At 39.9% G+C, this 69416-nt stretch overlaps 1 protein-coding gene across 3 annotated transcripts; it reads left to right on the top strand.

The window, feature by feature from the left end:
- The first annotated feature begins 9489 nt into the window (after nucleotides 1-9489).
- Nucleotides 9490-48186, top strand: CPO (carboxypeptidase O). Of its 3 annotated transcripts, XM_033230541.1 has the most exons (10): nucleotides 9490-10239; nucleotides 26088-26184; nucleotides 29234-29288; nucleotides 32142-32243; nucleotides 34995-35099; nucleotides 36327-36437; nucleotides 37546-37636; nucleotides 38787-38989; nucleotides 45275-45359; nucleotides 46191-48186. In XM_033230541.1, exons 4-10 carry the CDS (start codon nucleotides 32154-32156, stop codon nucleotides 46451-46453), a joined length of 948 nt encoding a protein of 315 aa, XP_033086432.1. In that variant the 5' UTR covers nucleotides 9490-10239; nucleotides 26088-26184; nucleotides 29234-29288; nucleotides 32142-32153; the 3' UTR covers nucleotides 46454-48186. The 3 variants fall into 3 exon arrangements, with proteins under 3 accessions (XP_033086432.1, XP_033086430.1, XP_033086431.1); XM_033230539.1 differs by lacking the exon at nucleotides 29234-29288; XM_033230540.1 differs by lacking the exons at nucleotides 9490-10239; nucleotides 29234-29288 and adding an exon at nucleotides 25760-25939.
- The last annotated feature ends 21230 nt before the right edge of the window (nucleotides 48187-69416 follow it).

Raw genomic sequence — 69416 nt, 5'->3', positions numbered from 1 at the left:
GGAAGTGGTCAGTGACTAACATTAGACCACTAATAGTACATCTTAAAATGAAATTACTGACTAAATGGGTTTTAGACAGCTAAGTTATTGCCAAAATTACCAATTTTAAAACCCGTGTACCTAGCCAAGTTGTCCTCACCCTAGAGTCACATTGCAGGGAGAAATATTAAGTGGGCTGTGATGTTTCCATATGAAGAGATCCTGCACAGCTACAAAGTATAGCAGGAAAATGTAGATGATGTGAAGATGTTAAATGTTAAACAAGCTGAATACAAATTATTAGCAGCACACTGATTATTAGGAAAAACTCATAAGTAAAGTTCAGAAGAGAAACTGAAATACTTCCTCAGGCTTGGTTACTTGGTTTAAAAAGACTTAATTGTAACACTTGAGTTTAACAGCAGTGTTGGGAGTGCAGTCTACTTATTCATCATTGAAGGGTCTCAGTCGCATTGCTTCCCAAAGAAAGTTGAGAGACTTTGCTGCCCACACCGTGTAATTGTAGCTTGATCCACTAGTCACAGATTCTTAGAAATAAGTAAACACACAGATCTTCAGTTGAGACTCTCAACTTCAGCGTCTTCATGATAATAACTGTACATTCCAAGTTTTTGGTACTTTATAGCACCTTTTTTCTATAATTGTAAAGTGCCTGTGGGAAGTGATTGTATTTTAAATATCTCAGCTTAATAAAAAATGCATAAGTTAAAGGTGGATCTGAGAAACATTCAGATATCTGCAAAGCAATTTTTAAAATATTAGTGAAATTGGTGACTAAAAATGAAATTTCAAGTTGCTGCTGAATCTCCAAGAATAAACCTAGACTGCACTGACATGTAGTTGTTTTTCTATTTCAGAGTGACAACTATAGCTTCCATAAGAAAGTTTTAGAGACTCCTAAAAATGACAGATAAATGAACTAACCTAATCTGCAAAATTAAACTGTAGGAAAGAGTATGGACCTTGAAAAGATGGGTATGGTTCAAATTCTTTCCCTCAGTTGGGAAAATCCCATTACCCTTTGAAATTGCAGCTTCCTTGTAGGAAAAACAGGGATAAAAGTAACTATCTTTCAGGGTTGATAGGAAATTTAAATGAGGTATTGTATATGCAAGAAGCTGAAGAACACTCAATTAGAATATTAGAGCCCCTTCCTTATCTTTCAGACTTGGATGAGTTTCTTGGTGCATTTTCTTCCTCTTTCCCAGCTTGACGATTAAAGCAACACCTTTCCAAGTAACAATGGAAATTTGACCTCCTCATCAGAAAAATGTGTATAGACACCTCTGGAATCGAGCTATCCCATTTAAACCTTGGATTTTGGCTTCACTGTGGATGCAGGTATTTGAGGATGCAATTAGCTGAACTAATCTCACTCAAACTCCTAAGTGGCACTTCTTACTTGGTTTTCATCTAGCCATTCTATCTATCCCAACAAGAATCTGTTGCTAGACCTCAAAAACACTGAGTGCTGTCAGGAAAAAATGTGCAAGGCACCACAAAGATTATGGGGCATCTACTATGGAAAACCTAGATATTGTCTAGAGCATTGTTTGTGGTTATCTCTGTCTTTCATTGTCTTTGACTTATTTTTCAACTCTCCACATTGTAGAAAATGACTGATAATTCAAATGATTCTTTTCCCTAAAAATGCAAGTGAACAATGTTTGGTGGAATGCAATGGACTAATTTTGTAGGTATTTGTAAATTTATTTTAACATTTTGTATTACCTATGTATATACGTGATTCTCTGAATTCTCTTTTGAACTGATTGTAACATCTTACCGGATCTCATTAATTAATGCATTAAATAAAGTTTTTGACCCATGTTCATTTTATGTGAGAGTCTTGATTTTATATTAAAAAATGATCCTTTGAGAGTGGCTAATCCTGACAAGGGGGATTCTCTCAGCACAGTGCACCAGCTCTTCAGCTGATCCTGACAAGAGGGATTCTCCCAGGATAGCACACCAGCTCTGCTAAGGGACAGACTGCCTCCTCAAGCAAGTCCCTGATGCTGTGCCTCCTGACTGGGTGAGATCTCGCAACAGGGGTCAACAGACACCTCATACAGGAGAGCTCCAGCTGGCATCAGGCCAGTGCCCCTCTGGGACAAAGCTCCCAGAGGAAGGAGCAGGCTGCAATCTCTGCTTTTCTGCAGCCTCCACTGGTCATACCCAGGTGAACAGGGTCTGGAGTGGACCTCCAGCAAACTGCAGCAGACCTTCAGAAGAGGGGCCTGACTCTTAGAAGAAAAACTGACAAACAGAAAGCAACAACATCAACAGAAAAGACCACCCCCCACAAAAATCCCATCCAAATGTCATCAGCCTCAATGATCAAAGGTAGATAAATCCATGAAGATGAGCAAAAACCAATGCAAAAACACTGAAAATTCCAAAAGCTAGAAAGCCTCTTCTCCTACAAAGGATCACAACACTTCTCCAGCAAGGACACAGAATAGGGCTGAAGCTGAGATGGCTGAGCTGATAGAAGCAGGCTTCAGAAAGTGGGTAATAAAAAATTTCACCGAGCTAAAGGATTATGTTCTAACCCAATGAAAAGAAGGTAAGAACCATGATAAAAGATTATAGGAGCTGTTAACTGGAGTAACTAGTTTAGAGAATGACATGATGGAGCTGAAAAACAGAACGAGAACTTTGTGATGCAAAGACAACTATCAATAGCTGAATTGACCAAGCAGAAGAGAGAATATCAGAGCTAGAAGACTATCTTCCTAAAATAAGGCAAGCAGACAATATTAGAGAAAAAATAATGAAATGGAATGAACAAAAGCTCTGGGAACTATGGGACTATATGAAAAGACCAAACCTACAACTAATTGGAGTAGCTGAAAGAGATGGGGAGAATGGAATCAAGTTGGAAAACACACTGCAGGGTATCATCCAGGAGAACCTCCCCAATCTAGCAAGACAGGCCAATACTCAAATTCAGGAAATCCAAAGAACCCCAATAAGATACTCCATGAAAAGATCTACACCAAGACACATAATCATCAGACTCTCCAAGGTCAAAATGAAGGAAAAAATGGTAAGGGCAGTTAGAGAAAAAGGCCAGGTTACCTACAAAGGGAAGCCCATCAGACTAACAGCTGACCTCTCAGCAGAAACCCTACAAGCCAGAAGACATTGGGGGCCAATATTCAATATTCTTTTTTTTTTTTTTTTTTTTTTTTTGAGACTGAGTCTTGCTCTGTTGCCCAGGCTGGAGTGCAGTGGCACGATCTCAGCTCACTGCAAGCTCCACCTCCCAGGTTCACACCATTCTCCTGCCTCAGCCTCCTGAGTAGCTGGGAATACAGGTGACTGCCACCATACCTGGCTAATTTTTTTTTGTATTTTTAGTAGAGACGGGGTTTCACCACGTTGGCCAGGCTGGTCTCGAACTCCTGACCTTGTGATCCACCCGCCTCAGCCTCCCAAAGTGCTGGGATGACAGGAGTGAGCCACCACGCCCGGCCTCAATATTCTTGAAAAAAAGAAATTCCAATCCACAATTTCATATCTGGCCAAACTAAGCTTCATAAGCAAAGCAGAAATAAAATCTTTTCCAGACAAGCAAATGCTGAGGGATTTTGTCATCACCAGGCCTGCCTTGCAAGAGCTCCTGAAAGAAGCACTAAACATGGATAAGAAAACCACTACAAAAACACATTGAACTACACAGACCAATGACACTATGAAGCAACTATATTAACAAGTCTGCAAAATTAACCAGTCAGCATCATGATGACAGGATCAAATTCACACACAACAATATTAACCTTAAATGTAAATGGCCTAAATGCCCCAATTAAAAGACACAGAATGGCAAGCTGGATATAAAAACAAGACTCACCATGGTGCTGTATTCAAGAGGCACATCTCATGTGCAAAGACGCACATAGACTCAAAATAAAGGGATGGAGGAAAATTTGCCAAGCAAATGGAAAGCAGAAAAAAGCTGGGGTTGCAATCCTAGTTTCTGACACAATAGACTTTAAACCAACAAAAGTCAGAAAAAGACAAAGAAGGGCATTACATAATGCTAAAGGGTTCAATTAATCAAGAAGAGCTAACTATCCTAAATATATATGTACCCAATACAGGAGTACCCAGATTCATAAAACAAGTTCTTAGAGACTGACAAAGAGACTTAGATCCCCACAAAATAATAGTAGAAGACTTTAATACCCCACTGGCAGTATTACACAGATCATCAAGACAGAAAATTAACAAAGATATTCAGGATTTGAACTCAGTTCTAGACCAAGTGGACCTGACAGATATCTACAGAACTCTTCACCCCAAAACAACATAATGTACATTTTTTTTCAGCACCACATGGCACTTACTCTAAAATTGATCACATAGTTGGAAGTAAAGCACTCCTCAGCAAATGCAAAAGAACTGAAATAATAAACAGTCTCTCAGACCGCAGTGCAATCAAATTAGAACTCAAGATTAAAAAGCCCACCCAAAACCACACAACTACATGGAAATTGAACAGCCTACTCTTGAATGACTCCTGGGTAAATAATAAAATTAAGGCAGAAATTAAGAAGTTCTTTGAAACCAACGAGAACAAAGAGACAATGTATCAGAATCTCTGGGATGCAGCTAAAGCAGTGTTAAAAGGGAAATTTATAGCACTAAATGCCCACATCAAAAATGTAGAAAGATCTTAAATCAATACACTAAGATCACAGCTAAAAGAACTAGAGAACGAAGAGGAAACAAACCCCAGAGCTAGCAGAAGACAAAAATAACTAAGCTCAGAGCAGAACTGAAGGAGATAGAGACACACACAAAAAAACCTTCAAAAAAAATCAACGAGTCCAGGAGTTGGTTTTTGAAAAAAATCAGTAAAATGGACAGACCACTAGTAAGACTAATAATGAAGAAAAGAGAGAAGATTCAAATAAACACAATCAAAAATGATAAGGGGGATACCACCACTGATCCCACATAAATACAAACAACCATCAGATAATACTATAAACACATCTATGTGAACAAACTAGAAAATCTAGAAGAAATGGATGAATTCTTGGACACATACACCCTCCCAGGACTGAATCCCTATATAGACCAATAACAAGTTCTGAAATTGAGGCAGTAATAAATAGCCTACCAACCAAAAAGAAAAAAAAAGAGTCCAGATCCAAATGGATTTACAGTTGAATTCTACCAGAGGTACAAAAAGGAACTGGTACCATTTCTTCTGAAACTATTCCAAACAATTGAAAAGGAAAGACTCCTCCCTAACTCTTTTTAAGAGGCCAGAATCATCCTGATACCAAAACCTGCCAGAGATACAACAACGACAAAAAAACTTCAGGCCAATATCTCTGATGAATATCGATGCAAAAATCCTCAATAAAATACTGGCAAAGTAAATCCAGCAGCACATCAAAACACTTACCAACCACGATCAAATTGGCTTCATCCCTGGGATGCAAGGCTGGTTCAACATACACAAATCAATAAACATAATTCATCACATAAACAGAACTAAAGACAAAAACCACATGATTATCTCAATACACAGAGAAAAGGTTTTTGATAAAATTTAACATCCCTTCATGTTAAAAACTCTCAGTAAACTAGATATTGAAGGAATGTCTCTCAAAATAATAAGAGCCATTTATGACAAACCCACAGACAATATCATACTGAATTGACAAAACCTGAAAGCATTCCCCTTAAAAACTGCCACAAGACAAGGATTCCCTCTCTCACCACTCTTATTCAACATTGTGTTGGAAGTTCAAACATTGTGTTGGAAGTTCTGACCAGAGCAACTAGGCAAGAGAAAGAAATAAAGGGTATTCAAATAGGAAGAAAGGAAGTCAAAGTGTCTTTTTTGCAGATGGTGTGATCCTATATCTAGAAAACCCCATCATTTCAGCCCAAAAGCTTCTTAAGCTGGTAATCAACTTTAGCAAAGTCTCAGGATACAAAATTTGTGTGCAGAAATCACAAGTATTCCTATACACCAACAACAGACAAGCAGAAACCCAAATCATGAATGAACTCCCATTCACAATTGCCACAAAAAGAATAAAATATCTAGGAATACAGCTAACAAGGGAAGTGAAGGACCTCTTCAAGGAGAACTGTAAAGCACTGCTCAAGGAAATCAAAGAGGGCACAAGCAGATCGGAAAACATTCCATGCTCATGGATAGGAAGAATTAATATCATGAAAATGGCCATAGTGCCCAAAGCAATGTATAGATTCAGTGCTATTGCCATTAAACTATCACTGACATTCTTCACAGGATCAGAAAAAAGCTGGCTGGGCGCGGTGGCTCACGTCTGTAATCTCAGCACTTTGGTAGGTCAAGATGGGTAGATCACAAGTTAAGGAGATCAAGACCATCCTGGCTAACACGGTGAAACCCTGTCTCTACTAAAAGTACAAAAAATTAGCCGCATGTGGTGGCGGGTGCCTGTAGTCCCAGCTACTCGGGAGGCTGAAGCAGGAGAATGGCATGAACCCAGGAAGGCAGAGCTTGCAGTGAGCTGAGATTGTGCCACTGCACTCCAGCCTGGGTGACAGAGCAAGACTCCATCTCAAAAAAGAAAAAAAAGAAAAACACTATTTTAAAATTTATATGGAACCAAAAAAGAGCTACATAGCCAAGGCAATCCTAAGCAAAAAAAGAAAAAAAAAAAAAAAAAAAAAAAAACAAAGCTGGAGGCATCACACTACCCAACTTTAAATTATACTACAAGGCCACAGTAACCAAAACAGCATGATACTTGTACAAAAACAGGCACATAGACAAATGGAACAGATAGAGAACTCAGAAACAAAACTGCACATCTACAACCATCTGTTTAACAAAAACAAGCAATGGGAATAGGATTCTCTACTTTAATAAATGGTGCTGGGAGAGCTGGCTAGCCATATGCAGAAAACGGAAACTGGATCCCTTCCTTACACCTTATACAAAAATTAACTCAAGATGGATTAAAGACTTAAATGTAAAACCCAAAACTATAAAAACCCTAGAAGAAAATCTAGGCAATACCATTCAGAACATAGGCATGGGCAAAGATTTTATGATGAAATTGCTGAAAGCAATTGCAATGAAAACGAAAATTGACAAATGGGATCTAATTAAACTAAGGAGCTTCTGCACAGCAAATGAAACTATCCTCAGAGTGAACAGGCAACCTACAGAATATAGGAGAATTTTTTTTGCAATCTATTCATCTGACAAAGAGCTAATATCTGGAATCTACAAGGATCTTAAGCAAATTTACAAGAAAAAAACAACCCCATTAAAATGTAGGCAAAGGATATGAACAGACACTTCTCAAAAAAAGACTTACATGCAGCCAACAAACATATGAAAAATAGTTCAACATCACTGATCATTAGAGAAATGAAAATTAAAACCACAATGAGATACCAAATCACGCCAGTCAGAATGGCAATTATTAAAAGGTCAAGAAACACAAATGCTGGCAAGGTTGCAGAGAAATAGGAGTGCTTTTACACTATTGATGGGAATGTAAATCAGTTCAACCATTGTGAAGGAGAGTGGGGCAATTCCTCAAAGATTTAGAATTAGAAATACCATTTGATCCAGCAATCTCATTACTGGATATGTACCCAAAGGAATATAAATTATTCTATTTTAAAGATACATGCATACATAGGTTCATTGCAACACTATTTGCAATAGTAAAGACATGGAATCAACCTAAAGGCCCATCAATGATAGACTGGATAAAGAAAATGTGGTACATATATACCATGGAATACTATGCAGCCATAAAAAGGAACATGTCCTTTGCAGGGCCATGGATAAAGCTGGAAACCGTCATTCTAGGAAACAGGACCTATAATAAACAAATGAGTACAAAGATTTTAAAATGTGAATCACCTGGGGATCTTGTTAAAATGGAGGCTGAGATTCTACCTTTCTAACAGTGCCTGGGGTCATACTGATGTGGCTGGTCTTGAGCCCACGTTTTAATTTCATTTTAGATTTTAGGTTTTAGATAGTGTCTTAGTCCGTTTGGGCTATGATACAAAAAAAAATACCTTAGTTTGTTCAGGCTACTATAACAAAGTTATAAACAACAGAAATGTATGGCTCACACTTCCAGAGGCTGGGAAGTCCAAGAAAGGTGCAAGCAGATTCAGTGTTTGGTGAGGGCTCTGCTTTACAGCTGGTGCCTTTTTGCAGCATCCTCACATGGACATTCTCACATGGAGGAAAGTGCAAACAAGTTCTCTTGGGCTTCTTTTAAAAAAGCATGAATCTTCATCCATGAGGGCTCCACCCTCATAACCTAATCACCTCCCAGATGCCCCACCTCTCCACACAACTGCACTGCGGAGTAAGTTTTCACAAATGAATTGGGGGAGGACACAGACATTTAGACCACAGCAAATAGCATGGTCAATGAAGATCTCTCTGTGGCTCAGTCTCCTTTTCTGTAATTGGGGTCAATAATTGATCCTACTACTAGGTGTTTGTACATTAAAGTACAGTATCTTGGACATAGTAATAATTCTATACCCTTTTTTTTATAACTCTATCACTTAATTTAATTTTTAAAAGACTTCCCTGCAGAATAGCCTGGCATCCTTCTAAGGAGTTAATAAAATGATAATAGAAGCAAGAAGGAGATAGGAAAGTTAAGGTGAAGGACATCCACCCTCCATTGACAATATTATTTCCAGGAATGGTAATAACAAGTAGAAATCTTGTGAAATCTGGGAGGTCTCAGTGTATAAATGTGGAATTGGACTTCTGAAAATACAGTATTTGGGTTTATTAAACCCCATAATAATTTTAGTAACAATTACTTCTCTGAGTGTAAAATTAATCTCAATTTATAAAATAAAGTAGAAATTTCATGTCTATCCTTTTATAGAAATTATTTTAGAGATATAGGGTAAACCCACAGGAACAGGAATATACAAAGTGCATTAAATTATGTATATTTTATTTAAAAAGCCAATTATGCTGGAAAATGTTATTATTTTATAAACAGAGAGCTAGGATTATGTAGATTATATACAGTTGGTTTTAGAAGCTAAGATATAGCTTATTTTAAACAGATGCTGTATTTCAGAAATGCATTTCAGAAATCTGTTTTTTCAATATATATAAAGCTGAGAAACTTCACCCACCCCCCTTTTTTAGGAAAATCCTCTGATGAACTTTACATTAAGATATTTCACAGTAAAAGAAAAAAAATAGCTTCATATTATGCTCTTTGGGGAGTTTGGTTTTTCTCTTTTGTATTGTGTGGTCTTATGTTACAGTAATCCTGCATAGCACTGTAATCTAGACACAGATCATTGTTATTAGTGTCAATGATAATTATATCATACATTTTGTGATTATGGCATCACAGTCTTCAGAGGGCTTTTCCATACATTACTTCAGTTAATGTGCTCCACAACCCGAGAGGAAGGCAGAACAGGTATAATTTTTTTTTCTTTTTTACAAAGGAAGACAAGTGAGATTTGCTGAAAATTGCATGGTTGAGAAATGGAGGAACACGAATCAGAACCCAAGGCTTCAGAATTCTGACTCATTACTCTGTACCCAGACCATCTAACGTTGCACTGAGACTCTGACAAGGCAGGCGATGATCTGTGATGACCTTGCTGAATATATTAAGCAGAAATGAGAAGATGTAGGACAAAATGTAGATAAGGAAAGGAAACCTGTCCTAATTGGGTTGTCTTTCCTTTAAGTACCTGAGCAATGGATGGAAGCAGAGACTCAGAATGGTAACCCTCTTGATCAAGATCCTTTTTCAGGATGATGATTCAGGATGATGGTTTGGAAGCATTCTTTTTGAAAACTTCTTGGTAGTTGATGCAGAATGAAATACTGTCCAACTGAGAAAGAGATGGAGAAGTATCCAGTGGCTAATGCCCAAGCTGATGGCCCTACCCCACCCCAGTTCTATTACCACCTCATGCCCTGCAGATTGCTGGGGTTTCTGGTGGAAATCCAGCTCCTCTTTAAAACTTCCTCTATTTCCTCACCCTCCACCTCTACTCTTAGCACTTGAGAGCATACATTTCATCTTTGCTCCTCTTCCTTCCCCAGATGATCCAAATAGAAAATACATCAGCACGAGGGAAAGAGCAACGTTGATCATCTTCATGGAAAGACTGAGGACCCTGTGCCTGCCACACATTAGCCCGGGTGAGCAAGCAGTGAGAGAGAAAACACTTTTTTCAAAAAGCCAACTGGTAAGGAATGTTACTAAGCTACCACGTAATTTTCTGTAGCTTTCTGGCTGTGTGTCGCAACGCTGTTAAGGCCTGGCCATGTAGGATTATCCCTGTTACTTCCAAATTTCAGTTTTATTTCTGAATTTAATTATCCACAAAGTTTCAGAAAGATCCACATAACTCAAGATCAATTACATTCATTTATTTTCATGTTTTCTGGGATCTGGCTGGTGTATTGGCTGGATCATCTGAAAAGCAGATACCAAGATGGAGTTGAAAATAGAAGAGATTTTAGGGGCGTAATTCTTGTGAAAGATAAAGGGGAGAAAAAGCAAGAGAAAGCAAGGAGAGCCTTATGCCCAGATCTGACACCTGTAAAAAGATAGAGGGAGGAAAGAAAGATTGGCCAGAAAGGGCCTCAGACTGTGGGACAGCCACAAGATTGCTCCTAGAGGCACTTTGCATTGGTTCAATGGTGAGCACTTATGCCAGTTCTGTGCTCAGTCATTGGTTAGGTGATGTCCAGGTAGCACATAGTCCCAGCTTGAATACAGAGTCAGATTCTGAAGCTACTCATAGCCAGAAATTGACAGCAGTTTCTCTCTTGAAGGTAGAGCTGACTTGCACACTTCCACAGCTGGGCAAAGGAAAGAAGATGGTCACAGCAAGCTAAGTCCCTACCTGTGTATGTGAAAGGTTTCATCTAGTCAGTGGATTTATGCCGTATGACCAGAGCATAGATACAGATTTATCCATGCATCCATGCATCTGTGGACTCATGTATGCATCCATCCATCCATCCATCCATCCATCCGTCCATCCATCCGCTCATTTCTTGCTTTAGATGATGGCAGCAATCTACGGAAGCTTCTATCAGAAGAACCTCTCCTTGGTGCTGCCTCAGAAATCAAATCTAGATTTTGCCTCTTCTGCTAGTAAGGCTGTAAGTTCTGAATGTCAACCAGCTTATATCTCCACCCAACTTGCCTCCAGCTCTCCTTGTGACCATAAGTCAATGTATTATCCATCTGAGACCAAGCCCTTAACCACACCTTAATTGCTGCCAATCTGATATACCAATTATTTGAATCCTGCTGGTACTTTGCTCCACTGGATGGATTGTAATTCATGTTATAGTCGCTTTGATTCAGTGTTCCAGGCACAAACAATGCACACCAAGCAAGTGATGAAGTTTACTGCAATGTCCTTGGGTTCATGGTCAACGAGAGCAACTGACAAGCAGCAGAAGTAGCGAGCTGACTTGGCTGTGTGCCTTCCAGTTCTTAAGTCATTGAAGCTGTTCACCTTCAACATGACCCTGGCTTTTGGTAATAATATTTCATAGCAGCCTCTATCCAACTAATGTGGCAACAAGCCATGCAATTTTGAGCCCAGAGAAATCATGGGCCTTTTGGAGAGCACATTATTTTGGAGGATGAAGTCGGTGGAAATGTGTAGGGCTTGGCAGGTAATAAAAAGAGGCTGATTTTTTAAACAAATAATTCTACCAATTAGAATATAATTCTCTTTGAAATCAGCTATCTCTAAGGTCCTTTCATTTCTTTCATCCCATTACTTACTCTATCAAAGAACACAAGTTTCACCATAATAGAAACCAATTCCCCCCCTTTTTCCCCCTAGAACAATGTTTATGTTTTGGCAGGCTTTCTCTCATGTGGCTTAAAGTACCACATGTGTTCGCAGGCATTCTATCAAGTAGTTTAAAGAGCATAAAACTTGCAGTAATATTTTTGGGAGTAAATTTTATTGTTATGGCTTTAAAACATGATCAAATAAAAATAAGAATTCCATTAGTAGTCGAATATTGTAATAATAGAGTTGAGAATAAATTTTACTGTTATAGGAACTATAAAACAGCAATAATAAAACACTATTATTGTGAATAAATTGTGTTGAGATGACTAACTAGAAAGCTATAAAACACAACGATAAGAAATAATCTAATCACCAGGAAAGATGTGATAATAATTCACCCTTGTTAGTGAGGAGCCCATGGTTCCACTTCATTGGCCCTGAGTTCCCTGGGTTACTGCTTGCATTCCATAAGGTCACAGAAAGATAATCTTTGGCCAATGGGGTTGGCAGAAGACCACATATTACAGTGAAATTGGACGTGGGGATTGAGGAAAATCCAATTATCAGCGACAGTTAAGAAAATCCTGTGTAGTAATACCAAATGTCCTCACAACACATTTTAAAAATTATTTGCAGGTTTTTACTAACAATTTGTATGTATTATTTGACTGCATTTTTATGTGTTTTTAAACTTTTATTTATATTCTTTTGTTTCAGAATAACTGTATGGAACTACATATTGGTTGGTGGGGGGAAGCCTTTTGTAGTCTTTCTTTTTATTTAGACTACCCATACGTCCCTCTGCCGTGAATCCATCTCAGTCCATTCCAATTAGCAAGAGTGTGGAAGGAAGACACCCTTAACTTCCAGGTCCCCCTCTCTTTCTGTGGAACTGACAGTGCCATTAGAATCCTTGCTCCAAAATTAGTACTACCAAGGTAACTGCCAGTCCCCTCACTTGGGTGAGGAAGAGAGTGACATGCGTGTTGCATTTTACCCCTCATTCTGAACAGCAAAATTCAAATTCAGGATTTTTGAATTAACTATATACCAAGGGAAGGATGCAAAATGCTAACAATGCAGTTTTCTTTAAGGTGCCATTATCGTAGGCAAGCTATGCTGAGTTTTCTGTACTCACCGCCTCCACTTTCTCACTTCCCTTTCCTTCTTTAACCAGCTCCAGGCAGGCGTTTGTCCCCACCACATATCTACTGAAATTGCTCTTTTCAAGGTCTCCGGGAGCCTCTATCCTGCTGGTTGATTGGTTAGTTCTTCGTCCTCATTTGACCAGTGGGTAACTCCCAGTTTTTTGTTTTTAATGCTCTCCTCACTTGGCTTCTGGGACAAAATAGTCACCCATTTTTTAACTACCTCACTGGTTGTTCTTCACAATTCCCTCGCTGGATTCTTCTCTTCTACCAAGTCCTCTAAATGTTAGGTCAGCCCAGGGCTCAGTTTTTGTCTTTCTCTGTCTATACCCATGCCCCAGATGAACTCCTCTACCCCACTGGCTTTAAATACCATCGTGATATTGTGATATAATAGGAAATACATATTTTGTCTTTGTCCCTGGTTCCTGACACAGAGCTCCTAAAACCCTTGGAATTTCCTTAGTGATAAGATCAATAAAGGTGAAACGGCCATTTTTGTTATTCATGACGTCCCTTTTGACTATGTCTAAGTTTAAGTGAACAGGTAACTTTTGGAAAGTTTCTAAGTTTCTGGTTGCCAGGAGAATCAGCCATGTGATTAGAAAGTTGGAACTTTCAGTAATCCCCTCCCATCTCTGGGGAGGAAAGAGGGACTGGAGTTTTATTTAATCACCAATGACCAATGATATGATCAACCATGCCCATGTAATGAAGTCTTCATAAAAACACAAGGGAACAGAGTTTGGAGAGCCTCTGGGTTGCTAAACACATGGAGGGACTGGGTGGATGGCATGCCTGGAGAGAGCATGGAAGCGCTTATCTCCTCTATTTTTTTAACTGCATTCTCTTTACTTGAAATTGTAACATTTGTTTGTGTACTTGTTTATTTTTCTCTCAACTCTACTGTGAGTTCCATAAAAGAAGGGACTCTGCCTTGTTCACCTTTGTATCCTAAGTATCTAGTGTAGTGTCTTGTATACAGTGGTGCTCATGAGATTTTTGTAGAATGAATGCATGAATACAGGGCAAATGATTTAAACTGGGTCCCTAAATGCCAAGGACTCCATTTAAATACTCTACCTGCTCTGCACTAAAGTTTGCCTTGCTCAATTAGACTGTTAGCAGTGGTCTTAACGTGAGTCTTTACTTTTACTGGTCAATGAGACTCAAGCATAAGTTGGCTATGTCTGAAAACATGGTGGAGCATCTGACAGAGTCCCTCATGTAAGAGGGACGTGGGGTAAAATCCACTTGGGAAAGGATTGACACTGTTTTCACTGCTCAGATTTGGAGAAATCTGGGTTTGTTTAAGAAGCTGGTGATGTGGTTCATCAGAAAAAGAGAAGGCATTTGACCCCAATCGAAGCCTTAGATTGAAAGAGGAAGAGGAGATTCTGAATAATGACCATGTCCATTATGACCAGAGCAGAGTATTCTTTCTGGTCTCATGAATAGGCTCGTGATTCAGAAAGACTAGCCTACTATTCCCATCCAACCTGTGTGAGGGGAAGAGCAGGAATGACTGCTCCTGAGTATGAGTGATGGGGATTCCTAGAAATACTCTGAGGTGACTTTACATAGGGAGGAAATTCATTTCAGGATCTGGTGAAGTTGAGAGCTCACATAAATTTGGTTTTAGAGAAGAAATGAAATATCAAATGGTACAGCATTTCCCCCATTAGAAAAGGTGGTTTGAGGACATGATAGAGTTAATAAAGCAATTGCCGGAGTCTCTTTCTGCTGAGACATCCACTAACTGACTTATCTCATCTTGATTGTGGGAGCCAGTCTTGATGCATTCATTCTCAAGGACACTTGATCCACTATCAGAGAGGCCCAGAATTTTCTAACTTACTCTGAGGCAGAATGAAGCCTCTGCTTGAAACCCTTTATCTTTTGGGGATGCTGGTTCCTGGAGGGCTGGGATATGATAGGTGAGTGTAAAGTGGGAAGAGGGACTGATTATTATGATTTAGATTGTCTAAATTGAATGCTTTTTTTTTAAGACCAAGGCAGCTGGCTTCTCCTTCCTTGCTACTCATAAATACCACCATGAGACGAGAATAATAAAGACCACTGAAATTTATCACTGAATAATAATAGTCCTCTAATAATCCTTGAATAAATGAATAAATATCTAACAAACATTTCCTAACACAATGCATGACATATACCAATAGACATGTCATGTTCTGTGATTGGAAAAAGAAAATTGTAATACAAATTCTATATCCCTCATTTTCATAGTATCTCAACTGGTAAATCACATTATCCTAATTATTAAGAAAAATGTTAAAATGACCAAATGATTTCATGTAGAGATAAGTACTATTAATGTTTTCAGATAGCTAGCTAATTATGTATGCAGCACTATTTCTGAAATATTTCAGTTAAATTGTATTACAGAAATTTTCCTATGGCATTAGCAATTTATTTAAAACATAGTTGAAATTGCTAATAATATTCTGTCATTTAGTCAATTCTTGCTCTTTCATTTTTACAAATAATGCTGTAATGATGAGCAACTAGCTACATAATTTTTTGTGCTTTTTCAAATCTTTGATTATTTCTCTAAGAAGTGGAATTATTGGGTCGGTAGCTGAGGAATATCTAAGAATCTTGCTATACATTGCCCAATTATCCTCTAGAAAGATTACTTCAATCTACACTTCCAATAACAGTGTATGAAAGCACTTTTTAACTGTTTGGCAAATTGACAAGTAAAAAATACATACCGTTGACTTCCTTTGAATTTTTTGATTTATAATAAGAATAAATATTTTGTCTTGCTTATTACTAATTTTATCATTTTATAAATTGCCCATTAATGTCATTTGCCCATTTTTTGGTCTCTCCTATTCTTAATGAATCGTAAGTTCTCTAAATACATTCTCTTGAAATCTGTGTCTGTGTGTGTGTGTATAGTTTCCACAGAAAGTGTGTTTTTCCCTTGTTCATATGCAAATCATTATTTTGCTGATTTAGCATATCTCATGAAGTATATGTGGTTATAACTGGTATTTCCTCTTTTGCTTCACAGTTAAAGAAATCTTGCAATGAACTTGCTCTCACATAACATAGAAACCCATTCCAATTTTTATCCAACAATAATTGTGTGGTCTCAGCTTGTTCCTTATCTTTATAGACAGTTCAATTTCAGATATGTGCAGAGTCAAGGATCTCTGTAATATCAAAAACTTGTTTGAATATTTCCTTCTCATTTTTCCATTAGTTTACTTGGTTTCATATACATAGTGCATTTATTTTCCTTTCTGAAATTCCTCATCTGTAAGTTGGAAACGAAGACTCTTACATATTTTACAGGAAAATATGAAAAAAAAATTAGGCTGCTTAAAAACATCAAGAGCTTTAAAACATAAATCTTTTGGCCTAGTGTTCCTGCCTCTGGACATCTATACTGAGGAAATAAACTAAAGTCTGAAAGAGTTTTATGCAGCTCTGAGATGCAGCTTTATTTATAATATATATATTCTAATATTTGGAAACAATTTAAATGTCTATGTTAGGTTATGTAAATGCTGATATATAGTATAGGACAATGGGATATTATTCACACAATAGAAAAATAAGTATAAAACTTTTTAATGGCATAGGAAAATATGTGTTTTATGCTAAAGAAAAGAGGCTGTATATAAATCTAATGGAGTACTTTAAAAAATAAAATAGGGCCGGGCGCGGTGGCTCAAGCCTGTAATCCCAGCACTTTGGGAGGCCGAGACGGGCGGATCACGAGGTCAGGAGATCGAGACCATCCTGGCTAACACGGTGAAACCCCGTCTCTACTAAAAAATACAAAAAGTAGCCGGGCGAGGTGGCGGGCGCCTGTAGTCCCAGCTACTCGGGAGGCTGAGGCAGGAGAATGGCGTAAACCTGGGAGGTGGAGCTTGCAGTGAGCTGAGATCCGGCCACTGCACTCCAGCCTGGGCGACAGAGCAAGACTCCGTCTCAAAAAAAAAAAATACAAAAAACTAGCCGGGCGAGGTGGCAGGTGCCTCTAGTCCCAGCTACTCGGGAGGCTGAGGCAGGAGAATGGCGTAAACCCGGGAGGCGGAGCTTGCAGTGAGCTGAGATCGCACCACTGCACTCCAGCCTGGGCGACAGAGCGAGACTCCGTCTCAAAAAAAATAAAATAAAATAAAATAAAAATACGTACTAAAATGGTAATTGTTATCTTTGGTTGGTGATATTTTTCCCTTCCTTCAACTATTATTCATTTTGCAAATATTGTACAATGAATGTGACATAAAACTTTTATTTAAAAAATTAGATTCCAAGCCCAGGTTAAATTATAGAAGTGATTAGGCTCAGGCAGTGGGACTCAGATAAGACAGCTTCCATTGGACGGTTCCTCATGACTGCACTTGACCGTGCTTGTCTTTATTGGCCGTTTTTATTTAAATTATTAGTTATTGATATAAAATAATGGTCACTTTTTCGTAGCTCTTGCCAACTCAAGACATATGTTAGCTGCAATTTTTGATGGTCTTTATTCACCATGTGTGGTAATAGTCTAGAAAATTTTAAATTAATAAAAATTACAAGCTTTGTAATATTTCTCTTGAACATTTAAGAAGGTAGTCTCCCATATATTATACATTGCATACATCCTGAAAAAGTGCAACTCTGTATAATCATGTGGGATTTAGCACTATCAATCAAATGGCTTGAAAATGTTCATCTTCTTTGATTTACTAATTCTTCTTTCTGGAATGTAGCTTAAGGAAACAATAGAAAATTAGAACAAAGATTTACACAAAAAGCTATTATCTCTAGAATTATTTACAGTAGCATAAAAACAAAAAGGGACATAGCTTTAATATCCAGCATAGAAGAAAATATTTAAATAAATGATACTATGTAACATACGCTTACTGTCAAATAGTGTGCAACCATTAAAGAGTTTTCATTGGTTTGAGGAAATGTCTTTGGTAGCATACAGAATACAAAGAAATGAATACAAAATTATATATAGATATAATCTGCACTGCATTTCAGAAAAATAAATGCACAGATTAAAGTCTGGAAGGAAATATGCCAAAATATCAGTAGTAGTTACTCAACAAGGTGTAATTATTGATAATTCTTCCTTCTCTTTTCTATTTTTCTCTTCTTTTTTCACCTCTCCATACTTTCTATGTTTTCCATGTTAGGCGTATGTTAATTTTGTAAGCAGAAAAATAAAGTCTGAAAATACAGAACTATCATTAAATATTTATGTAACTATTTCTTCACCAAGTATTTAAAATACAAAATTTGCCTCAATATTCATTAGGTTTTTTTGCCTCTTTATACATTCCAGTCAAAATGCTATCAGACCATCATCTTTGATCTGCAGACTTTATTAATAATGTACCCCAAAGGATCATTTTCTCTATTAAACATTTTATGAATTCCCGTTCAAAAAGAATACACAAAGTACAATAATCTTTTCATTTGATCAGTGAGATGAGACCGGTGATAATTTGGGAGATTAGCCAGCTTTTTCCCTCCTCTCTACATGTATTATGCATCACCCAAGAAATTGCTTAGAAACAGAGAATAGCCTTTTCTAAGTATATGGTTTAAGCATTCATTTGAACAAAGTATTCGAGTTTCTGAGGCTTAAGTATTGTGTTTTAGTTCCACATACAAGTGATAAGCATTTTTAATATCAGGGGCTTTCACTTAAATCCCAGACCACTCACTTTTTTTGCATACGAAATGGACCCAGTTGTTCAATGCTGGGCTTAGGGAGTAACAGACTCACACATTTTATAGACATTAGCCAACAGTAAGGCAAATGCCTGAGGATGTTAGGTTATCTTTATTTAATTTATTCCCCTCAGTGCTATGGCATTGCCAGGGAATCCCAGCCCAATTGAAACAGGAATTCACCAGGTGCAAACCCCACTTTTTAGTGTACTCACTTTCCTAGACCACTGAGTAGATAACTGTGATAAGGGAAAACCCAAACATTTGCTAAACTATGTGAAGGAAGGAAGAGCAGCCATCATCTTTGTTCTCAACACCATTGCGGAACCATCGTCAATGATCTCATTTCCTGGCAGGACAGGATGGGCCAAACAGCCAGTGTGAGGAATGAGAGACAGGGTGTAGGGGGTTGGGGGAAGTTAAAAGAATATCCCCTTCATTTGCTTCATTCCCTCTCCTCTTCCCCTTCTGAGAAAGGATTAAAATGATTTTCTAGTGACTTTATAATACTTATTTTTACTATCTTTATAGTCCCAATCAGAGGTAGACAATTTGGATGATTTTTTAGCCCCTAAAAGTGGATTAATACTTCATTCTTATTTTCTAGGATGTAATAAAAGAATAGTTAAGCGTATGTCACAAAGTCTTCAGGAAAAAAAAAAAAACCTGGGATAGTAGTATATACCTTAAGAATGATTGTTACGATCAAATGAAGATAGATAGATAGATAGATAGATAGATAGATAGATTATAAACAGATAGATTATAAACAGATAGATGGACAGACATGATATAGATATCAAGTTTTTAGAACAGTTTCTAGCATACACAATTGCTAGTAAAATATTGGTTGTTATTATTGGCTATGCTTGAGTTTGGAATTCTGCCTCTCCTGACCTTAATACACTTTATGCACCATTTAATGGGTAGTTAATCAGACACTAGCTTATACCTTATGTCTTGTTATTTAATGGCTAAGTTATTTTGCTTTTGATGTGTTTATGTCATATTGTCTTAAGTAGATTTTTAATTCTGCAAGAAAGAAATCTTCTTTTCAATTACTACTACCTATTACTACTTTTGCATAGAGTAGTAAGAGTATATAGCCACTGGGCTGTTGAGTGAGTTAAATAAGATAATAATATAAAGTGCTTTGACCACTGCCTAGCATATAGTACTCAGTAAGGGTTAACTATTGTTAGTATAAAATATACATATTTGCTGATTAGTTTATAAAGACATGAAATGTGCTCCTGAAAATGTATGTTAAGAATGAATTTTTATGGATTTTAAATACAATAGAAAATACACATATTTTCTTTACAAAATGATAATCTTTTGTAAAGCAATCAGTCTCAACATATTACTTCCACTAGTATATATATTTTTTTTTTCTTTTTTTTTTCTTTTTTTATTTTTTATTATACTTTAAGTTCTAGGGTACATGTGCATAACGTTTATATCATGTATAACTCCCCAATGCAATCCCTCCCTCCTCCCCCCTCCCCATGATAGGCCCCAGTGTGTGATGTTCCCCTTCCCGAGTCCAAGTGATCTCATTGTTCAGTTCCCACCTATGAGTGAGAACATGCGGTGTTTGGTTTTCTCTTCTTGTGATAGTTTGCTAAGAATGATGGTTTCCAGCTGCATCCATGTCCCTACAAAGGATGCAAACTCATCCTTTTTGATGGCTGCATAGTATTCCATGGTGTATATGTGCCACATTTTCTTAATCCAGTCTGTCACAGATGGACATTTGGGTTGATTCCAAGTCTTTGCTATTGTGAATAGTGCCGCAATAAACATACGTGTGCATGTGTCTTTGTAGTAGAGTAATTTATAATCCTTTGGGTATATACCCAGTAGTGGGATGGCTGGGTCATATGGTACATCTAGTTCTAGATCCTTGAGGAATCGCCATACTGTTTTCCATAATGGTTGAACTAGTTTACAATCCCACCAACAGTGTAAAAGTGTTCCTATTTCTCCACATCCTCTCCAACATCTATTGTTTCCTGACTTCTTAATGATTGCCATTCTAACTGGTGTGAGATGGTATCTCATTGTGGTTTTGATTTGCATTTCTCTGATGGCGAGTGATGACGAGCATTTTTTCATGTGTCTGTTGGCTGTATGGATGTCTTCTTTTGAGAAATGTCTGTTCATATTTTTATATTAAAATTTCTCACTCCAAAGCACCCTTGTTCATTAAAAAATCAAATGAATGGTAAATATTAGAAATACATTTGTGAGTAACATGAAGAAGATAATTGTTTCTCAACTATTACAATATAAATAACATTCATTTCTTTTAATCTTCTTTTAAAATTCATTTTTATTGTTTTAATCAATTATTTAGACAATCCTATCTCATGAAGACATTGAGATTGTCTTTTCATTTGGACAAGCTAATAGGGCAAACTTCATTCAACAATGTAATAAAACATTTTTAATTTTGAGGACAAAGAGCTTCTGTTAAGTTCAAATTATTATTAATATTACTAACAATTAATAATAAATCTAACTCTAAGTTTAAAGTAGTGGAATTGTGTGGAGAAATTGATTTCCATTCAAGTAGCTTAATGTGGTACATGATGCTAAGTGAACCAGAAAAAAAATAAAATTAGGACTTACATAGATATAACTGGAACTTGCGTTTTAATTAATTCTATCAAAATATTTTGTAGTTTGGCATTATTTGAGGATAATATTAGTTGGATGGCTAAATTATTCTTTGTACAATTTTTATTTTTAATATCGAGAAGCAAAATAGGGCTGTTGCTTTGTTTTGAATTGTATTTTAACACTTACTAGGAATTGACTATGTGTCAGATATTGTGCTCATTGTTAAACACAGATTATCTTATTTAATCCTCATAAAAACCCCTTGGGAAAGTACTATTATTATTCCCATTTTACAAACAAAGAAATGAAGACTTAGAGAAAGAGAAGATACAATACTATTTTGAGCATTTTTTGAATGCTCGAGAAAATGTAGAAGAATAGGTAAAAGTCATAGAAATATTAGCTAATTAGATCTCTAACACACTTCACTGCAACTCAGGATCACTGTACAAAAGTTTGTACCCCAGTAGCTCCACAAGTTCATACTCCAATGCCATTAGCATAGTAGTCATTCTGTACCTATTTGCTGGGTAAATGAATTACCACTTAATATGCCCTGACAATAAAAATAGAACCCCATTTCTTGCTTACATAAAGCATTTAAACTAGGAAACTAAGTAATTCAACAAATGTTTGTGTGGCTTAGAGATAGAATATTAGCTGTATGACTTACTAGCTCTGTGACTCTTTGCAAATTACCTAATTTCTCTTGGTCTCAGTTTTCTCATTTGTAACAGATGGAGAATAACAATTTACAGAGCTGTAGTGAGAATAAAATTATATACTGTGCATGAATGTTTCTCTTTGGTGTGAGCACAATATCTGGTAAAGAGGCGGCACTGAGTAGCTCTATTAAGGTGTTTGTTAAAAAATGAAGCATAAATAGACATTAGGAATAAGCCTATATCTATTAAAAAATTGAATAGATAGTTAATTAGCCAGACATGGTGGCACATGCCTGTAATCCCAGCTACTCGGGAGTCTGAGGCAGGAGGATCGCTTGAACCTGGGAGGCGGAGGTTGCAGTGAGCCGAGATCACACCATTGCACCCCAGCCTGGGCAACTAGAGCAAAACTCTGACAACAAAATAAATAAATAAATAATAAATAAATAAATATTTAGAAATTTTAAAAAAAAATTTTTTTAAGATAATCAATAATCTTATAAAACAGAAAGCACCAGGCCAAGATAGGTTCACTGGTGAATTCTGCCAAACATTTAAGGAAGAAATTATACCAATTCTCTGCAATCTCTTCTAGAAATAGAAGCAGAGAAAATACTTCCTAACTCATTTTATGAGATCAGTATTATCTTAACACCAAAATCAAAGAATTAAAGGAAAAGAAAATTACAGATCAATATCTCTCATGAACACAGATAGAAAAATCCTCAATAAAATATTGGCAAATCAAATTCGGCAATGTATAAAAAGAAATAGACACCATAACCAAGTGGAATTTGTCCCAGGTATGCAAGTCTGGTTTGACATTCAAAAAAATCAATTAATACTATCTGTTCTACCCACAGGCTGAAAGAAGAAACATAACATGATTATATAAATACATGTAGAAAAAGCATTTGACAAAATCTAACACACATTTGTGATTAAAAAGGTGGTAGGGAACTTCCTCAACTTGATAAACAACATCTCCAAAAAATCTACAGTTAACATTATACTTAATGATGAAAAACTAGAAGCTTTCCTACTAAGGTCAAGGCAAGGATGTTCCCTCTTGGCACTCTTTTTCAACATTGTACTGGAAGTCCTAGCTAATGTAATAAGACAAGAAAAGAAAATAAAAAGTATACAGATTGGGAAGAAAGAAATAATACTGTCTTTGTTTGAAGATGACATGATTGTCAATGCAGAAATCAGAAAGTATCAACAATAAAAAAGTCTCCTGGAATAAGCAATTATAGCAAAGTTGTAGGATACAAAGTTAATATTAGAAAGTCAATTGATTTCCTATGTAACATCAATGGACAAGTAAAATATCAAATTAAAAATAAGTTACCATTTACATTAGCATGCCTCAAAATAAAATACTTAGGCATAAATCTAACAAAATTTGTACAAGATCTGTATGAGGAAAACTAAAAAACTCTAATGAAAGAGATCAAAGAAGAACTAAACAAATGGAAAGTCCATGTTCATAGACAGGAAGACTGAATACTGTTAAGATGTCAGTTCTTCCCAACTTCATAGCAAGTTATTTAGTGGTTATTGACAAACTGATTATAAAGTTTTTATGGAAAAGTGAAAGACCCAAAATATTCAACTCAATATTGAAAGAGAAGAACAAAGTCAAAGGACTGACAGTACCCAACCTCAAGACTTAATAGAAAGCCACAGTAATCAAGACAGATGTTATTGGCAACAAAACTAACAAACGAATCAAAGGGAGAAAACAGGGATCCCATAAATAAACCTTCATAAATATAGTCAAAAGATCTTTGACAAAGGAACAAAATAGTCTTTTCAGCAAATAGTGCTGGAACAACTAGACATCCAAATGCAAAATAAGTGAATCTAGACATAGACATTGCACCTTCACAAACATTAACTCAAAATGTATAATAGACCTAAATAGAAAATGCAAAACATAAAACTCTAGAATATAACATAAGAGAAAACCTAGATGACTTTGGTAATGGTGATGAGTTTTTAGATACAATATACATGGCACAACCCATGAAAGTAAGAACTGATAAGCTAGACTTCATTAAAATTGGAAACTTCTACTTTGCAAAAGACAATGTTAAGAAACAAGAAGACAAGCCACAAACTGATAGAGTATATTTGCAAAACACACATCCGATAAAGGACTGTTATCCAAAATATATAAAGAACTCTTAAAACTCAGCAACAAGAAAAGGAATAACTTGATTAAAAAATTGGCAAAAGACTTGAACAGACATCTCACCAAAGAAAATACAGAGATAGCAAGTAAACATAAAAAAAGATATTCCACATCATATGTCACTAGGAAATCACAAATTAAAACAAGATAATAATATTTGTTAATAAAACAAGAAGATAATACTTCACACCTATTAGAATGACCAAAATCCAAAACACTATAAAACAATGACAACACTAAATGCTGACAAGGATGTGGAGCAACAGGAACTCTTATTCGCTGCTGGTGAGAATTCAAAATGGTACAGCCACTTTGCAAGACAGTTTGGCAATTTCTTACAAGACTAAACAAACTCTTACCATATAATCCAACTATTGCACTCTTTAGTATTTATCCAAATGAACTGAAAACATGTCAACACCAAAACCTGTACAGGGATGACTATAGCAGCTTTATTCATAATTGCCGTATCTTGGAAGCAGCCAAGGTGTTCTTCAGTAGATGAGTAAGGATAAATAAATTGTGGTATATCCAGACAATGAAATATCACACAGTGCTAATAAAGAAATTAGCTTATTAAGCCATGACAAGACATGGAGGAAACTTAAATGCATATTATTTAGTGAAAGAAGTCAACCTGAAAAGGCTGCATACTGTGAGTCCAACTATGTTACATTCCGAAAAGACAAAACTATGGAGAAGTAAACAGAGCAGTAGTTGCCAGGGGTTAGGGAAAGAGAGGGATAAATTGGAAGAATACAGAGGATTTCTAAGGCATTAAAACTATTTTGTGCCTGGCTCAGTGGCTCACACTTATAATTCCAGCACTTTGAGAGGCTGCAGCAGGAGGATTGCTTGAGGTCAGGAGTTTGAGACCAGCCTGAGCAACACAGTGAGACTTTGTCTCTACAAAAATTAAAAATTTGCAGTGTAGTGGCTTGCATCTGTAGTGCCAATTAATTGAGAGGCTGAGGTAGGATGATATTCTGAGTCCAGAGCCCAAGGCTGCAGTGAGCTATAATCATGCCATTGCAGTCCAGCTTGGGTGACAAAGTGAGACTTTGTTTCAAAAACAAAACAAAACAATTTAGTATTATACTATAATGGTAAATATGTGTCATCAAACATTTGTCAGAATCCATTCAATGTAAAAAGAATGAGCCCTAATATAAACAATGGATGATGTTGGGTGATAATGATGTGTCAAAGTAAGTTCACTGATTCTGACCAATGTATCATTGTGGTGTGGGATGTCTATAGCGGGGAAGATTCTGCATGTGTGAGAATAGCGGGTAAATGGGAACTATCTGTATTTTCTGCTTAATTTTTATGTGAACCTAAAAGTGTGCTAAATAATAAAGTTTATTTTTAAAAAGATATACCATTGCAAAAATAGATTAGTTCTCACCATTATATGCAGTACAGTGGTTAATATTGCAGGGTCTTCAGTCAGACTGTCAGGGTTTAAATCCCTAATAAAATTTTCCCTGTGATTCAGTTTCTTCATCTCTGAAATGGAAATAACAAGAGTACCTATCTCAGAGTTTTAGAGAGAGGTAAATGAAATTTAAATTGCTTAGAACAGTGCATGTCTTGTAAGTTTCACTTCAATAAATCTTAGTTATTATTTCATATACACATTTTATTTTTATCTACAACGTTTTGTTGAATTATCCTAGCTTCCCTGCAAGGTTGGAATAATTGTCCTCACTCTACAGATGAAGAAACTTCAGCTCAGAGTGGCTCAATGGCTGCCTAAGGTCTCACAATTAGTAAGTCACAGACCCAAGGACTCCAACACAGGCCTTTGTCCTCCAAATCCTGTGCACACTGATTCTACTACCTTTTTCATCAACCCACCAACCCTCAGGATATCCCAGTTTCATCACTGCTTTTCCTCTTACTTTCTTCCCTTTGCAGATCCTTAGCACAACACAGACAAGTGATTGTGGACAAGCCAGTCAGTCCACGGAGCCTGGAGACGTATTCCTATAACATATACCACCCCATGGGAGAGGTAAGGAAGGACACATGGCGGGAGGTTGGTAGTTGTCACAACCCACTTTGGAACAGGCAAAGAATGGTTCACTATTAATATCCATGCATTAGAGAGGCTGAAAATGTGGTGTTAAGATCTGTCAATACATTAAATTCAAGGGATTCCTGAACATCTCCCCACCCACCACCACCACTGAAGCTGTAAAAGCTAGTGATATGAAATTTTAAAAAATTAGTAACAAAAAGAAAATGGTCAAGAACATGCCAATGAGCCAGTTTTGCTGCTGTGAACATGAACCAGAATTAAATTTTATTTTTGTTTGTCAAGTTCTTAGCAAGTTTAATTAAGCTGGCCAGCATTGCAGTTTATATGAGTGTGAGGTGGAGAAGCCTTCTGACTGAATCATATTTAGCTGAAAATGTATTTTTTGTAGGATTTACAGGACACATGCAGTAGTTCTTAAGAGGAGAAAACTTTAAAGCTTTTTTTATAATCTATGCACCTGACAAAGGGCTAATATCCAGAATCTACAAAGAACTTAAACAAATTTACAAGAAAAAAAATCCCCATCAAAAAGTGGGCAAAGGATATGAACAGACACTCCTCAAAAGAAGATATTTATGCAGCCAACAGACATATGAAAAAATGCTCATCATCACTGGTCATTAGAGAAATGCAAATTAAAACCACGATGAGATACCATCTCATGCCAGCTAGAATGGCAATCATTAAAAAGTCAGGAAACAACAGATGCTGGAGAGGTGGTGGAAAAATATAAATGATTTTACACTGTTGGTGGGAGTGTAAATTAGTCCAACCATTGTGGAAGAGAGTGTGGTGATTCCTCAAGGATCTAGAACTAGAAATACCATTTGACTTGCAATCCCATTACTGGGCATATACCCAAAGGATTACAAATCATTCTATGATAAAGACACAGGCACACTTATGTTTATTGCGGCACTATTCACAATAGCAAAGACTTGGAACCAACCCAAATGTCCATCAATAATAGACTGGATTAAGAAAATGTGGCACCTATACACCATGGAATACTCGCAGCCATAAAAAAGGATGAATTCATGTCCTTTGCAGGGACATGGATAAAGCTGGAAACCATCATTCTAAGCATACTATCACAAGGACAGAAAACTAAACACCACATGTTCTCACTCATAAGTGGGAGTTGAATAGTGAGAACACATGGACACAGAGAGGGGAACATCACACACCGGGGCCAGTAGCGTGGTGGGGGTCTGGGGGAGGGATAGCATTAGGAGATATACCTAATGTAAATGACGAGTTGATGGGTGAAGTAAACCAACATGGCACATGTATACCTATGTAACAAACCTGCATGTTGTGAACATGTATCCTAGAGCTTAAAGTATAATTTTTAATAAAAGGGGATGGAACCAAAAAAAATTATGTTGAATGTACCTTTTAAGTATAAATAGACAAGACTATGTAAATTATACCTTACAACCACACCCTCTGTAATGTCCATACAGTAAAACTGGAAAGGTCAAAATATTATTTAATGTTTTATAATTTATATGAAAATAAACTGAATCATAGCTTCTCTCCCCAAAAAAGAAATATTTGTATGGCTATTAAGATAAGTTTAGTGGTTTCCAAAATTGGATACAGTGAAAAATTAGCTTCTACTTATGTACATATGTGTATGTGTGTATGTATGTGACATTATGCAAATCTTTTTTGAGGTATAAATTTCTAAAAATAGAGTTGCTGGGTCATATTGCATGTCTATATTTTTATATAAATGCACAATTTGCCCTTCAAATGACCTTTGCCAATTTATTCTCTCAGCATTTGGGAATATATTCATATTTTCCAGAATTTTTTTCAACAAGTACAAGAAAAGATTTACACTTTCTTATATAGTAGTCACCCCAAAGTACTGAAAGTTCTACAATTTTGAAAAGGTCCTGTATGGCCCATGGACACTTTATGACCTGGTATCAGAGATGTGTTCACACCTGGCTTGAGCACTTGCTGTCAGTGTGACTTTCACAAAGACACTTAAACTTTTTAATCCTCAGCTTCCTCATCTGTGAAACAGAAATAGTAGTATCTATCTTGTTGCACTGTTGTGAGAGTAAATGAAATAAACAATACTACTATGTACTGAACAAGCAATAAATAAAAAATATTTGTTGCTGCTACTGGCTACTATTTGTAGCTCTCTCAAGACTTAAGGCATCTGTATCTGACCTAGTCCCATCACAGATATAAATGCAACTACGCATGTGCTAAGCTGTTATTCTTTTCAGTGAATAGACTGAAATGAAAATACCCTCACTTGAGTAAGTATTATTACTGTTATAATAAATTTTATCTATACCTATCACATGCTAAAATGAATGTCAATTGAGATATAACAATTTTCAAATAGGATATTTGTTATCCCTCAATTAACCTTTTTTTTTTTTTTTTTGAGATGGAGTCTTGCTCTGTCACCCAGGCTGGAGTGCAGTGGGCAATCTCAGCTCACTGCAATCTCTACCTCCTGGGTTCAAGCAGTTCTCTGCCTCAGCTTCCTGAGTAGCTGAGATTACAGGCACCAGCCACCATGCCCAGCTAATTTTTTTGTATTTTTAGTAGAGATAGGGTTTCACCATCTTTGCCAGGTTGATCTTGAACTCCTGACCTCTTGATCCACCCACCTTGGCCTCCCAAAGTGCTGGGATTACAGGTGTGAGCCACCACACCCGGCCAATTAACTATATGTAATAACTATATTATTTACTATATTTAGTAAATAACAGTTTATAATTTACTAAATATAGTTATATTTATATATAAATATAATATAAAATTATTTTATGTTATATTATAAAATAGAATATAAAATATTATATATATAAATATATATAAAAATATAGTTATATTATTTACTATATTTACTGTAACTCTTGGTTGTTGTCTGTCAGAGATACCAACTATATAGAAATTGATTATAAGAGGTGTGAAATGCTGATGATTGTCTGAATATGTCTTATGTTTGTGAATTTTCTTATTGCATTCACTGTTACGGAACCCCAAGTTATGGACTTCCAGACCAAGGTGTAAGAACTCTTTCTAAGCACAACATAAGACTTGTAAGTAAATCAGCCACTATTCAGGTCTACTCAATTGAATCAAAACAACTAGCTTAGGACTTGATACAGAAACATCTGTTGGCATGTGAGAACATGTGAGAGGGCCATACTCAGGTCTTCTCTAATCTTGGAACCATGGTGTATTAGTCTGTTCTCATGCTGCTATAAGGACATACTTGAGACTGGGTAATTTATAAAGGAAAGAGGTTTAATGGACTCACAATTCCACATGGCTGGGGAGGCCTCACAATCATGGTGGAATGTGAAGGAGGAGCAAAGGTATGTCTTACATGGGGGCAGCAGGCAAGAGAGTGTGTGCAAGGGCACTGCCCTTTATAAAACCATCAGGTCTCCCGAGACTTATTCACTATCATGAGAACAGCTCAGGAAAGCTTGTCTCCCACCCCATGATTCAATCACACCCCACCAGGTTCCTCCCATGACATATGGGGATTATGGAAACTACAATTCAAGATGAGTTTTGAGAGGGGACACAACCAAACCAATGTATTCCACCGCTGGCCCTTCCCAAATCTCATGTTGTCACATTTCAAAACCAATCATGCCTTCCCAACAGTCTCGCAAAGTCTTAACTCATTTCAGCATTAACTCAAAAGTCCACAGTCCAAAGTCTCATCTGAGACAAGGCAAGCCCCTTCCACCTATAAGCCTTTAAAATCAAAAGCAAGTCAGTTACTTCCTAGATACAATGGGGGTACAGGCATTGGGTAAATATAACAATTCCAAATGGAAAAAAAATTGGCCAAAACAAAGGGGCCACAGGCCCCAAGCAAGTCCGAAATCCAATAGAGCAGTAATTAAATCTTAAAGCTCCACAATAATCTCCCTTGACTCCATATCTCACATCCAGGTCATGCTGATGCAAGAGGTGGGCTCCTACAACCTTGGACTGTTCTGTCCCTGTGCCTTTGCAAGGTACAGCCCCACTCCTGGCTGCTTTCATGGGCTGGCATTGAGTGTCTGCAGTTTTTCCAGGTGCATGGTGCAAGCTGTCAGTGGATCTACCATTCTCTGGTCTGGAGGATGGTGACCCTCTTCTCACAGCTCTACTAGGCAGGGCCCCAGTGGGGACTCTGTGTGGGGTTCCAACCTCACATTTCGCTTCTGAACTGCCCTAGCAGTTCTTCATGAGGTTCTTCATGAGGGCTCTGCCCTTGCAGCACACTTCTGCCTGGACATCCAGGCATTTACATGCATCCTCTGAAATCTAGGTGGAGGTTCCCAAACCTCAGTTCTTGACTTCTGTGCACCTGCAGGCTCAATACCATGTGGCAGCTGCCAAGGCTTTGGGCTTTCACCCTCTGAAGTCATGGCCTGAGCTGTACCTTGGCCCCTTTTAGCCATGGCTGAAGCAACTAGGACACAGAGCACCAAGTTCCTATGCTGCACAGAACAGGGGGGCCCTGAATCCAGCCCATGATACCAATTTTTCCTCCTAGACCTCCAGGCCTGTGATGGGAGGGGATGCTGTGAAGGTCTCTCACATGCCCGGGAGACATTTTCCCATTCTCTTGGTGATTAACAATTGGCTCCTGATTACTTATGCAAATTTCTGCAGCAGGCTTGAATTTCTCCCCGGAAAATTAGTTTTTCTTTTCTATTGCATTGTCAGGCTGCAAATTTTCCAAATCTTTATGCTTTGTCACCTCTTGAATGCTTTACTCCCTAGAAATTTCTTCCTCCAGATACCCTAAATCATCTCTCTCAAGTTCAAAGTTCCACGGATCTCTAGGGCAGGGGCAAAATGCCTCCTGTCTCTTTGCTAAAGCATAACAAGAGTCACCTTTGCTTAAATTCTCAGCAAGTTCCTTATCTCCATCTGAGACCACCTCAGCCTGGACTTTATTGTCCATATCACTATCAGTATCTTGGTCAAAGCCATTCAACAAGTCTCTAGGAAGTTCCAAACTTTTCCACATTTTTCTTTCTTCTACTGGGCCCTCCAAACTGTTCCCAACCTCTGCCTTTTACCCAGTTCCAAAGTTGTGTCCACATTTTCAGGTATCCTTATAGAAGGACCCTACTCTACTAGTACCAATATACTGTATTAGTCCATTTTCACAATGCTATGAAGACATACAAGAGACTGGGTAATTCATAAAGGAAAGAGAATTAATTGACTCACAGTTCAGCAGGGCTGGGGAGGCCTCAGGAAACTATAATCATGGTGGAAGGGGAAACAAACAAGTCCTTCTTCACATGGTGGCAGCAAGAAGTGCAGAGCGAAGGGGGTTGGGGGTAGCACCTTCTAAATCCATCAGATCTTGTGAGACTTATTCACTATCATGAGAACAGCATGGGAAAAGCCCATACCCATGATTCAATTACCTCCCACAGGGTCCCTCCCATGACATGTGGGGATTATAGAATTCAAGATGAGATTTGGGTAGAGACACAGTCAAACCATATCACATGGACATCAGCAAAAGATATCACTGGGATCCATAAAGATGGAAGAAAATCTCACAAAATAAGCCTGATCTGAAATTTCTGGCATGATTGTGTGCCACATGAAAGCTAAGGCAGGTGGTCAATTGAAGGATGTACTGTTATACAATGTTTCTAAAGTGTTACTGGTGGGTTATTCAAACTGTTAATTCTTAAAAACTTATTCGAAAGTGCAATGGTAGATCCTAAGACTTGGTGAGAGAACAGATTGTTAAAGAAAAGGAAAGACGGGAGGTTTCGTTTTGTTTCTTTTACCACACAGCTGTTGCAGTCTAGAGCAAAGATAACAGAGTTCAATGTGTCAGTGAAAGAAGCAGTTATCTTAATCAGAGGCATGCAAACAATCTTCCTGCTGATAGCCACAGTCCTCCCTTGCTGTTTCAGATCTATCAGTGGATGAGAGAGATCAGTGAGAAGTACAAGGAAGTGGTGACACAGCATTTCCTAGGAGTGACCTATGAGACCCACCCCATGTATTATTTGAAGGTGAGTGAGAAGGCTGAGAATTACCTTACCAGAAGAATTATCCAATCTGAGGATATGTGTTTACTATTCAGAGACTCTAATCAGAAGTGTGGAAAAGAGGCTATTCGCTTTGCTTTTTCCACCCCAAACTGGGCTCTTGAAGTTCAAAACTTGTAGATGTTCTTGCCTTAATCATCTGGGTGAAATCAAGTTCAGGAGTGAAGAGAATTTGGGAGAATTGAGTGGGACCATGGGGGTGGGGCTGAAAAACAGCAAGGCCCAGAAGTGGACAATGTCCACTCGTGCTTCAACCAGAGCCAGTTCACTTCTCATCTGTATTTTAAGTTGTATTTTGTTTATATTTTTAAATTTTAAAATGTTCTTTTAAAAAAAGAAACATGTTTGAAAACCACAGATAACCTTCATTTTTAGCTTCTTCCTTTTATGGTTAAGGGAACAAAGATCCGGAGAAGTGAGGTGACTTGTGAAAGGCCACATAGCCAGATGTCAGTATAGCCAGGGGTATAACCAGGTCTCCAGCATCTCCTACCCCTTTTGCATGCAACATGACCAAAAGTATTTGGGACCAAAAAGCCATTTTTCCACAGGGCCAGGACCCTTGGGCTCCTGGTTCTAGACCAGTGATTTTTCAATTCGGGCTGCAAATTAAAATCACCTGGGAGCTGCCAATAATCCTTATGCCTAGACCCCACCTAAGTTGGTTAGAGATTTTGACCCAGTTGTTTCAGGAGGGACCGGGCATACTTCGAACACTCTCTAGGTGATCCTAATGTGTAGCCAGAGTTGACCATCTCTGCACCAAACCAGTGGTTTTCAAAGGGCAGCACTTAAATCATCATCAGCAGCAGCAGCAGCAGCAGCACCACCACCACCACCACCACCAGCACCACCGCCACCGCCACCACCTGAGGGCTTGTTACAAATGCACACTCTCAGGTCCCTGCAAAGGTTTACTAAATCAGAAACTCAGAGGTTGGAGCCCAACAATCTGTTTTAACAAGCCTTCCTCCAGGTGATTCTGATACACACTCAAGTTTCAGAACCACAGTGCATTTTTACACTTGATCATAGCCAAAAGGCTGAGAAGCGATACCACAGTGCATTTCTAACAAGTTCCTAGGTGATGCTGATACCACTGGTCCAGGACCACTGTTTAAGAACCACTACTAAAGTAGTATGACATTAAGAACCAGCGTTACTTAGTTCACTGCTCTCTTACTACTTAGTGTAGGTGTGTTAATTTACAAAGCACAGCCCTAAATTTGAGAGTTAACTACAACTCTTAAAAAACTATTGGCTCTGAAATAGAATTTACCCAGGGATTATGTGAGCAACTGGTTGATATATTAAGCATGGAGCACCTGCCTACCTGATTTTCCATAGGCCATCCAAGTCTATGCTAAAGCAGCCAAAAAGACATCTAAATATCCTCTGCCTGGGGCATATTATAAAGAATAGAACATGCACATAATAAAGAGTTGATAAAGATAAACATGTAGTTAGCATACATATACTCATAAAAAGGCTAATTATAAGAGAACAATTATAAGAGAATTATAAGAGGGTGCGGTGGCTCACGCCTGTAATCCCAGCACTTTGGGAGGCCGAGGCGGGTGGATCACGAGGTCAGGAGATCAAGACCATCCTAGCTAACATGGTAAAACCTCATCTCTACTAAAAATACAAAAATTAGCTGGGCGTGGTAGCACATGCATGTAGTCCCAGCTACTTGGGAGGGAGAATTGCTTGAACCTGGGAGGTGGAGGTCACAGTGAGCTGAGATCGCGCCACAGCACAATAGCCTGGGTGACAGAGCGAGACTCTGTCTCAAAAAAAAAAAAAAAAAAAATTAAGGTAAGAGGCGGATTAGGAATTGTCCTGACAATTTGGAAAATAGATGAGGCTAAAAGGAGAAAATTCCTTGAATATGATAGATCCAATCACGTATTTATTTAATTTTGTAAGTTTCTCATAGAGAGGAAGGGAGCCTTCGTCACCCCAGCTCCCAATGGTTTTCAACAAATAGCCGTGGTCTAGGCTATTTACAAATCCAAAACAGACGTGACTGTTCTAAGCATGGGAGTGTTAACAGCCTCTTCACCAAAGAGAATCCACAGTTAGCAGATTAATTACCACCCACCCACCCCTCTGAAAGAGGGGAATCTTCCTTAGAGTGAGGCTGTACTGATGTACAAGAATAGCAAATGGGGAGAAGGAAAGAAGATTGGGCTGGCAGGGAGTCAGGGAGTCTCTCAGGGGAAGGGGAATTTGTGTAATTGAATCCATTTGAAATTTCAAGAATTTTGAGTGGAGATTGGGATTCGTTTTAAAGACCTATGATTCTTGAATATTACCTCTTGTGCACTTCACCACTCTAAGTGAACTCTAAGTGCAAAGGTTTTATAAAGTTTATCCATATTTAGCCTCTTAGCTTGTGGATTAGGGGTTATGCCTTTATCTATAGTTAGGGAATAATTTAAGGTATAGGCAAGATCATTTTTGGGGTGGGTACCACAGGGAGTCAGTGCATGGTCCTGAGAACAACCATCAGGGTAACTGGCAGGAGAACAAGAGTGGCAGAGGAAAGAATCATATTGATGGGTGTCTCATTAGCATCCTTGCCTCCTTCTTGAAACAACAGAGTGGATTTAAAAAAGGGACCCCTAGGGGAATTAAAAATCTCATAACTTTGCACGGTGCCTTACAACAATCAGCAATTGTTTGGTAATGGGGCATGGATATCTTCTCCAGATCAGCCAACCATCTGGTAATCCCAAAAAGATCATTTGGATGGACTGTGGAATTCACGCCAGAGAATGGATTGCTCCTGCTTTTTGCCAATGGTTTGTCAAAGAAGTAAGTGTCTTTAGCTTCCTCATACTGGTAAATCACCCCCATAAAATACCTGTCACTTCTTGGCTACTTACAAACCATGCTTCTTTCACATGTTAGTGATGCAATTCTTCACTGTGCTAATCCTTCACCTCAAGTGAAATAAAATTAATGAGTAACTTCACTGAAAACTGAATATTCTGATCTCTTTCCAGTGCATCCAAAATAATTTTTATTGGAGAGTAAACATATCTAAATGTAGAAGAACAAATGTCTATGGAGTCAGAGATGAGTTTGAATCCTGTCTGTGCCTCTTTCTAATAGTATTTGGCAAATTTTCTAGGTTTTGTTTTTGTTTTTGGTTTTGTATTTTTGAGACGGAGCTTTGCTCTTGTTGCCCAGGATGGAGTTTAATGGGCTATCTCAGCTCAGCGCAACCTCTGCCTCCTGGGTTCAAGCGATTCTCCTGCCTTAGCCTCTTGAGTAGCTGGTATTACAGGCATGCACCACCATGCCCAGCTAATTTTGTATTTTTAGTAGAGATGGGGTTTCTCCTTGTTGGTCAGGCTGGTCTGGAACCCCTGATCTCAAGTGATCCACCCGCCCTGGCCTCCCAAAGTGCTGGGATTACAGGTGTGAGCCACCATGCCCGGCCCATTTTCTAGTTTTTCATCTGTAAAAAGAGTATGAAATAACTACTTCATGGGTCTATAGTGTGGATTAAGATATGTAGCATACAGAAAATATCCAGCATAGTGAATTTTTGTATATTACTTATAATCCTCCCTTGAGGGAATAAGAAACCTTTAAAAGTAACACAGAATACTTTCTTGGTCAGTTTTTTCAGAAACCCAAACACAGAGAAACCCGTAAAGAGTAGTTCTCAGAGTGTTGTCCCCAGATCAACAGTATCAATACCAACTGTGAACTTACTATAAATACAAAGTCTTGGGCTCCATTTCAAACCTAGTGAATTAGAAACATGCGGAGACAGGGATGGTGGGAGGTGAATGGGATAAGGGAGAGCAGAGGCCAGCAATCTGTGTCTTAACAGGTCCCTCAGTGATTCTGATGTGTGATAAAATTTGGGAACAACTACCGTAATAAGACAACAGAGGAGGGCTTGGGGGCTGGAGGGTGGAGGTTTGATGTGCAGTCACCTCTTATAATTAAGTTGAAATTGGTAGGAAATTAAGAGAGAAAAGATCTCTTCTCAAAATAATTCTGAACATTTCTTTCTTAAATTTCCAGATTCTACAAAACTATAAAGACAACTCAAGGATACGCAAGCTCCTTAGGAACCTGGACTTCTATGTCCTTCCAGTTCTTAACATAGATGGTTATATCTACACTTGGACAACTGTGAGTACACCATGTTTGGTCTTGGGATGCATTCATGAACTAAAGCTCAATTCAGGTTAATTTTTCAATGTTAGCCATTCCAGCTCTAAAAATATTTTATACCTATGTAAAGAAAGGAACCCCATTTGGGATAAAAATCAGCTTAACATCTTTAATCAAACCATCTACATTAAGTTTAGGCCTGAGGAAGCCTAAGGCCTTTTTAGAGTTGAAGTCCATTACAGGTTTTTTCTTTGTTTCTTCCTCTCCTCTTCTATCTTCTTAATGTTTGTGGATTGCCTGCCACCCAATTAGGATTATATTGATAAAAATTCATGTACCAACTTGCATCCATGTCAAATCAGTTCTAGAAGCATAAAGGGAATGAATAATGTATAAACACAAAACCAGCCTACATTTTTCAATGCAATCATTCACACAGGGGGCAAACATCACATAAAGTATTTTTATGCAGCAGACAACTGTCTCTTTAAAATGTTCCTGAAGTCTATCACTCCTCAAATAAGAGCCCCTATTTCTAGAGAGTATTCATTGCCTCCTCTTTTCCATTGCTCCCCTAAGGACTTCAGGGGCCCCTTTCTCTGGAACAGCCTTTCTGGCCTGGTGTGTGAATCGAGTCCTCCCTCTGAGCTTGTCTGATGACACTTGTCTTTATTCCCATCTCCATTCATCAGTCTTCAGCTTCCAGAAATGTGCAGAGACCATCTCTGACACGCCTGGAACGGCCTTTTTCCATCTGTCAAGCTATTTCCCTTTCATCCTGTATCACTTGGACGTAAAAATGACTCCAAAGCAAACATTCCCTGAGTAAGCAGATCACGTCCACAGGCACTGCTAATCTGCTCATGAGGAAAAGGCCAAACTACTTCCTCCAATTTAATTGTTTACATGTATATATACTTTTGGTTGTACAGATGTTCCTATTATTGAGGGCTGCTAGCCCATCTGCAAGACTAAAAATTACACACACAAGCTGCCTAATGTTAAAGGGAAGTTCTTCCAGATAATCCCAGGAAACATTTTTCATGTTCAAGGACCACCTATCATCACCAACACTGTGATTTATGAAACCTTAGAACAGCAACATCCCTATGTTCCTCTGCTACAGGATCGTCTTTGGAGGAAATCCCGTTCACCCCATAATAATGGCACATGTTTTGGGACGGATCTCAATCGAAATTTCAATGCATCTTGGTGCAGTAAGTACCTGCTTAGTAGATGAATTATGAACAAATATAAAGCTGAGAAGTAAGAAAAGAGATGAATTACTAAATGTATAATTTTTGAAAATAAACATCTAATATGGTACAGCTTTCTGGGCTTCCTAATGAGTTTTATTCCCTCTAACAGGATAATATTATCTAGATAGTAAGAGCTATCAGCATTCCAGTACAGGACTCTCTTCAAGTGAGGCTGCCTAAACAAGAACAAAGTAGACCTAGACCAGTGTGGATAGATTTCAAATCCATCCCTTTGTTTTTAAATGTATGAATTATCATAAAGAAAAGAAAAATCAGAGACTTATCCTTGCAGATTATTTCATAGCAGGGGGTGGGCAGTAAACAAACCAAACATTTTTCTCTCCTTATGGCATTTTCATGTTTCCAAATCTCAATATGCCCAGTGAATTGGAAGCAAATAAAGAAGGAGGAATGGCTGAGAATGTTGCCATTAACCAGATGGGAAGGGTTAAAATTGAGACTTGGCAGCTGTGTGGTCTTGAAAAAATTGCTTCATCTCTGTGCTTTAGTTTTCTTTAATGTAAAATGTAGGTCACAGTAACCCTACCTTATCAGTAATTTGTTGTGGGGATTAAATGGAATGCTACTTAGGAAGTGTTGGGTACAGTACCCGGCAGATAAGAGGTGCTCAACTGATCATTCTTATTATTATTAATGAGGATTACAGACCACTTATGTCCTTGCTAAATAGCTCTAATGAGACTCAAGCTAGTAAGACATGAAGGAGAGCCTTAAATCAAAAAGACAACGTCAGAATCTTACCCAGGAACCCAAGAACTGCTTTCCAGGCATTTGTTTCAGGGCCCACCACAGGTTTAAGTAAAAGTATACTCAAATGCCATTTCATTTTGTAGCCCCTTTCCCGGGCCATGGAAGCATGGAGTTTGTTTCTAAATCCTAACGTTATCCCTTTCTGCCATTCTGAGTTCCTTCTAGAATGGTTATCCTTCAGTGACTATACAAGTTGACTAATCTAGCCAGGACGAACTCAACCAAGGGCAGGCGCTGATTCTACCCACAGATGCCCTGAGTATGGATGACTCCTTGCCATTGGTCGTTTCCAAACTGAGATCATGCAGCCTTCTTTGTGGTTTCTTCCATATTCTAGGTATTGGCGCATCTAGAAACTGCCAAGATCAAACATTCTGTGGGACAGGGCCAGTGTCTGAACCAGAGACTAAAGCCGTTGCCAGCTTTGTAGAGAGCAAGAAGGACGATATTTTGTGCTTCCTGACCATGCACTCTTATGGGCAGTTAATTCTCACACCTTATGGCTACACCAAAAATAAATCAAGTAACCACCCAGAAATGGTGAGTCCACAGCACTAAGGCCTCCAGAAAAACCTCAGCAAGACCTCTGCCTTCCTTTTTCTGATTTCCATTTCCAAGATTTTGGCTCCAGTTGCCCTTTTGTTCTCTCTGCTTATCCCTATATTCTTTTTCCTGCTTTTGCACCTTGCCAGACGCCTGCTGGGAAAGCTTTGGGTTAAATGCTGCTTTACCTACATTAATTAACTACCTGTTTCATAAAGTGTCAAGTTGGGAGACATCTTAGGTATTCATCTATAATATAAATGAGATGATTATGTTAATAATCTGCAGGAATGCACTTTCATTTCTGTAAATTCTCTTGAAGCTCCGTTCAGCAATTACAGCTTTTGAACCATGCTTTCAAGAACTTGCCAGCTGTTAGTGGAATATGGCATGTCTAAAATAACATGGCTAAATAATATCTGCTCTCTTCTCTGCTAAACACAATGCTCTATTTTCTTCTAAACTCTTCCTTCAGTATTTGCTTAGGATTATTTGTAAGGGGAAGTGCCAGCAAAATGCAAGCTGGAGCAGGGAAACTGTTTTTGGTCTTATCCGGGTCCTTCTCTGAAGCTGTGTTTACCCAAGCACTGTTGGGCAGAATTACTGAGAAGGACTGGGCAATTTGCCCTTTTGTGAACCAGAGGACAACAGACACAACTCAAAGAGAGGGTAAATTTAGAATTGCAAATTGCAATATGTGTTTTCCTTTTACTTTTTATTTTTTTTCCATTTTTAATTTTAGTAAAATAAACATAAAATTTACTATCTTTTTTTAAAGATATACAGTTTTTTTTATACAGTTCAGTAATGTTAAGTATATTCACATTGTTATGCAGCCAATCACCGGAACTTCTTCATCTTGCATAATTGAAACTATGCCCATTAAACAACTTTCCATTTCTTCCTATAGGAGTCCCTGGCAACCATCACTCTACTGTATGTTTCTATGAATCTGACTACTCTAGATACCTCATATAATAGAATCATGCAGTATCTGTCTTTTTATGACTGGCTTTCACTAAGCATATTATCCCAAGTTTCTCCATGTTGTAGGGTGTATCCTAATTTTCTTCCTTTGTAAAGCCAAATAACATTCCACTGTGTGTATACACTACATTTTGTTCATCCCATCCACTTATCTGCCAATGGACACACTTGGGTTGCTTCCACCTTTTGGCTATTGTGAACAATGCTGCTATGAATATGCGTGTGTGAATCTCTCTAAAGACTCTGCTTTCAATTTTTGTGGATTCATATCTAAAATGTAATTGCTGGATCACATGGCAACGCTATTTTTAATTTTGGGGGGAACTACCATACTGTTTTTTATAGCGGCTGCTCCATTTGATATTCCCACCAACAGTACATAAGTGTTTCTCCACATTCTTGCCAACACTTGTTATTTTCTGTTTATCTTTTTATTTCTTAAAAAAACATGCTCCTCTTTGTATGCAAATGCTGAGAAGGAGTGGGGCTAAGCTTGCTCTGTTCTTAATATCACAGAGGCCTGATGACCTCTTGGTTAGGTTACACCTCTTGCACATCTCCCTCTGGAGCACAACCCAGAAGACACAAGGCCTGAACACTAAAAGAAAAACTACTATAGACCTATGTTGGAGGGAGCCCTTCTCCCAACAGTCAAAAATATTCAACAATACTCAAGTACCTTTCTTTTTTTTTTTCTTTTTTTTGAGGCGGAGTCTCGCTCTGTCGCCCGGGCTGGAGTGCAGTGGCCAGATCTCAGCTCACTGCAAGCTCCGCCTCCCGGGTTTATGCCATTCTCCTGCCTCAGCCTCCCGAGTAGCTGGGACTACAGGCGCCCGCCACCTCGCCCGGCTAGTTTTTGTATTTTTTAGTAGAGACGAGGTTTCACCGTCTTAGCCAGGATGGTCTCGATCTCCTGACCTCGTGATCTGCCCGTCTCAGCCTCCCAAAGTGCTGGGATTACAGGCTTGAGCCACCGCGCCCGGCCTCAAGTACCTTTCTTGCAATTATTCTTCCTTTTCTTGGTCCAGGAACACTTGTACTGCATGATCATTTTGTAACACGTGGAAATAACTAATATCTGCCTAGATCTTTACAATTTACAGAGAGATTTATAGCTATTATCTCCTTTGACCCTCATGATAATATATTACATTCACTTTGGAGTATAGAAATTGAAACTCTGAGTTAACTTTATCTTCAGAACTCTATAAATAGACAGTGGTGGGGCCCAGGCTGGAACTCATATCTTTAGACTCCAGAGGACACATTCATCATCCCACTACCTCACACTGCCTCTCTCTGCTCAGAAAGGGTGTGCAACTTCTAGGAGTCTATCAGCTAGATTCCCAGTCAACTATGCGCTATTTCCTTCTCATTTGTGAGAACTGGAAGTTCTATTTCTTCAATAAAGAAATATACAGAAGCAGATATTTCAGTCAAGAAGCCCAGAATGCTCCCTTTTTCCCAGTTTGGGGGTATTTGTTGTAGATTCCTACTTTCTGCTTAAAGGGATCTGTGACAAACACAAATGAATCTCCAAAGACAGGTAATTAGAGATCTTTGATGGAAAGTGGTCTTCCACCAACAGACAAAGGAGGCTAGTATATTCTAGTATTTTTCTTGGGTACTTCATTTTCTAATTGGTTCAGGAAAACAGATACTATGTGACCCTTTTGCCAAGTTTGTATTCAAAGGTTGGAGGGTCTTGTACTGCTGACTGACTGTCTGGTTAGAGCCCTGTGCTGTGGCCAGAGGCTAGAAGGAGCAAGACAGCAGGAGAGACCTGAGGCAATGGCACCACCACTGCTGGACAGTAACTCTGAGAAGGGAATAACTAGCAACTTCATAGCACTATATACAGAAAACAGTAAATCAAATTGAGAAAGATGGCTTCAATTCTGTGTCTCTTACAGTCTCAGGTGCTGAAGAGTTCACATAAACAGTCATCTCCAAGCCTTTTCAATAAAAAGACTGTGAATATTTTACTACCACGTGTCTACCTTATTGAAGCTACTTAGCAGGGTTTTTAGGTTCTTGGGGGCAAGCTTTGATAGAGTGCACAAAGACACAGAATCGAGCCAACTGCTCCAAGGAGATTTCCATTTCTAGTACTATTTACAAGCAGCAGAGACTAGTAATTAATCTTTATTATTTACAAAACCAAAAGTTTATAGAAATCATGGTAAATATTATACTACGTGATAGACAGCTTGGCAATCACTATGTAGGAGAAACATAACTATATATAGACTCTTTCTAAACTGCTCTGGAAATTAGAATAGCTATAAGAATTCTAATGTTTTACATGCTTGCATTCTTTCCATTTGAATTCTCTTTGTATCAGCCTCTGTACTCCATCCCAAGCTCTGTTGCCGCCAACCCCACCAGGCCAGGGCTTTATTCAACCATTCCGTGGGCCTGCCTCTGAATATATGCTTACAGGAAATTCTCTGGGCCCAGAGAAGGAGTTGTTAAGCAGGCCAGAGGTTTTTAGAAATGTATATTATGTACTATTGGCAAATGAGTTTTTATTATTTTTATTAGGAAGTACCTGTAAGCTGAGAAAAAAAGGGCAGCAAAGAAATTGGCTCTATCATAGCCTTGCAATGTAGTGTCAGAAGGAGAGAGAAGTACAATCAGGAGTTTCACCTCCAGAGATGGAAGTTGAATTCAGAAGTCTAGGGGATTTTCATTTTATCTTCTCAGAAAGGCCCAAATAGCTAAGCTGAGGATCACAATTGAATGCCTCTCATATCTATCTCTTACTCCTTTCTGCTTCTCCATAGTAATTCCTCATGGAATTATTAAAATAGAACTCAAAAGTTCTTTTATCAACAAAGAAGGGTAAACTGGAAAGACTATTTCCTACCCCACAGCCAGGATTTGAGGAAAGGGAATGATATTGGATAAAATAAATAATGGCTGGCAATGAGAAAAAAAAATTTGTTGTCGAGGGTGAGCTGCAGGAAAGAGAAAAAAAAAAGCAAGGAACCATTTGGTTGGCAAGTATAGTCTGGGTCTGATGCATATATCTCAAATGAAAGGTAAGGCCTCACATGGACCAGTTAGCATGGTGTTCCATTAAAACACAATCACACACACACACACACACACATACACACACACAACACATGGGAATTAAAAATAATTAAAAGCAATTCGTATCTCTGCTAGAGACTCTTAAAGAACTTCAGAAGGGAATGTGGTTGGTAAATCACAATGCTTTTCCCAGGCCCCTTCTCTCAACTTCATTACATACAGCAGCTACCCTGAATCCTGCCCACCCCTCAGTCTCATTTCCTTACCAGAATTTCTCTCTCCAGCAGACCGTTCTTGGACCTCCTCCCAGTGTAAATGATTAAACCAGCTTTTTTAGCCTCTCCTACCCATTATCTCAATTCTGGATAACACAAACCCAGGAACTGAGGCAGACTCAGAATCCCTTTTTAGGAAGTGAGGGAGAAGATGAATGGCCAAAATGGCATTCTTAGTGAGTGGAGAGAGAGCAAGTGACTTGCAAGTATGTTTGACAGAGTGTTTTTTCTCTGATCTTAGTCATACACAGAAAGCCCCAAGTACCTTAAGAACACTGCCCACAATGTTCCAGTATGATCCCCCCAACATCCTTATTGCCTTATTGCCAACAGAAATGTTGTTCCTTTTGAATTTCACTGGGCCAGTTTCCTCTCTAGACAAGCACTACTCTGCAACATCTCAGGATTCAGCTGGACAATACAGAGCTGGGAGAAAGAGAATCTAAAATGAGACCTGTCCCTAGTCAGGTATCCAGGGAGCTGGTGCACTTGGAGTGCAGTCAGGCAGCCCTGAGGGGTAAAGCTATGGTGGATCACAGTACAGGCAGGGAGGGAGACCGTCATGGGAAGCAGTGGGATATTCCATCTGATGGGTAGAACACACATGTCTAGGGTGGGGAATACCTAGAGGGTCTGTCGGCAAACCTAGACGAGATGCATCAGAAGGTCAATAAGCCCAGCCAGTAGACTTGGGCCTCACTAACGTGACTCTGATCTCAGGAAAGGGGCTGCAGAGGTGAAGTGGTGGTAGGTGTGGGGACGGGTATGACTTCCAGCTCTGAAATGCTATGAGAGATAAACACTATAAGGAAAACAAAGAGGGGAGTCAGAGAGAGATATGAAGAAAGGGCTATGGGGATTCAAAGTGGGAAGAGATAGAATCCAGTTGTAGGGATCAAGTAAGGCCTCTTGGAGAAGTTGGCATTTGAAAAAGTCCTTTGAGGCTGGGCAGAATTTCAACAGCAGAGATAAGAGGTAGGGATTCCATGTGGAGGAAACATCCTGAGGAAAGATAGAGGCTGAGGAATATGGGGCAAGGCTGAGGAATGGTAGGAAAACGAGTTTTTGACTATCATCTGGGGGGATGACAAAATATGGTGTTGGGAAGGTGGGGTAGAGTCATATTGGAGAGGATCTCAAAAACTAGGCTGAGAAGTTTGTACTTAATTCAGTGAGCAACCAGGAGCTCTTGAAGACTTTTCCACAGGATCATGATCATAGCTGTATGCTACAAAATTTCATCTGGAAGCCAGGTGGGAGAACTTGAAAGAAGGATTGGTGAGAGGAATGGAAATCTATTAGAAGATGCCACAGATGGCCAGGTGCGGTGGCTCATGCCTGTAATCCCAGCACTTTGGGAGGCCAAGGCTGGTGGATCATGAGGTCAGGAGTTCAAGACTAGCCTGGACAAGATGGTGAAACCCCGTCTCTACTAAAAAACCACAAAAATTAGCTGGGTGCAGTGGCAGGCGCTTGTAATCCCGGCTACTTGGGAGGCTGAGGCAGGAGAATTGCTTGAACCCGGGTGGCGGAGGTCGCGGTGAGCCAAGATCGTGCCACTGTACTCCAGCCTGGGCGACAGAATGAGACTCCATCTCAAAAAAAAAAAAAAAAAAGATGCCACAGATCATTTCAGAGGTAGAGTCTGACATAGAATGATGACACTGGAAATGCAACTTGGCAACTGTTTTAGAGATGGAATATCAGAGATGCCTGCAGAATTCTACATGTGTGTTTGGTAGAGCATGCAAGCCCAGAAATATGAAAGTCAGAGCAGCCTTATTAGCGGGATAGATGGTGAAAATGGATTTGAGCATGTTGAATCTGAGGTACCAGCAGGCTACCTAGATGTAGACGTCCAATGGGAAGTTGGAAAGGTGGCCTAAAACTCTGGAGATGAATCTGGACAAAACACCAAACGCTTGGATCGTTGGATTTATTTTAAACACCAGATATCTGTGTCTGCATTTCCCACCTACAGATTCAAGTTGGACAGAAGGCAGCAAATGCATTGAAAGCAAAGTATGGAACCAATTATAGAGTTGGATCAAGTGCAGATATTTTATGTAAGTATCTTTTTTTGCCTCTTCAATAGTATCTAAGGCACAAAAGAAGTCAGTGGACTTTGGGTGGCGAGATAGGCGGGAGAGGAACAGAAGAGTTCCTGGGATCAACAGGGAGTTGTACAAATCAAAATGACCAAGGATAAAAGGGAGTCTGTACAAATCCAGAATTATACTCTCTAGGGATAAGGTATGAACTAAAAGAAAAAGAATTAATGCGCTGGCTCAGACCAGAACTTCCCCTGGCTTCAGTTAAAAAGAGCTGGCAAGCTAGAAGGCACAGGAGTTAACGGGAAGGACATTGTCCACTGACCTTTGGTCAGTCAATTCAGTTCCCAGAGGACCCATCAGGCTAAGAAAGCCCTGGAGAAAAATATCTAAAGACAAGAATTTAGTTGAAAGGAGAGCGCGCTGTTTCTCCCAACCCCAACCTCCACCTTCTCCACCCTCCATGAGCCCCCCTCTAAATACTTGTATAATATTTTTCTTGTGGGTCATTTTGTTTCTGTTCCTTTCTTTATATGACTCAGTTCATTCTTGCCAGGCAATATTAGGTTGCCAAGTCAGTGACTCAGCTGAGAAACTTTAGCCAAACCTCCCCATGTGCCAGACACAGTGTCAGGTATGATGGGGGACAGAGACACTAAATAAGATGTGGTTCCCGCCCTGCAGAGGCTTACAACCAAGGAGAAAGAGAAGACAGCTATTCCTGAGACCCTGATCTAAAACAGCTTCTTTATTTTACTAAGTGAACCTTTAGTTCCTGAAACGGCTATAGAAATCTGTTCTTTCAAAGTACGACTTCTACCTCTGCCTTCATGTTTTCACCTGTAGATGCCTCATCAGGGTCTTCAAAAGACTGGGCCCGAGACATTGGGATTCCCTTCTCATATACGTTTGAGCTGAGGGACAGTGGAACATATGGGTTTGTTCTGCCAGAAGCTCAGATCCAGCCCACTTGTGAGGAGACCATGGAGGCTGTGCTGTCCGTCCTGGATGATGTGTATGCGAAACATTGGGACTTGGACAGTGCTGGAAGGGTGACATCTGCCACTGTGCTGCTGGGCCTGCTGGTGTCCTGCATGTCTCTTCTCTAAGTGCATCCCGCTCAGGCCTGCTCAACCCCAGTGGCTTGGGTATGGCTGGAGGAACAGTGTGCTATGGTTGTAGAGAAACCAAATCATTTAACTAAAAATACTTCCTATTTCAATAAGGAAAAATCATGTCTGCGTTTTAATATTTGTTTTTCTGTGAGCTGAGCTTTATTCCTTTATACGAGGAATTAGTTAGGTATTAGTTAGGAATTAGTTAGGTATTAGTACAATAATGCTACAAACCAAACCTCTCTAAAACCAAGTGGTGCAAATCTACAGGTCATGATGCAGTGATCTTGGTTGTGCTCGCTTAGGCATCCGTGGTCAGTTTCAGGGCAGCTGATAGATCTCGGATGAACTCACTCTGGGGGTTGGCTACTGTAGGCTAGTATAGGATAGCCTCAGCTGCAATGAGGAACGGGGGCTCTGCTCCCTGTATCTTCTCCTCCAGCACATTAGTACCATGCACTCATGACCATGGTGAAGGAGCAAAAGTAGCAGGAGAGCAAGTCTCAATGTGCAGGCACTTTTCAAACCTCTGCTTGCATCCTATTTGCTAACATCCCATTTGCCAGAGGAAGTCACATGGCTGAGCTCTGCATCAAGGGGTGGAACAGAGCAGAAGGTGGTGAGTGAAGAATTGGGGCCGTCAGTGAAATGACTCTGTCTGGTGTTTATATCACACCCTTGACCTTCACTGGCTTAGCTTCATAGTCGGTAGCTCAGCTACAATTCGAGGCAGCTCAACTAGATGGCTATTATCCTATTCAGCTTTAAATGCAGAGAAACCTGTGAGTTCCAGTGGAACCCCACTGCTCTTGAAATCTAATTAAAAGTCACATGATGAGATTCTGATAGGGTCTTTTGTGTTCTACTAATTTTTGTGATTTATGATCTTAACATTCACTAAGGAAAATGAAGTAGGAATAGGTCTTCTACCCTGGTGTCTGGGAAATTTTTCTCATCTGTATTCTTCAAAAATTTTGCTTATGCTTTTGAACCAGGTTCTTGCTTTCTTAATTTTGTGTTAATGAGTTAGTAGCAGCATTCAGAGGATAAGTTATACAATCTCTCTTGATGACTGTTGTTGGTTTTATTTACTTATATATTCATTAAAAAAATTTAAGGATCTACTAGGTGCATTTTGATAGGTTCTGGGATTATAATGGTGAATAAGATAGACGTGGTCCTGGTCTATTTGAAATTTATATTCCAATGAGTGAGATCAGGAATAGCAGCCATAAATAATTGGAATGGACATGCTATTTCATACCAGGTGAATCCCAGCTCTAGGGGAATACAATAAGCAAGAACACAAATAAATAAATTAAATATTGCAGTTTGTGACACATACTATGAAAGAAATGAAAAGTCAATAGAGAGGAGAGGAAGGCCCATATTGTATGTGTACGGATATCTGGGCATTTAATTGTGCTATCTCATCTATTAAATTTTAAGTGCTGTTAAAGTAGCAGCCATGACTGTCATTTCCTATGTATCTCTATGTGACACATTGAAATGGTGCTAAGCAGTTGTCAGGCTTCGAATAAATGTAGTTGTGACCAGCTGACAGGGCATCCTTGGGTGTTCAGTCACCCATTGCCAAATATCCTTGTTGGTCACAGTCACAATACACTTGTTGGTTGTAACCCTTTTATTGCCTTTCTTTGTAGTCTTTATTTCTTCATGTTTTGCTAGTGTGTGGCTGATAAGGGTCAGAAAGGAAAATGTCAGCGGCAATAGGGTTTAATGAATCAGAGAAGAGCTATTTACATAAAAATGCCAACTCCACAATTGTGGCATTGTCAGGAGGAAATGGTTTGGTTTCATCAATGGTCAGCCTAGAAAGGAAGAAAACTAGTGTGACCACCCAATGCTATATTCAAGAAGAAAGCAGGGGATCTGTGCTTACAGACACTGGTTTTCAGTGTTCATCTGGCCTGGGTTTTAGTCTCCAAGGCTATTTTAAAAATAACTCGAACCTCTGAGTACTATGGGAGCTCTGATCACAAAGTTTAATTCATGTCTAGAGATGGAGCTCATGGGCAAATAAAGTCTAAAGAGAATAGAGAGAAACTCAGTTAATCGATCAGCTTGCCTGAAACCTCCCACATGGATTTTTCCAGATTCCAGGATGCGATCATAGTTTCCTTGAGGGGACTTCACCTGTCTCTGGGGGAATAAGGTACTGGGAAACATGACACAGTTTTTACTACTTCTGGAAGTTTTTTATTTCCTGTGAAAGGATCCTAAGAACAGGGATAGAAAGATGGTGAATGACCACACTGATCTTTCTAAGAATGTTTTCAACTTCATGGTGGAAAGTGATATTTGTTTGGGAAAACTTCACAGCTGATGCTACTAATGCAATCTTGAGAGTATCCTGTTTGTAGTTTGGTTGGGTCTGGGATTTGATTTTATCATACTTTAAAGCTAAGAAGTTAGCTTGTTAATACTTCATGTATGTTAGTAGAAGGCTTGAAACTCCCAGTCAGAGTCAAAGGACACTATTTCCCAAAGCACATGAAGCAGCATGAGCATCAGCATATTTACAGGGATTCCTCCTTCTCCCAAGCTCCAAGAGGATGATGCAAAGAGCCCAGATGCCACGTGCACATGCAGCGAGTTGTGCAACCGAGAGAAACACTAAGCTTTGGAATTCACTGCTTTTACAGCAAGCAGTAAGAAGCCCGATCTTATCCCAGAAGAAGACATGTCCCCATCACTCAAGGTTGCTTGCTTATTGCAAATAAAACTGAGAAATGGCCCAGGTAAAAGTGGTCAGGGCCTTGTATCCTTGGCCCAGCCAGGAAGATGTGCAGGAGAAAAAGAGGCTCTAAAGGACTGTCTCCCAGTAAGTTTTATGTGTCAGGTTGAATTCTATGAAATTGCTGCTTTTGTGGGTCAACAAAGTTCAACTATTGGTGATTTTTACATGGTTCAATTTAAGTTTATCTCAGTACTAATCAAAGTACTTTTATAATGCCTCCTCTTTTATTTTTAGGAAGTTTGATTATTCTGCCTTTTCCGTTACTATTTCTGTCTTTCCACCAAACTCTATCAGTGCTTTTTCCATTACTATTCCTACAAAGGATCTAGATCTTCTTGACTTACAGGTGAATTTAGAGTTTAAAATGACACAAAATAATAAATGCAGATGATATACAAGCTTCTAGCTTCTAGCTCTAGGGTTTTTTTTTACGGCACTGTCAAAGTGAGTTATATTTTTATTTTCACTATGTATGACAAAGCTCCTATTTCTCTTCCTTATGCAGTTTATCAGCCTCCTGATATGTTATTAAAAATATACTCTTTATATCACCCCAGTATTATTCATATCTTATGTATATAATTTGAATCTGGTATAAATTTACTATGGCACTAAGAGAAGCCCACTGCTCAAGAACATAAAATTGCAGTACTAAATACAGAGTTTTTTAAAATCTAAAATTAATAATTATTTATTTTATGATGTGCAGCAATTGAAATATTTTATGTGTATTATCTTGTGTGAAGATGTTACCAGAAAGGGGTCCCAATCCAGAATCCAAGAGAGGGTTCCTGGATCTCATGCAAGAAAGAATTAAGGGCAAGTCCACCGAGTAAAGTGAAAGCCAGTTTATCAAGAAAGTGAAGGAACAAAAGAATGGCTACTCCATAGACAGAGCAGCCCCAAAGGCTGCTGGTTGCCCATTTTTATGGTTATTTCTTGATGACATGCTAAACAAGGGGTAGATTATTTATGCCTCCCCTTTTTAGACTATATAGGGTAACTTCCTGATGTTGCTATGGCATTTGTAAACTGTCGTGGTGCTGGTGGGAGGATAGCAGTGAGGACGACCAGCAGTCACTCTCATCGCCATCTTGGTTTTGGTGGATTTTGGCTGGCAACCTGTTTTATCAGCAAGGTCTTTATCTTGTGCCAACCTCCTATCTCATCCTGTGACTTAGAATGCCTTAACGGTCTGGGAATGCAGCCCAGTAGGTCTCAGCCTTATTTGACTCAGACCCTATTCAAGATGGAGTTGCTCTGGTTCACATGTATCTGACAATACTCATAAGAATCTTGAGTTAGATATTTTTATTTATTTGATGAAGAAACTGAGACAGACAGGTTAAGAAATATGCCCAGCCATGGGCACACGTCTGTTTATTCGTTTGTTTGTTTGTTTGTTTTTAGAGACAGGATCTCACTCTATTGCCCCAGGCCAGAGTGCAGTAGCACAACCATAGCCCGTTGCAGCCTCAAACTCTTGGGCTCAAGTGATCCTCCATCCTCAGCCTCCTGAGTAGCTGTGACTATAGGTGCACACCACCACACGTGGCTAATTTTTTTTTTTTTTTTGTAGAGACAGTTATGTTGCCCAGGCTGGTTTTGAACTCCTGGCCTGAAGCAATCCTCCTACCTCAGCCTCCCAAAGTGCTGGGATTACAAGTATGAGCCACTGTACCCGGCTAGCAACACTGTTCTTAATGATTGATTAGTTGTATTGGAATAGGAATTTTCCAGTTTTAGGATGTCTGAAGTGCTCTCTAAGGGATACCGCCGGTGCTTTGCCAAAATTCCTTCAGGTAACTTCTCCTGAATCCCTCTCCATCTTTGACATGTTTTTACCTCCAATGGCTCATAATTGCATGACTTTTTCCAGTGGCTACCCTTGAGCTACTGCATGTACTTTGCCTACCGCTACAGAGAGTTAGAAGTGTGTGACAGTGACACCTGTTAAAAGAAAACCCTTAGTCACATTAAAGTCAACAGATTTTAAGTGAGCAAGGAATGATTCACGAATCAGGCAGACTCCTGAGCTAGAGCAGGCTCAAAGAGACTCTGGCACAGTCACATAGTGGAAGAAGATTTATAGACAGAAAAAGGAAAGTGACATATAGAAAACCCAAAGTGAGGTAAAGAAACAGTCAGATTGGTTACAGCATGGCATTTGCCTTATTTGAACACAGTTTGAACAGTTGGCCCCCTTTGATTGGCCAAAACTCTGTGATTGGCACAAGAATAGGTTACAGTCTGTTCATACCTCCATTTAGGTTCACTATGTGAACACCTAATCGTGCCCGGCCGAGAGTTTTTTGACTGATGATTTTAGTTTTTAGGGTTTCTTGTTGTTGTTGTTGTTGTTCACTCCTTTGCACTGGCTGTCAAGAACTGCCAGAGAAAAATTGGGTAACCTTGCCAACTGGCACCATTGCAAACCTAAGAGTTTCTGATCTCACCTGGACCTTTCAGCTTAAGAAATACTGTTCAGTGTTTCCTTAGTCAGTCAGTCTCCTCCTCTGTCACATATATAATGGCATCATAGGATTGTTGTAAAAATTCAGTGGAATGATATGCTTGGTCCAGGGTCTGGTACAGGGACAGAGAGGGCATCAGTATTACATACAAATTGTTCTCCAGCCTTTATCTCTCCATTTCTTTTATTATTATTATTATTATCATTATTATTATTATTATTTTGAGACAGAGTCTCCCTGTGTCGCCCAGGCTGGAGTGCAGTGGCACCATCTCAGCTCACCGCAAGCTCCACCTCCCGGGTTCACACCATTCTCCTGCCTCAGCCTCCCGAGTAGCTGGAACTACAGGCACTCGCCACTACGCCCAGCTAATTTTTTTTGTATTTTTAGCAGAGACAGGGTTTCACCGTGTTAGCTAGGATGGTCTCGATCTCCTGACCTTGTGATCTGCCTGCCTCGGCCTCCCAAAGTGTTGCAATTACAGGTGTGAGCCACCGCACCTGGCCTATCTCTCCATTTCTTGAGCTCCATACTTGAATTTTGAATTGTCCCCCTGGGCTGTTTAGCCCCCTCAAAATTCTGCCCAGGCATTCCCTAGATTGATGAATGAGACATCATTCTCACAAACTAGAAATACCAGCCGTCTCCACCATCTGCCCTCTTCCCTACATTCATTTCATCACAAAGTCCTGCCCACGTCCCCTCTCATTTGTCATATAAATCTGTCCACTCTCCATCTTTACTTTTACTACCCTGGTCTACTGGTCTATCATTTTCACTGATTATTGGAATGCCTTTCTTTCCTGGTCCTTCACGCCATTATTCTTTTTTTTTTTTTTTTTTTCTGTGACATGGGGTCTCACTCTGTTGCCCAGGCTGGAGTGCAGTGGTGCGATCTTGGCTCACTGCAACCTCCATTTCCTGAGCTTGAGTGATTCTCCTGCTTCAGCCTCCCGAGTAACTGGGACTACAGGCGCGTGTCACCAAACCTGGCTAATTTTTGTATTTTTAGTAGAGACGGGGTTCCACCATGTTGGCCAGGCTGGTCTCAAACTCCTGACCTCAAGTGTTCCTCCTACCTCCACCTCCCAAAGTGCTGGGATTACAGGCACGAGCCACCACGCTTGGCCATGACATTATTCTCTTCCCATTCCAAAATAGAATCCATATTGCCACTAGTCTGTCTCTCCTTTCCCCTTAAAAAAAAAAAAAAAATGGACTGCAGGTGCACAAAATTGGTTTTATCACAATCCTTGGATTGCAACATACTGTCATCATTAGTCCATGTGTGGCCCTTCTTTAATTTCATTCGTGTTTTAATGAAAAACAAACAACTGTTCCATGAAGGCGACTGTATATTCAAAGTGACCCCCAAACACAGACGGAGCAGAGATACAAAGAACAAGGTAGACAAATCTAGTTTGTTGGTAGAAGGTGATTTGTTTGGGTAACTTATGGATGGAACTCTGGTGATTTTTCTGTTTGTTTATTCCTGAGACAGAGTCTTGCTCTGTCACCCAGGATGGAGTACAGTGGCACAATCTCGGCTCACTGCAACCTCCGCCTCCTGAGTTCACGCCACTCTCCTGCCTCAGCCTTCTGAGCAGCTGGGACTACAGGTGTAAGCCACCACACCCAGCTAATTTTTGTATTTTTAGTAGAGATGGGGTTTCGCCATGTTGGCCACTATGAAGGTGTACACTATGTCATAGTTCACTATGTACAGAGAAACCTTTAGGACGAACTTAAAATACGTAAGAAGGCAGCTTTAGGCTAAACTTGATTGAATACATCTACCACCAGAAACCCCCAGCCTCTGCCTGGAGGGTAACAGATGAGTCCACGGGTATGAAAGCCCAGTTCTCCTGCAGTGGGAAGTGTAACTTGTTCCAGAGATACTGTGGGATAAGGTTAAAGTTACCCTCCAAAGAACGTGCCTTGAGGTTGCACCCTTGCTTGGCTTCCTCCCTTTCTTTGTCTTGCTTCCTCACTCCCTTACTAGTTTCTCTTGGGAGTACTTCCTTAATAAATCACTTATGCATGACTCCTCACATCTGGACCTGCCTGTAGGGAACCCAATGTAATTGTCAGTGGTTTGGAATTATTACCAAAACATCATAAGCTTTTAATTTCCTAAAATAACCTTTAATACAAGTATTACTATTACTCAATATTCAGAATATGCCTGGAGATTACAAATGCTGTATGAACAGAAATATTTCTATTTTGAATATTTTCTAATTCTAGAACATGAAGACTCTTATTCTAGATAAGACTTTTATTTCAGGATAACATGCATTTTTAGTTGAACCTCTTATTGAAGGCACAGTAAAAAAAAAAAAAAAGATTAGTCTTTATGCACTTGTAAATTTTAAAGTATTTGGTGTTACAATAAGACTTTATGGGAAAATAATAGACACTTATTATAGTTTTCCACTTTACTGTAATCAAGACTGCATAGTCCTTTCTCAGCTACTCTGAAAAAGGACTTTTATTTCTGTCTCAGGATTTATTCATTTAAAATAATTAAAAAATAAAGCTCCAAAGAACTTTAATGGTGAGTGTATTAACTCTTATCCTGCCAACATGTTCCTTTCCTACAGAGCTCTTATTATGTTTTTGCTGAGGATTTTAAAAAAAGAAAAACATTTTTGAAAGTCAGCTCCGGCCGGACGCGGTGGCTCAAGCCTGTAATCCCAGCACTTTGGGAGGCCGAGACGGGCGGATCACGAGGTCAGGAGATCGAGACCATCCTGGCTAACACAGTGAAACCCCATCTCTACTAAAAAAAAAAAAATACAAAAAACTAGCCGGGCGTGGTGGCGGGCGCCTGTAGTCCCAGCTACTCGGGAGGCTGAGGCAGGAGAATGGCATAAACCCGGGAGGCGGAGCTTGCAGTGAGCTGAGATCCGGCCACTGCACTCCAGCCTGGGCGACAGAGCGAGACTCCGTCTCAAAAAAAAAAAAAAAGAAAGCTCCAAAATGATGCTTCCAATAAAAGATGAACAGCGTCCTTTTTATTTACATAGATGGTGCAAAAGCAACCACAGAGACACAAAGGAGGCAAAGAGTAACGTGTCTTCACACTATGAGTTTGAACCCACAAAAACCCAGTTGACTAGATAGAGGATCTTGAGAAGGTGAAGTGTAAAGTCAGGTTAGGATCAGGTGACTGAAGAGCCTGAATGCCAGACCAGTGTCTAAATGTTCTCCCTATAGGCTGTGGGGAGTACTAGCAGAGGTAGTAAAGGAGTAAAGAAGTAGAGGGAGTAAAAAGTAAAGACTTCTCTGGAAGGATGATCTAAGGTGAAATAATTAGAGGGAAGATGTCAGGAAAAACAGTTCAGAAAATATTAAATATGATACTGGGCATGTAACCACCCAGTGGGTTCATTTTGCCCCCTGCCTAGATAGAGCTCATTTACCAAGACAGGGAAATTGCAATAGAGAAAGAGCTTAATATACATAGAGCTGGCTAAATGGGAAATGGGAGTTTTATTATTACTCAAATCAGCCTCCCTGAAAATTTGGAGGCTAGAGTTTTTCAAGGATAGTTTGGGAGGAGGCTAGGACAGGGGGAATGCTCTTTGGTTGGGCATGCAATCAAAGGGGTATGGAAAATGGCCCTCATTGTGCGGAGTCTGCTTCTGGGTGGGGGCCACAGAAGAGTCACTAGTCTAGGTGAGGCATCATCAGAAATGCAAAAGCTGGAAAAGACATCTCAAAGGGCCAATCTTAAGTTTTACAATAGAGATGATATTTACAGAAGTAATTGGGGAAGTTGAAAACCATACAACCTTCAAAATAAAGACTGGTCTTAGCATAAATCAAGCCCCTCATCCTCCTAATATGGTGGCCGTCCATTAGTTTTACAAAGGTGGTTTAGTTTGGGGAAGGGCTATTATCATTTAAGCTATAAACTAAATTTTTCCCAAAGTTAGCTTGACCTATGCCCAGGAATGACCAAGGACATTTTGGAAGTTAAAGGCAAGGTGGAGTTGGTTAGATGAGATCCCTTTCACTGTCATAATTTTCTCACTATTATGATTTTTGCAAAGGTGGTTTCGTACACACATGAATTGAATAACAACTACGTTGAGTTGGTGGCCACAGAAATGTCCATTCTTTCCCCACAAAGTGACAGAAATCAGAGAGGTTATTCAGAAGGATTCAAGTATTATAAGATCATGAGAACTTGTCTTCAATCATTTTTGTTTCATCCCTGCCTGAGAAAGTATAATAATGCTGAAAATTGACTGATAGACCTACGGAATCCAGAAGGGAAGCAGAATGGAAAAATGAGGAGCCATGTGGTTTCAGATAGGAAATAGGGAATGCAGAATTGTCACGCTGAGGTGTCAGTTGAAATTCAGGATTAGTTTTCGATCTTCTAGTCAGGTGTTGAGTCACATGCAACCTTCATTTCAATCTCATATTCCAAACTTCATTCAATATGGAAACTTGAAAAAGTTTTTAAAAAATTAAAAACTGTAATCGCCATCAGTTTCCTCTTACACATACGCTAATTCACCCTATGACATTTACTTTATAATTAGGTTTGCAAGTCTATCACTTCAAAGGTTGACTATTTTCTCAAAGGCTGTTGCTTCAAAGATTTGTTGTGCAGGAGAATTCTTATTTCAAATAAAAATTTTCCTTGAAGCATAAAATATAAGTCAGATAAAAACAGAACTGCTCTGTCTGATTTGGGAAGGCTGGGTAATGGGTCTAAAGATACTCCCCGTCCCCCAATTTCCCTGCAGACCTGAAGCACTTACTACTCAAATTGTGGTCCGTGGACCAGTAGCATTAGTTTTAGATGAAAGCTTGTTCAAAATTCAGATTTTTCGACATCAGAGCTTGTGTTTGACAAAATCCCTAGGTAATTTGATGCTCTTGAAAATTTAGTTAGCACAACTTTAAAGTACAGATATCACCTGGACAGCTTGTTAAAACAGATTCTTGTCCACATCAATAGATCACTGGTAGAGCATGAAAGTCTGCATGTTTAACAAGCTCCCAGGTGATGCTGATATTGCTGGTCCTCACACTACTGCACATCAAGTGGCAAGAAGCTAGAGTAGTGATTCTCCAATGTTAGTGGGCATCAAAATCATCTGGAAGGCTTGTTAAAACCTGAGCTGGTGGGTCCCATCTCCCCATGAGAATTTCTTACTCAGTAGTGGGACGGAAGGAGGGAATGTGGAGAATCTGCATATCTAACAAGTTCCCAGGCACTGTTGATGCTGTTTCTCTGGGGAACGCACTAGAGCATTTGGCTCATAATTAGGAAAAGTTGCCACTAGGTAAGCAGAGGTATCTTGATTTAGTTTTTGAGTAAAAAGAAGTAAATACAAAATAAAGACAAAAGTCTCTGCCCTTAAGGATCTTTCAGTCTAGTTCAAAATACAGAAAAGTAAACACCTCACAAAATAAGTACTCAAATGAAGACCACGTGCAGGCAACTAACTGAGAAGAGCCATTAAATCAGCCTCTGTGGGATGGGCGTGGGAGGGGGCTAGGGAAGGGTTCATTCGTTTTCTTAGAATGTGAGAGGAACTTGGAAGTAGTCTGATGGCTTAAATGATCCGCACTCTGTGCAAGACACAGTCTTTAATTTGAGATCCTGATAATAGCCATGAATATACCAGTTAATTATGCATTTGTAATTAAAACTAATCTCAACATCTTTTATGAGGCAGGATGGGGTAGTTGGGGAGGAGTGTTGAGAATCAGGGGTTTGCGGCGGAAGCAATGGAGAAGGGGCTAAACCTGAACACGCCCTCCCTCAGAGTGAGGAAGAAGAGGCTGGAATTAAATCATAGTCAAGAAGTAACCTGGTTGTCTCTGGCTCTTTACTTCTCAGAAAGTCAACCATCTGATGTTTGCTTCTGTTCCCAAATGTATTGGTTCATCTAACTAAAAGATCTGAAGGGAGTGAAAGAATAAAAGGATCCAGGGATTCCAAAGATGTTATCAGAATTTCATGAGTTTCCATATTTTAATTTTGCATTAGATCTTTTTCTGTTGGTTTTATTAAAGCAGGCACTTTCCATGTGGGAGCAAAATGCAACCCCTGCCCTTGTTGTCCTCCCACCCATTCCCTGCAGCTCTAGTCCTGGATCCTATCCTCTTCACAACCCTGGAAAAAAAGTGTTTCTCTTAATAGTGGTTCTAATACAATTCCCAGAGAGGGACTGAATGGGCCTCCATGAGTCAAGAAGTTGGAATATACTGTTGTCCCAGCCAAGGTCACATGGTCACTCATAGACCAGCTTCCCAAACTACATAGATTGAGATAGGAAATAAAATCAGGCCGCTTATGTTGGAATAAGAGTGAGTAGACACTGGTCAGTTAAAAAGCAACAACTGGCCAGGTGTGCGTGGCTCGTGCCTGTAATCCCAACACTTTGGGAGGCCAAGGCGGGTGGATCACCCGAGGTCAGGACTTCGAGACCAGACTGGCTAACATGGTGAAATCCCGTTTCTACTAAAAATACAAAAAATTAGCCGGGCGTGGTGGCACGCACCTGTAATCCCAGCTACTCAGGAGACTGAGACAGGAGAATCACTTGAACCGGGAAGGCGGAGGTTGCAGTGAGCTGAGAATGTACCATTGCACTCCAGCTTGGGCAACAAGAGCAAAAATCCATCTCAAGAAAAAAAAAAAAAAAAAGGGACAGCTGCCCCCTATCCCAGAAAAAGCACAGGGCCTTTCTACAAGTCTCAGAGTTCACCCTAGCAGATTCTAAGTGTCATATTCTCAAAAAGAAGGTAAAACCATTTATTTCTTAGCTATGTGATGGACATACTTTCAAAATTAGGTTCAGGATCCCCCAGAGCAAAGTCACAGTGCATTCTACTCACAGTGTCTACTTAATTGTAGCAGCCATGTCTCTGCACTTACACAAAATCTTCAGGAATCTATTTTCATGAACCATTCCCAGGATTCAGGTAAGTGAGAGACACTGTAGGGAAGTGTTAACAGCAAAAACTCTGAAGCCATATTGCCCAGGTAAAGCTCCGCCCACTCACTTCATGGCTGTGTACCTGGGGCAAGTCGCAGAACATGTTTTATTGTGTCTCAACTGCCTCACTGATAAAATGCAGATAACAAGAGGACCTACCTTACACCACTGTTGGGGAGATTAAGTGGGTTAATGTTTGTAAAGTGCTTTGAATGATGATTTTCCACGACAGAGTGACTTGTCCACCCTAGACCACCTACTCTAACCACAATGTTAGTGCTCCATAAATATTAGGAGTTAAGACTATTAATACTAATGATACTGTCAGAAAATGTGGTGTCTGATGCTCCTGCCACAAGGAAGGCTATGTTCCCAAAGCACGTTCATTAGGGTTTCTCTCTAGGGGTAAAGACAGAGAACGTGTCCAAACAGGTGCTGTGGCAGAACCCTGATTCAGCTTAGTTTTCCTGGAGCGTGGGCTGAAGCAAGGTGTTATCTGAGCTTTTCAGATGTGTGTCTCTGAAGGTCCAGGATTTTCAAACGATGAACATTTAAATCTAGTTTCAGTGTGAGACCAGGGAACAGAAGAGAAGTGGAAATATCCTTGGCCATTTCTTGTGGGTGCCCAACCCAGGGATCTGCTTATTGCAAATATTCCTGTGGCCCCTCCTTTCTCCCCAAATTAACCAGGATGCCCAAAACTTGAACCCAGGCTTGCAAAGAAAGCTAGCTACAAGAGGCATTTTTAATTAAGTGCTGTTAAGATCACTTTGGCAGTGGTGATGGGGTTTCACAGACATTATTAAATGATAGAAAAAAATGTGTATACATTTTTCTGGAAGAAGCATACAGACATTTTCACATTTTAAGAATATTTTTCAATGAATCTCTAAACCCCCTTTCAAAAGATAAGAACTGCTGACTCAGAGGGATACTAGTTGAATTTAAGCAATTCAGGTAATTAATTGAAATCAATCAATTCGGTTAATGAGAATATGTTCTTATTTGCCTGATAATCATATTTTTGTTATTTTAAAGGAATGCTGTTGATAGAGAAATCTGTTAACCCATTCTTTGTCATGATGATGAGGCTGACATCTCCCCAAATGTATTTTTGCTTTTCTAGTCAAAACTTGACAGCTAGCCTCCTCTAGTCAGCAGGGTGTGCCTCGAAGACACAACACAGTTGTGTGTGCTGGCCTTCATTTGCTGTGAGTCTAAATGGAAACCTATAGGTGCTTTTCTGTGTCTTTGGTGTTTTCTCAAAAGATCTCATTAGATGTCTCTACATGCTGGTAAGGTGGAATCTCAAACAATCACCACATAGCAATAGGGCCGAATAACTCAGGGTTTCCTCCACTCCAACACTCTGCCTGTGCATGTGACTTCTGCTCCAAGTCCTTGGTCCAGTCCTTAACCCATTTATGCCTGAGGTTGCAATTTTTTGAATTTTTGCGATCAGACCTTGGCAATGACCTTGAGCAGTGGGATATAAATAACTTCCACATGCTTAGCGTTCCAATAATGGAACACTAGGCATAATGGTGTAAATAATGCTGGCACTTCTTCCAGAGATCCTGAGGGCAGGATCCTGCTGGTGCCAGGCACTCATTTACAGTAAGCAGCATCTGTTACCAGCCTCGGGAGCAGAAGGTGAGAGTAATGATCACAGATCTCTGCACCAGTGGCTTCCCCAACCTAGTTACTTGTTTTTAATTAAGATTACAATGCAGCCGGGTGTGGTGGCTCACGCCTGTAATCCCAGCTCTTTGGGAGTCTGAGGCGGGCAGATCACTTGAGGTCAGGAATTGGAGACCAGCCTGGCCAACATGGTGAAACCCCATCTCTACCAAAAATATAAAAAATTAGCCAGGTGTGGTGGTGTGCTCCTGTAATCTCAGCTACTCGGGAGGCTGAAGCAGTAGAATCACTTGAACCCAGGAGGTAGAGGTTGCAATGAGCCAAGATCATGCCACTGGACTCCACTCTGGGCGACAGAGTGAGACTCTGTCTCAAAAAAAAAAAAAAAAAAGACAATGCAACAATGCAACACCTTTTCATTTCCTTCAGGAATTAGTACATTCCAATTTGAAGGGACAGGAGAAGATGGCTAGGTGTGCCCAGATCTTGGGTTCTAAAGACAGAAGGCCATGAACAAGTGCTTGTTTTCTGGTTGGTGGCATTGGAGGAAGGATATAGCAGGCGCCGCACACAGAGGGTTTTCCAGGAGGTGGCAGTGCGCCCTAAGGCTGAATCTTGGCTGTGCCTGCCTTGTGTATCAACCAAAGAATATTGTAATTGAGACATAACATTATAATGCATTCCAGACCACACAGCTACTCGAGTGTCACCTCAAAATGCTTCTTACTAGTCTCAAAGTCACTGTAACCAGGGTAGGGAGCTGGAAGTGAGGTAGAGGGTGGGGAGAAATGGGAGGGAGCTCTTGGAGACAAAGCCAGCAGCGACACTTAACTTAGCATTTCTGTGAGTGGAGTTTCAATACCATCAGACCAGGAGATACCCTGATGCATATTTACAACTGCTCCCAGGTTCACCTCTGAAGACCAATGAAAGAAACTGAAGGACTCGTATTGTCTGCATTTTAATTCCCAGGTTTACAAGAAATATTTCATTATTCTAATTCACAGGGAAATAAAGCATCTTCCCTTTTGAAATGAAAGGTCTCCTTGTTCAGGGTGAAGAGCAAAGCAAATCAGTCTCTCCCCTGAGAGGTAAGGCTGGCCCCAGATACCAGGCAGTGAGGGGAATGGCCACATGTGGATGATGGTGATGGGAGGAGGGAGGAGAAAAAAGAACACTGGCTGTTGACCAGATCGTGCGTGTGAAACACACATAAGAGATGTATTCACACGGAGTCCATCACAGGCGGGGCAGATTGACTCTGTAATTCCCAGTACCTGACAATGACATCTCGGGACAGACTAAGCGATGGAGGAATAAGAGGGAGGCTAGGCAGGTGTCTTTCCCCTGCAACAGGCTGTTGGCTGGGGTGCCGGTTTACGCAGGCACTTTTACAGAAATGAAAGAGCTCGATAAGATCAGAGCAAGGAGTGCTACAATGACTCCTTAGTATTGTCACATCATTTACTAGACACGTTTCTCGCTTGGGAGCCTGACTTTCTGTTTACACAGTTCTTATTTGTAGTTTTTTGTTTATGGCTCCTTGGACTGAGCCAGAGACCTCCATATGGATGAGAGAAGAGTAAAGTCAGCCAGGTGGATTGCTTGGGAAATCTGTGCAAACAAAAATGATACTCAAAGAAAAAAAAAGCCCAGCCTTTAAATGCCTTTGAACTCATCTAGAGTCTGTATGTGGTTTCCCTTTAATTTAGAAAACTAGTTGCTTTCTGCTTTCCTCAACACTCTTCCACTGGAACTTTGTTCTATAGTCTCCGCGAATCCTTTCTTCTGCAACACTCTCTTTATTCAACTCTCTTACCTAATTATAAGAGTGATCCATGTTGAGAATGCACAGAAGTAGTGTTCCTATGCCTTGCTGATAGCACTCAAAATATGCCTGCCTTTCCCATGGCCAAGTGATTTTTTTTTTTTTTTTTTTTTTTTGAGACAGAGTCTCGCTCTACCGCCCAGGCTGGAGTGCAGTGGCCGGATCTCAGCTCACTGCAAGCTCCACCTCCCGGGTTTATGCCATTCTCCTGCCTCAGCCTCCGGAGTAGCTGGGACTACAGGCGCCCGCCACCTCGCCCGGCTAGTTTTTTGTATTTTTTAGTAGAGACGGGGTTTCACGGTGTTAGCCAGGATGGTGTCGATCTCCTGACCTCGTGATCCACCCATCTCGGCCTCCCAAAGTGCTGGGATTACAGGCTTGAGCCACCGCGCCCGGGCCCAAGTGATGTTTTTAAAGCTAGAAAACAAAGCCGACAAACAAACAAAACATTTACACACCAAAAAATTGGTTTTCAGTGCTGGGGTGATGTCCTTCCTATGGCCCTCTGCCAAGAGGCCAGGCCTTCCTAGCAGCGACCAGACTGCTTTCTGGACAAGAAGAGAGAAGTGCCTATTTTGCAGAGAATGGGAAACTATTCACCAAGTGCAGAACTGGGTTATTTAATGGGATAGTGGCAGCTCAAGAAAGCTCATCAATAATCATCAATTGAGGGGGGCAGAGAAGGGGAGGCTGGAGAATTACTGAAGCAGGTGAGCTTTCAGCATGGAGACTCAGCAGAAGGCAGGAGTGGAATGTAGACTCCTCTGGGCAGTGCAAGACACAGAACGTTCAGATTCCCACAGAAGAGTAATGTGCAAGAGGTGAGATGCAGTACATTCCCTAGAGGCAATGAAATCATCAAGAAAACCTATAAACATTATGGTGAGGCAGCAAGGTCCTATAAACAAAATAAGTAGACATTGGATAGATCACAGAGAAAATGCATGTTAACTCTTTGCAACCTGTACAGTAACAGGAATCCCAAACAGAACACACAGCTAGAACTCTAAGACATGCAACAGTCCTAATGAGATAACAACTACCCACTCTAGTGAGAGGAATGCATGGTCTACCCTCAGCTCATTACGATGTTTATGATTCCTGTATTCAATTGTTTTCCAAAGATAGCTTTTTGTTTGAGTCCCAATCTAAGAAATCAAGCGTTTGCCTGATGCCCAAATATCTAAATCCAGTATTTCCTACATTCTGGCAGGAATGTTATATCATTAGCCATATTTAAACTCAGAAATATCAGCCAGGAAGATTGTAGAGGTGGTACTAGGATGATACAAATTATTCATGGAAAATGGTGTCATTGTTGTGCAGAAAGGGTGTGGCTAAAAAGCACCTCATTCAAAGTCAGTAAGTGCAGGAGTGCAGGAGATAATGTTCCTATTCTTCATCATAGAGAGAAGTATACAGCGAAATTTACAAGAGAAACCGGTATCACACAGCTCCAGAACATGCAGCAAGCCTGCAGCTTTTAAATATTTAGAAACATTTAAGAAAAACGTCATTTAAGAAATATTAAGAAAGAGTTAAATTTCACAGGCCAGTGCAGGAAGATTGGTGGGAAAGAGATTGAGACATCTTTTACATGATCATATTACTGACCTAGGTTTCTTTGTGGTTCCTGTTGGTGGTAACATTTGCATTGAGTCAGCTGCCAGATCTGCAAAACGCATTTTCTTCTGTTGTTTTTTAAGCTTAAAAGCATAAGACTGGCCGGGCGCGGTGGCTCAAGCCTGTAATCCCAGCACTTTGGGAGGCCGAGACGGGCGGATCACGAGGTCAGGAGATCGAGACCTTCCTGGCTAACACGGTGAAACCCCATCTCTACTAAAAATACAAAAACTAGCCGGGCGAGGTGGCGGGCGCCTGTAGTCCCAGCTACTCGGGAGGCTGAGGCAGGAGAATGGCGTAAACCCGGGAGGCGGAGCTTGCAGTGAGCTGAGATCCGGCCACTGCACTCCAGTCCGGGCGACAGAGTGAGACTCCGTCTCAAAAAAAAAAAAAAAAAAAAAAAGCATAAGACTAGGAGCAATATCTAAAATCATTTGGTCCAAACTTTAATATTTTAGCATGGAACTCTTTGCAAAAACCAAGCAAGAAAGCAAAAACGTACCTTGATAAAACTTATACCCTTAGTTATTTGGTTGCAGGCAAGAGAAAGTAATGAGCTAACTAAAGCATAAGGAAATTCACTTGAAAGATACTAATGCTTGCACATGATTGAAGAGAGGATGTAAACATGGGGCTTTGAATATACAGGTAATTCTCTTTGTGATGAAGAGGAAGAACATTGTCTCACACACTTACTGACTTTGAACAAGGTGCTTTTTAGGGTTGCGCCCTTTCTGTGCAACAGCGACACCATTTACCATGACTAATTTGTATCATCCTAGCACCATCTCCTCCATCTTCATGGCTGATATTTATGAGTTTAAACATGGCTAATGATATAACATTTCTGCCAGATAGTCAATAGGAACTATCTGGATTCAGATATTTGAGCATCAGGCAAATGCTTGATTCCTTAGATTGGGGTTCAAACATAAAGCCATATTTTGAAAACTAATTTAATACTGAACAGCAAAGTGGCAATGAATGAACTTTCACCTTTTCTTTTGCCATTGTAGTTGCTGATGTGAGGGTCAAAATCTAAGGGGAGAGAGTCTGATTAAGCTGGGGTCACATGTTAACTGTACCTAGGTGGTGAGAGCTTCTCATAGAAACCAATAGCCTGTGTGGCTGGCAGTCAGGACATCTTGAGGCTTTATACAATATGAAGGGTGTAATTCTTCACATGGAAATTTGGGAGCTGTTAAAAGAGAAGACTGGGTGCTGAGAAACCAAAATTCATCAAACACACACACACACAAACATGCACCCACACACCAAATAAAACAGATGAACAAAGTTGAGGAGAGGAAAGAAAAGGAGCCAGGAGCCCCACCCCTTACCCGTTATAAAAGTGTCTGGGACATTCCACGACACAGAATGGAAACCACTAACATGACTCATCTTCTGAAGATTTGGTATCATGAGATCTAATTTATTATTCCCCACATTTTCAGGGCATGCATTCCACACCATCTTTCCACCAATATTTCCTTCTAACATTCTTAATGATCATGGTTATAATTTAAATATCAACTCAATATTGACTGTTATCAAAATTTGATTGTGGAAATCACTAGTGTAGTCTCAAATCCATACGACTTTCTACTTCTGGTCTCATATGATTGTACTTCTTCAGCTTCTTTGAAGTTAGGTGTGACCAGGTGTTGTCCAAAGAAATGTGAGTGGAAGGGTTGTGCATCACTTCCATGCAAAGTGTTAAGAGACAGTGCATAGTTTGTGATGCTTTCTGTCTGCAGCTGCTGTGATCAGGTAAGCACATGCAAGATAAAGCCTGTGTCAGCCAGGCTCCCTGACTATGATGGGAAGACTCCCCTGCCGATCCCTGCAGGAGGTATTGGGTTAAGGCACTGAGATTTAGGGATTGTTTATTTCTGCAGTTTAGCAGATCCTTACTATCTATTTTCTTTTACTCTGACCTCATAGAAGGAGAATATCTTGTTTGTTCTTCCAAAAAAATACTTAGAATTATGAGTATGCTGTACCCATACAGAGATCATGGACTTTACTGGGCAGAATCTGAAGCTTGGTAAGCTGGTAAAATTAGTATACCAATTCTTACTATTTGTCTTCTCCAACCTCCTTCTGATATGGTTTGGCTGTGGGTCCCCACCCAAATCTCATCTTGAATTGTAGCTCCCATAATTTCCACATGTGGTGGGAGGGACCTGGTGGGAGGTAATTTAATCATGGAGGCGGGTCTTTCCTGTGCTATTCTCATGACAGTGAATAAGTCTCATGAATGTGATGGTTGTATAAAGGGCAGTTCCCCTGCACACACTCTCTTTCCTGCCACCATGTAAGATGTGACTTTGCCCCTCCTCACCTTCTACCACAATTGTGAGGCCTCCCCAACCACATAGAACTGTGAGTCATTAAACCTCTTTCCTTTATAAATGACCCAGTCTTGGGTACGTCTTTATTAGCAGTATGAGAACAGACTAATACACCTTCTAAGGCAGGAATTCACTTGGCTATATCCCTATTTTGAAACTACACAGACATGGGTTTGAATTCAGGCTGTGCCACTTACAAGTAATAAGATATTAAGCAAGTGATGTAACCCCTCTAGACCTCAGGTTCCTCATTTGTAAAATAGGAGCCGTATTTTTTTCACCTTGACAGATTATTGTAAGGATTTGAGGTAGTGTGTATAAAGCACGTAGCATGGAAACTGGCATGTAGCAAGCTAGTGTGATGCTTGGTAGCCTTCTGTCTCTTCTTGGACACTTCGAAAGGCAGCATAGACTCAGCACTTGGTAACAAACCAGTTTCATCACACAGAACATCTCTAATTGCAGCAAACTCTTTCTTATTCAGCATAAATCTGCCTTAGCTTCTGTCTATTAGGCATTTGGTGTGCTTCTTTTACCTTCTTGAACAACACGGACCAGTCTTAGTCTTTCCTCCACATGATAATTTATCATATACCTGAACACAGCTATCCTGTTCCTTCTAGAGGTCTTCTCTCCTCTCAGAAAAACATTCTCAGTTTCAGGTGTCATAAAATTGAATTTCTAGACAACTCATCTAACCTGGGGACTGTGTTTTAAAATCTCTCCATAGTATCTAGTAATTAGTAGGTGCTAAATAAATATGCATTCCTCTACTCTTGCATTCAGATTTCTGAGGCCTTTAATATGGACCCTAGGGCTGAACACACCTTTGATCTAACAAGCACAGAGCACAGAAGGAGCCACCTTCTCCCATATTCCCTGCTCCCTACTCTGATCTGATATGGATACTGTACTTGTAAATGCAGCCTGAGATGGCAAATCTTTTATTTAAAGCCAAGTCGTGCCACAACCAGCTCGTGGTCAACTAAAATTCTTAGATTTTAAAAAACTAATCATTGTCAAGTCAAGGCTCTTCCATGCTGTTATTGCCAAGTCAATTGTTAACCTAATTAAAGAGTCCTTATCCCATTAGATATGATATTATTGTTTTGGGCACTAGGAAAGTCTACTAAACTTTCAGCATCCTTTTTCTGTCACCTAACATATTAGCTATTTCTCCCAGTTTAAAGTGTCCCCTGAATCTAATTAGCATGCTGCCCTCATCATTAATAACTGTTTTGACTAGGGCAAAGATAGAAATCACTTTCAGGGTGGCAGAATTCATAAAGTGACATTCCCTTGGGGCATGTTACTTTCACTAGCATAGTGGGCATCCATAATGTTATCTGCCAATGGCCTTTCTTGGAGAACCATCTCTTCTCTTTCATGTGGCCACAAGAGTAGGCTTCTGGGGTGTGTTTGTACAATGCTATATCTGCCCCAAACCTTTGCTCCTGGCTGCTGTGCCAAACTCCTGTTTACCTCAGTGAGGAAGGCACCAGCTTCAAGAGGCCAAAGAAGAGACCTAGAACCAGCAAACAAGACATAGGGTTTTATTAGAGGCTTACATATAGAGAGAGTCCAGTGGCAGTGGTTGAGCTGGACAGGATATCTGCCTTACCTATAACCCAGTGGTGCCAGATAAGATACCCATATGGCCCAGTGGGTAACTGCTTGCAAACAGCGTGCAGTTTATACAGCATTTTCACTTAACACCCTCCCCTAAACGACCTCCACCTGGTAACCTTGATTTAACCCAAAACTCAGGACCTCAATTTCCGTAGAGCTTGTGTTCCAGGGGATGGGTCTGGGGCTCAGATGTTTCTCATAGACAAGGAATGATCTCCATGTTGCCCAGTCTCAAGTTCCCTAGCTTGGAGCACCCTTCAGATGCATCTACCATCCAGGGTCGTTCTAGGGGTGTGCTTAAGTCACTGCCCACAGGTACGTTTACCCTACACTGGCTAAGACTGATTGGTCCAGGGCTAACTTGACACACGACCAATAAAAATTCCTTCTACTGGAACCAAAAATTGGGACAATGGAGTCCAATCTAATCTCCCAAGTGGAAGAGAGTGAAATATTCAGAGCTTTATCATGACTGTGCTTTCCTCCACAGGGCCTGGTGGGCAGTGAAGAAAACAGTGAAGCAGGTGCAGAGGTGACAGAGAGGAGGAGAATGTGGGTGGCCTTCTACTACGGCTGACCTGCAGCCCATAGGTCCTCTGTGGCAACCTAATTCTTTTTTCTTTTCTTTTCTTTTTTTTTTTTTTTTAGACAGAGTCTTACTCTGTTGTCCAGGCTGGAGTGCAGGGCCATGATCTTGGCTCACTATAAACTCCACCTCCTGGGTTCAAGCGATTCTTGTGCCTCAGCCTCCCAAGTAACTGGGATTACAGGCGTGCACCACCACACCCAGCTAATTTTTGTATCTTTAGTAGAGATGGGGTTTTACTATGTTGGCCAGGCTGGTCTGGAACTCCCAACCTCAAGTGATCCACCTGCCTCGGCCTCCCAAAGTGCTGGGATTGTAGGTATGAGCCACTGTGCCCAGCCTGCACCCTTGTGCTTTGAAACACATCATCTTTTTGCATTCAGTCACTTCAGATGGCTGTCTGTTACTGGGAAACCACTGAGTCCTAATTAATTGAAGCATCTTCTGATTCTTATACCCATTACTCATCAAACCCACCTTGAACCAAGGCTCTGACTTCTATTCCAAATTGTTAGCTTATGTTTTGGTTTGTCTTTCTCTATACCAAGTAGTCCCTGTTTAAAGCCAGATTCTCTAGAACCAGAGCCTCGGGTAGAGATTCAGATGATCTGATTTATGGAGGGGGTGCTCTTCGAGAAATTGCTGTATGGGAGTGAGAGGATCAAAAGGAAGGGAAAGGGTTGAGCCAGGAGGTGGTTTCAGGTGAAATCTAGATTTGGCTTGAGGCCTAGGAGGATCAGAAGACAAATGCACCACAGATCGGCCCCAGCTCGGGGAAAAGGGGCTGGATTTTTGTGCCTTGTCTGTCAGCAACTGACTGGGGGATAGGGAGGGAGGTGGACAAGGCACTGCCGTCAGTTACTAGCAACTCCCCAGCCGCCCTCTAGCGGCTGGGGAAGGGCCCTGCAGCCTCATGAAAGGGATGAGGGTGGGGTACCCGTCAAGCCTACCACAGCTTTCTTCATTCTAACTATTCCATCATCTTCCTTCTTCCAGCATGCCACTTCAGGGACAGGTCCTCTCAGACTGCTCAGGACAAAAAGCATCTGATGAATCCCAGTGGTCCTTTTTTACCTTTTGTTGTTATGTGTGT

Source organism: Trachypithecus francoisi, unplaced genomic scaffold (genome assembly GCF_009764315.1).
Source record: "Trachypithecus francoisi isolate TF-2019V2 unplaced genomic scaffold, Tfra_2.0 Lachesis_group13, whole genome shotgun sequence".
NCBI lineage: Eukaryota > Metazoa > Chordata > Mammalia > Primates > Cercopithecidae > Trachypithecus > Trachypithecus francoisi.
This window is presented reverse-complemented; position numbering and strand designations above follow the sequence as displayed.

Bases quoted from the DNA above. Each gene is read 5' to 3' on its own strand.
- CPO (XM_033230539.1), top strand. The intron at 32,244-34,994 runs GTGAGTGAGAAG...TATCTTCTCCAG, and splicing joins ACCCCATGTATTATTTGAAG to ATCAGCCAACCATCTGGTAA. The intron at 45,360-46,190 runs GTAAGTATCTTT...TTTCACCTGTAG, and splicing joins ATCAAGTGCAGATATTTTAT to ATGCCTCATCAGGGTCTTCA.